This window comes from Eubalaena glacialis, chromosome 10 (genome assembly GCF_028564815.1).
Source record: "Eubalaena glacialis isolate mEubGla1 chromosome 10, mEubGla1.1.hap2.+ XY, whole genome shotgun sequence".
Lineage (NCBI taxonomy): Eukaryota > Metazoa > Chordata > Mammalia > Artiodactyla > Balaenidae > Eubalaena > Eubalaena glacialis.
The window spans coordinates 14,583,736-14,654,115 of NC_083725.1; the positions used below are offsets into that span (position 1 = coordinate 14,583,736).

Consider the following 70,380-nt stretch of genomic DNA (forward strand, 5'->3'; position numbering starts at 1 on the left):
AATATCTTCTAAGGTGCTATTCTCTCTGTTTTTCTTTTTGCTGCTCCATGAGTTCTTATCACATTGTATGGAGACCAGCCTTGTCTAGAAAGGGAATTGAATCCTGAAAGCTTCAGAGGGGCTTAAAAGCCTTTCAGAATTTTTCTTTGCCTGCTGAAGTCTTTACTTGTGGTTACATTACCTATGAGTTTTGTCCATTGAGCTCTTAATTCTGTTACCAAATGTGAACTTATAAAATGCTTTGTGTTTCCCATGTGGCCTGTTACCTCAAGCTTCTTGGGGGCACATTCTCTGCAGCTCTCAAACTGAACTCTGGTGCTTCACGAGGGGATGTTGCATGTCCTTGTTTAGAAAAAATTCTGGCTGCCAAATCCTTAATCTGAATATTCTTGTGTGTCACTCAGTTATGTTTCCAAAGGGGACCTGTAAGAAGACCAGTAGGGCATGGACCAAGACTCTCATTTAATTGCACAATTTAAAACTTTGCTGCAAGACGAGGCAGCTCCAACCCTTTGACTCCAATGTTGGACTGTTAACTGCTACATTTCACTGTGCTTTTTGTTTGTTTGTTAGTTTTTGTAGGAGGGTATGCACTATTGGGTCATGCACACAGACGTGTAACTCTTGAGATCTTTACCACGTCATAGTTAATAAACTTCTTTGCACTTTCTGGCTACTTTTTGGTGTATATCTACATATTAGATGAGAGCTGTCCTGTGAAAGAGAAGGGGGGTGGTTTGTGATTTTCAGCATCAAGTAACCATTCATCTCTGAGCTGTACCCCAGCAAGAATCTGCATAGATTCCGAGGGGTGCTGGAGCCAGCTCACACCATAAGAGCTGATTGTTAAATTTTTAGGAATTTTGCAGGCCAATTGTTAAAGTGTTGGTAGCTTGAAATAGGCCATGGTGGGGGTATTTACTCAATTGCTGGCTTATCAGCACACCAGTTCTCAAGAACCATGCAGCATAGCCCTGGTGAAGAGCAAGCATTCAACAACTTTTCAAATGATACAGGACAAGTTCCAAAAAACAAGTATGCCCATGTGTAAGTCAAGCCAATGCAGGCAAGGTTGACGGCGTGTACACTGAGAGCACTTATTTTGAAGTGGCGACTTAAAAGCAAAAGATACCTCAACGTGAAGAAGCTTTGAGTTTTTATCTAGTCACCCACGGGATTCTCTGGGGGGGATAAAATGCTTCTTGTATTCTAGAAATGCTGATATCACACGGTCAGGGGAAATTGACATGCCTAGGTGGTGAGTTGGAGGACTGGGCAGGCATATCTTTGGAAGCAGGGATTGAGTGATTGGCTATATTGCCCCTCTGTGTTGAGAGAAAAAAAATGAAAGGTTGCTATATTTTAGATACAGAGCAAAATGTTTTGTGTTAATCTTAAATTTATTTTGTTTGCAAGAGGCTGATTTCTTTCTCAGCATGTTTGCCTGGGACCACTTGAGATCCCACCCTTGGAGAGTTTGTAATCTAGAAGGGGAGATGACACCTGCAGAGGTCTGGAACATGAGGCTCTCCTCAGTAAGGTGAATTTATTACCTCATCTTAGAATGAAAGTGTAAATAAAAAGTGGGTAATAGGCCAGATGACTGAAACAAGAACCTTGATTTAAAAGTTCCTGTTTGTGTCTCTGCAGCCAACTCAGAATGCACGCATTTGGTTTGCTCTGAGCCTGACCTTCTGTGCAGGCAGAAGTGTCTTCAGTCGGACTTAGCAACTGCAGTGGTGGGAGAGCTCAGTGCATTGCTTCTCCTGGCATTCCTCATCTTGGGTAAGCAGTTTCTTTGTATTTCTTAAACAGTGACTTGAACTTGTCTCACTCGGAAGAAGGCTGGTTCTAAAAGTATTCATTTAATGGCAATCCTTTTGGATTGTGAGGCCACAATCGCAGAGCTGTCAATTTCTGCAGGAGGACTGCCATAAGGTAGTCTAATGGGGACACGTTTCCTTTCTGTAGTGTAGAGTAACTTGTGTTAAGACGCTCAGAGAAAAAAGGAGTAAGGTTTGCTCTTAATAAAAGAGTAAACGATAATGATATGATGATGGTGATAAGGCTTTAGCTTTTTATTTTTATTTTTTTAGATTTATTGATTGATGGATTGATTGCTATGTTGGGTCTTCGCCTCTGTGCTAGGGCTTTCTCTAGTTGCGGCAAGCGGGGGCCACTCTTCATCGCGGTGCGCGGGCCTCTCACCATCGCGGCCTCTCCTGTTGCGGAGCACAGGCTCCAGACGCGCAGGCTCAGTACCTGTGGCTCACGGGCCCAGTCGCTCCGCAGCATGTGGGATCCTCCCAGACCAGGGCTCGAACCCGTGTCCCCTGCATTAGCAGGCAGACTCTCAACCACTGTGCCACCAGGGAAGCCCTAGCTTTTTTTTTTTTAACATCTTTATTGGAGTACAATTGCTTTACAATGGTGTATTAGTTTCTGCTTTATAACAAAGTGAATCAGCTATACATATACATATATCCCCATATCTCCTCCCTCTTGTGTCTCCCTCCCATCCTCCCTATCCCACCCCTCTAGGTGGTCACAAAGCACCGAGCTGATCTCCCTGTGCTATGTGGCTGCTTCCCACTAGCTATCTGTTTTACATTTGGTAGTGTATATATGTCCATGCCACTCTCTCACTTCGTCCCAGCTTACCCTTCCCCCTCCCCGTGTCCTCAAGTCCATTCTCTACGTCTGCGTCTTTATTCCTGTCCTGCCCCTAGGTTCTTCAGAACAATTTTTTTTTTTTAGATTCCATATATATGTGTTAGCATACGGTATTTGTTTTTCTCTTTCTGACTTACTTCACTCTGTATGACAGACACTAGGTCCATCCACCTCACTACAAATAACTCAATTTCATTTTTTATGGCTGAGTAATATTCCATTGTATATATGTGCCACATCTTTATCCATTCATCTGTCGATGGACACTTAGATGGCTTCCATGTCCTGGCTATTGTAAATAGAGTTGCAGTGAACATTGTGGTACATGTCTCTTTTTGAATTATGGTTTTCTCAGGGTATATGCCCAGGAGTGGAATTGCTGGGTCATATGGTAGTTCTATTTTTAGTTTTTTAAGGAACCTCCATACTGTTCTCCATAGTGGCTGTATCAGTTTACATTCCCACCAACAGTGCAAGAGGGCTCTCTTTTCTCCACACCCTCTCCAGCATTTATTGTTTGCAGATTTTTTGATGATGGCCATTCTGACTGGTGTGAGGTGATACCTCATTGTAGTTTTCATTTGCATTTCTCTAATGATTAGTGATGTTGAGCATTCTTTCATGTGTCTGTTGGCAATCTGTATATATTCTTTGGAGAAATGTCTATTTAGGTCTTCTGCCCATTTTTGGATTGGGTTGTTCGTTTTTTTGCTATTGAGCTGCATGAGCTGCTTGTAAATTTTGGAGATTAATCCTTTGTCAGTTGCTTCATTTGCAAATATTTTCTCCCATTCTGAGGGTTGTCTTTTTGTCTTGTTTATGGTTTTGCTGTGAAAAACCTTTAAGTTTCATCGGGTCCCATTTGTTTATTTTTGTTTTTATTTCCATTTCTCTAGTAGGTGGATCAAAAAGGATCTTGCTGTGATTTATGTCATAGAGTGTTCTGCCTATGTTTTCCTCGAAGAGTTTTATAGTGTCTGGTCTTACATTTAGGTCTTTAGTCCATTTTGAGTTTATTTTTGTGTATGGTGTTAAGGAGTGTTCTAATTTCATTCTTTTACCAGTAGCTTTCCAGTTTTCCCAGCACCACTTATTGAAGAGGCTGTCTTTTCTCCATTGTGTATTCTTGCCTCCTTTATCAAAAATAAGGTGACCATATGTGTGTGGGTTTATCTCTGGGCTTTCTTTCCTGTTCCATTGATTTATATTTCTGTTTTTGTGCCAGTACCATACTGTCTTGATTACTGTAGCTTTGTAGTATAGTCTGAAGTCTGGGAGCCTGATTCCTCCAGCTCCGTTTTTCTTTCTCAGGATTGCTTTAGCTATTCGGGGTCTTTTGTGTTTCCATACAAATTGTGAAATTTTTTGTTCTAGTTCTGTGAAAAAAGCCAGTGGCAGTTTGATAGGGATTGCATTGAATCTGTAGATTGCTTTGGGTAGTACAGTCGTTTTCACAATGTTGATTCTTCCAATTCAAGAACATGGTATATCTCTCCATCTGTTGGTATCATCTTTAATTTCTTTCATCAGTGTCTTATAGTTTTCTGCATACAGGTCTTTTGTCTCCTTAGGTAGGTTTATTCCTAGGTATTTTATTCTTTTTGTTGCAGTGGTAAATGGGAGTGTTTCCTTAATTTCTCTTTCAGATTTTTCATCATTAGTGTATAGGAATGCAAGAGATTTCTGTGCATTAATTTTGTATCCTGCTACTTTACCAAATTCATTGATTAGCTCTAGTAGTTTTCTGGTAGCATCTTTAGGATTCTCTATGTATAGTATCATGTCATCTGCAAACAGTGGCAGGTTTACTTCTTCTTTTCTGATTTGGATTCCTTTTATTTCTTTTTCTTCTCTGATTGCTGTGGCTAAAACTTCCAAAACTATGTTGAATAATAGTGGTGAGAGTGGACATCCTTGTCTTGTTCCTGATCTTAGAGGAAATGGTTTCAGTTTTTCACCATTGAGAACGATGTTGGCTGTGGGTTTGTCATATATGGCCTTTATTATGTTGAGGTAAGTTCCCTCTATGCCTACTTTCTGGCGGGCTTTTATCATAAATCGGTGTTGAATTTTGTCAAAAGCTTTTTCTGCATCTATTGAGATGATCATATGGTTTTTCTCCTTCAGTTTGTTAATATGGCTTATCACATTGATTGATTTGCATATGTTGAAGAATCCTTGCATTCCTGGAATAAACCCCACTTGATCATGGTGTATGATCCTTTTAATGTGCTGTTGGATTCTGTTTGCTAGTATTTTGTTGAGGATTTTTGCATCTATGTTCATCAGTGATATTGGCCTGTAGTTTTCTTTCTTTGTGACATCTTTGTCTGGCTTTGGTATCAGGGTGATGGTGGCCTCGTAGAATGAGTTTGGGAGTGTTCCTCCCTCTGCTATATTTTGGAAGAGTTTGAGAAGGATAGGTGTTAGCTCTTCTCTAAATGTTTGATAGAATTCGCCTGTGAAGCCGTCTGGTCCTGGGCTTTAGTTTGTTGGAAGATATTTAATCAAAGTTTCAATTTCATTACTTGTGATTGGTCTGTTTATATTTTCTATTTCTTCCTGGTTCAGTCTCAGAAGGTTGTGCCTCTCTACAAATTTGTCCATTTCTTCCAGGTTGTCCATTTTATTGGCATAGAGTTGCTTGTAGTAATCTCTCATGATCCTTTGTATTTCTGCAGTGTCAGTTGTTACTTCTCCTTTTTCATTTCTAATTCTATTGATTTGAGTCTTCTTCCTTTTTTTCTTGATGAGTCTGGCTAGTGGTTTATCACTTTTGTTTATCTTCTCAAAGAACCAGCTTTTAGTTTTATTGATCTTAGCTATTGTTTCCTTCATTTCTTTTTCATTTATTTCTGATCTGATCTTTATGATTTCTTTCCTTCTGCTAACTTTGGGTTTTTTTGTTCTTCTTTCTCTAATTGCTTTAGGTGTAAGGTTAGGTTGTTTATTTGAGATGTTTCTTGTTTCTTGAGGTAGGCTTGTATAGCTATAAACTTCCCTCTTAGAACTGCTTTTACTGCATCCCAAAGGTTTTGGGTTATCATGTTTTCATTGTCATTTGTTTCTAGGTATTTTTTATTTCCCCTTTGATTTCTTCAGTGATCTCTTGGTTATTTAGTAGTGTATTGTTTAACCTCCATGCATTTGTATTTTTTACAGACTTTTTCCTGTAATTGATATCTAGTCTCATAACATTGTGGTTGGAAAAGATACTTGATACAATTTCAATTTTCTTAAATTTGCCAAGGCTTGATTTGTGACCCAAGATATGATCTATCCTGGAGAATGTTCCATGAGCACTTGAGAAGAAAGTGTGTTCTGTTGTTTTTGGATGGAATGGCCTATAAATATCAATTAAGTCCCTCTTGTTTAATGTATCATTTAAAGCTTGTGTTTCCTTATTTATTTTCATTTTGGATGATCTGTCCATTGGTGAAAGTGGGGTGTTAAAGTCCCCTCCTATGATTGTGTTACTGTCAATTTCCCCTTTTATGGCTGTTAGCATTTGCCTTAAGTATTGAGGTGCTCCTATGTTGGGTGCATAAATATTTACAATTATATCTTCTTCTTGGATTGACCTCTTGATCATTATGTAGGGTCCTTCTTTGTCCCTTGTAATAGTCTTTATTTTAAAGACTATTTTGTCTCATATGAGAATTGCTACTCCAGCTTTCTTTTGATTTCCATTTGCATGGAATATCTTTTTCCATCCCCTCACTTTCAGTCTGTATGTGTCCCTAGGTCTGAAGTGGGTCTCTTGTAGACAGCATATATACGGGTCTTGTTTTTGTATCCATTCAGCCAGTCTATGTCTTTTGGTTGGAGCATTTAATCCATTTACATTTAAGGTAATTATCGGTATGTATGTTCCTATTACCATTTTCTTAATTGTTTTGGGTTTGTTATTGTAGGTCTTTTCCTTATCTTGTGTTTCCTGCCTAGAGTAGTTCCTTTAGCATTTGTTGTGGAGCTGGTTTGGTGGTGCTGAATTCTCTTAGCTTTTGCTTGTCTGTAAAGATTTTAATTTCTCCATCAAATCTGAATGAGATCCTTGCTGCTTAGAGTACTGTTGGGTGTAGGTTTTTCCCTTTTATCACTTTAAATATGTCCTGCCACTCCCTTCTGGCTTGCAGAGTTTCTGCTGAAAGATCAGCTGTTAACCTTATGGGGATTCCCTTGTTTGTTATTTGTTGTTTTTCCCTTGCTGCTTTTAATATTTTTTCTTTGTATTTAATTTTTGATAGTTTGATTAATATGTGTCTTGGCATGTTTCTCCTTGGATTTATCCTGTATGGGACTCTCTGCGCTTCCTGGAATTGGTTGACTATTTCCTTTCCCATATTAGGGAAGTTTTCAACTATAATCTCTTCAAATATTTTCTCAGTCCCTTTCTTTTTCTCTTCTTCTTCTGGGACTCCTATAATTTGAATGTTGGTGCATTTAGTGTTGTCCCAGAGGTCTCTGAAACTGTCCTCCATTCTTTTCATTCTTTTTTCTTTATTCTGCTCTGCAGTAGTTATTTCCACTATTTTATCTTCCAGGTCACTTATCCGTTCTTCTGCCTCAGTTATTCTGCTATTGATTCCTTCTAGAGAATTTTTAATTTCATTTCTTGTGTTGTTCATCATTGTTTGTTTGCTCTTTAGTTCTTCTAGGTCCTTGTTAACTGTTTCTTGTATTTTCTCCGTCCTATTTCCAATATTTTGGATCATCTTTATTATCATTACTCTGAATTCCTTTTCAGGTAGACTGCCTCTTTCCTCTTCATTTGTTTGGTCTGGTGGGTTTTTACCTTGCTCCTTCATCTGCTGTGTGTTCCTCTGTCTTCTCATTTTGCTTAGCTTACTGTGTTTGGGGTCTCCTTTTCCCAGGCTGCAGGTTTGTAGTTCCCATTGTTTTTGTTGTCTTCCCCCAGTGGGTAAGGTTGGTTCAGTGGGTTGTGTAGGCCTCCTGGTGGAGGGGACTGGTGCCTGTGTTCTGGTGGATGAGGCAGGATCTTGTCTTTCTGGTGGACAAGACAGCATCTTTTGGGGTGTCTGTGACCTTATTATGATTTTAGGCAGCCTCTCTGATAATGGGTGGGGTTGTGTTCCTGTCTTGCTAGTTGTTTGGCATAGGGTGTCCAGCACTATAGCTTGCTGGTCGTTGAGTGGATCTGGGTCTTAGAGTTGAGATGGAGATCTCTGGGAGAGCTTTCGCCGTTTGATATTACATGGAGCCGGGAGGTCTCTGGTGGACCAATGTCCTGAACTCGGCTCTCTCACCTCAGAGGCACAGACCTGACACCCGATCAGAGCACAAAGACTCTGTCAGCCACACGGCTCTAGTTACAAACAATAAAGCAGGGCAGTCAGGCAGGTTAACACAGCTTGAGTTCAGCAACCACCTTACACTACGATCTTCATTCACATCTCAAAATGAACTCGCATCAGATTTGTCCTTAGTCAGCAGAACACTCTCAAACTCAACTGTGGTGCTTCCTCCTTCTTCCATGTTTTCTCACATCACATCTTAGTTTATCACCTGCTCTACACATCTTTAAATGGTTCCTACTCCTTCTTCAAGGTTTAGCTTTTAAGTTGCCTGTGGCTTTGGGTAGAGCTGTGACTAGCTGTCCTTGGACTCATGGCAGAACTCTTCCTGCACTGTTTCTCTTCTCCCAGTCCTAGACAGGCCAATATTTAACCTTAAGAAGTCAGGAAGTTAAACCTCCCTAGAGAGCTAGGCTGTTGTCCATACTTGCCACACCCTCTGCATAGCCCTGATCTCAGGAAAGATGAAGTAGGATGGTTTAGATAGAACCCATTCTAAAGGAGAGGGCAGGAGTAATGACTCTCAAGGTCCCCTTCAAGTACAGGGTTGACCGATGTAACTGAGACTGTATTATAAGAAGCCATGTAACCTACCAGTCTGTATTAAATGGTCTTGGAAGGAAAAACGAGGATGCATTTTAAGAGGTTCATGCCTCAGAGTGGTTATGTGGACTCTATACCTGAAAACATCCAAAAGCCTGGAGGTACACAGTGATGTGTAAATTGAGGGGACTTAACATTGCAGGTAGAGCAGCTGCCTGAGTGAGGGAGGGCAGTGAGGTTGTCTGTGTGCTCAGTGGTTGCTTGTCCTCACTAGGGGCAAACGCTTTGACTGAGAGAGAGTGCCTCTCCCTTATTTTGTCTTGTAATATTTGGGGGTCATTTCCACATCCTGTGTTGTAGTCTCATTGTCATGAGTCTGTTTTCTGAAGATTTTTTTTCTGTTATAATTGTGCCAAGGACAACAGTTCCCCTACACTGTTAATAATAGGAAAGGGGGTCCTGATACTTACAACTCCCCAGCAGTGATAGAAGGTATTTGCCAAGAGTTATATTGTGAAAGAGCCATAAGCTCAGGTTCAAACATTTGGCCAACATGTGAGATAACTTACTATGCAGAATTATCTCAAGAACATGCTGGTGAAGAGATAAGTCAGTATCTGGGAAAGGAAGCAGGCTAAGTTGAGGATTCAACTGGAGTCTATTAAGGTGCTGAAGGTGCATCTGAATGCTTTGGTTAGATTTTTAGAGACTGAGATTCATATATATATATTCTGAATTATATATCTGAATAATAAAATTCTGAACTATATATATGTGTGTGTAATATCTATCTGTATTATATGGTAGGAATTTCTGAATATTTGCCAACTAACTAGGAAACTTGAAATTTGACTAGGGTTCTTGGCCTGGTTAGGTGTTATTAATTCATCTGATGAGTGGTCCCTGGGCTCCCACTCTGGGTCTTACTCTGCGCTGGTGTTGGAGATGCACTGGCCCATAGCCACAGCTCTTGGCCTCATGGGGGTGAGGGTGGAGAGCAAGACTTTAATCAAACAAGCACATAAGTAAATAGATAATTAGAAGTTGTGACAAATGCCCTAAAGGAAAGAGAAATGGTACTATTAAAACATGTGGCTAGGGTCTGCCCTGGGAAGGGTGGTTCAGGAGAGGTTTCCCTGAGGAAATTACATTTAATTTGAGATCTGAAAGATGAACAGGAGTTAACTAGGGGAAGGGGGTGGGAAGAGCATTCAGTCAGGGGGAGCAGATTAATCTTGTTTTGGTAAATGAAGTTCAGGGAAGCTTTGCTGTAAAACATTGATTACTTTCACACACATGGAAGAGCAGTACAGGCTAGTAAGGAGACAGGCTCTGATCCAGAATGCCTGGGTTTGAATCCTGGCCCACCACTTGCTCTGTGTTATTAGGCAAGTCGCTTCACCAATCCATGCCTCAGTTTCCTCATTTGTAAAACCTCATGGGGGTTGTGAGAATTAAATTGGTTAATGTGCAGAGCGCTCAGACAGTGCCTGGCATATAACCTTCTCTAGTTTATTGAGTATCCACTACTGATTTCTAGTGTGGTGCTATATTAACTAGGGGGAAAAAGTCTGACCCTTTAATGTTAAGAATGAGGCCCGGGGAGACTGAGTGGTTTCCCAAATAGCAAAGAATTAGTTAATGGAATGTCTGATCTGGGAAGATAATTTTTTAAAAACTTAATGCTTTTTATGTTAAATCATTGCTTCTCTATTCATTCACACAGAGTTCTAGTGGTGCACTTGAGTACTTAAGACTGAAAATGGGTATCTTCTAGTTATCAGATTTTTGCACATTTCTTAGAATTTGTTTGAAAATGGTTTGGGTGTGGCTCTGTGTGTCTTGAGGTTGGTGACTAGATTCAGAGTCTTTTTGGGGTCACCGGTTTCCTCTTAGAATAGAGTGGTGCATTTGCATGATGTCTAAGTTGATTTCAGTTTGATGGTTGTATTGGCAGCTATCAGCACTTGTCCAGTATATGCCAGGCACTTCACCAATGCTGTAACACGGGCATGGGACACTCATAAATGAGACGCATATGGTCCTGCCCCTGAGAGTGTAGATAAGTCTACACTGTAATCAATGATTACTCCTCCATGCAAATGGCGCACTGCTTTGGGGAATATATGAGAGCTGTTTGCTGGGCAGTGAAGGGAGCACAACCAACTTCCTGGAGAAGAATTCATCCAGAACACAACAGGGATCTTAGATGTCCGAGATATGATGAATTAAAGTTATGATATAAAGGAAGCCCTTTATCATGCTCACCCATGTATGCGTAGGGTAAGGTATGTGTCATGCAGCAGGAATAAAGCTGTGGCTATCCTGAGAGAGAGCTTGTATTTTCATTAGAAGTACTCATATTTGGGGAAATTTAATGTGACTTTTGGTATATCTGAGTCAGTGTAATTGTTATCTACATTGTTGTGATGGAATTCAAGAACTGAAACTTAAAAAGTTTCCAGTTTATTCTGATTCATCATTTGCCATTCTTGTAAAGGTAGATTCTCAGAACCCAAAATCTCCTCTAAAGCTACAAACTCTGTTTCCTATCTGACTTTTAGGCTATAAAAATAGGATCTTATGTGGTAATGCTTTCTATTTTTCAAAGCACTGTTATCTGCATTATCACATTTGATCCTTGTGTTGTTATCCCCATGTTATAGGTGAGGAAACTGAGGTTCAGCAAGGTCAATGGACTTTCTGCCTAAGTGAGATTTAGGTAGGGCCACCTTAAACAGTTTGACCCTGATTTTCCAGATGGAGGATTTTGTTGATTAGAATACAGGTAAGAAATCTCTTATTGTGCTCTAGAGCCCGCAAAGCACAACTACTGAGCCTGTGCGCCACAACTACTGAAGTCTGCACACCTAGAGCCCGTGCTCCGCAACAAGAGAAGCCACCGCAATAAGAAGCCCGTGCACCGCAACGAAGAGTAGCCCCCGCTCGCCACAACTAGAGAAAGCCCGTGCCCAGCAACGAATACCCAATGCAGCCAGAAAGAAAGAAAGAAAGACAAAACAGCAAACATCAAACAGACAAATTATTAAAAAAAAAATCTCTTAGGTAATCATTTTTTATACATTAAAACGGCCACCATACGTGCTGGACTTCCAGGAGAGCCGGGTAGCGTACTATGATGTTAATACACAAAGAAGACCTTTCCTCCTAGCAGATTCTGAGGTGGAATTACTCCAAGATGTTAGGGGTGCAGGGATCATGACCAAGACCAGCCACAGTAGTAGGTAGGAACCCAAGGCTTGTTGAATTGTAACTCCTTGGAGTTAGGGTTCTTCTGTTTTGTTAAGAAAGCTACAGGGCATCGTGCAGACAGTGAATTCTTTCCCAGGAGCTGGTGGATGCAGTGAAATTAGTACCACAGAGATAATATAGATGTTTTAAAAGTACTTTTGTCCATGCACAACCCAATTCTCATTCTATCCATGCTATCCTGCCTAAAAAAGTAAAAAAATGGAAAAAAAAAATCTCACTGTGGACCTTTCATGTGGCTTCTTTGTGTCATAGAACTTGGTGAATGCCTTAACTGAGTTTAAAAAATTTCCTCGTATTTGTGTATCTCTTTTCTTACATGTCGAGAACATTCTTTATATATTTAAAGGTAGTCATTTTAATTTAGTTGGAGAGATAGGTAAAAATTTCAGGCTGAATATCTTGTAATCTTTTGTTTATGTGAAACTCTCAGGTTGTAGATTGTCTAGGGGTGTCATCTCAAGGCTATCCTGGAATTGTTTGCTTTTTTTCTCTTTAAAAGCAACTTTCATCTAATCTTCCCTTATAGCCAGTCTGAGGCAGCCCGCAAGTGACTCTCCAAACACCACTCTGTTTTGTTTCATCATAGCAGTTACCAGCATCCGCTGTTTCTTATTCTTTCATTTGCTGCTTTTTTCCCTCTCCATCTCCCCTCCACGTGCAAGCTGCTCATGAGCCGGGACCTTGTCTTCCTTGCTCCATGCTGCAGCCCAGTGCCTCAGACAGAGGCTGACTCACAGAAGAACTCACCATTGATTTGTTAAATTAATGAACTTCTCTTGACACTATTTTCTGACTTTTTTTTTTCTTTTAAGGTTGAAAAATTGAGAGCAGCATGTTTTACCCACTGAAACTCATCCTGATGCCAGTGTTACTCAGTAAGTAGAAGCCAAGGGACCAAGGAGGGTATTTGATTTCTTGTAAGTCTCATGTATGTTCAGAAGCCAGTTTTATATATTTTCATTTCCCCTTGCTTTGTTGAAAATGGAAACCCCAACCTGGAACTTCATAGTTTTGTTGAAACAGCTGTTTTGCTGCAACAGCTGTTTTAGAAGCCAGGTAGGAGACTCTTTCTTGGAAAGCTGAATATTCCTCTGTTGCTATTAGAAACAGAGTGCCTTTGGGTCCTGACTGGGTGTTTTAGGACCTTCTTATGGGATACGAAGAAAGTTTCTCGCTGGTATTCCTGCACTTTAAATTGTTATCTTTAAAACCACAGCTAGTCTCAGATCAGGAAACGAAATCACCAAAGGGAGTCCCAGAATCCCTGTAATTGTTTTCATGCTTTAGCTACGCTAGTCTTCTTGCAGTTCCTCAAATGCACTGAGCTCTTTCCCAATTTTGGATGGTTTCTTTTGCCTGGAACCTTCTCTCCCCACCTCACCCTAGCAAGCCTGCCTAAGCCTTCCTTATCCTTCAGGTTTCTCCTTAAGCTCCACTTTTAAAAAGCCTGCTCTGGCTGACTCATCAGACCAGGTTGGAGTCTCCTGCTCTTACAGTGCTCAGGGCTGCTTCTTCTTGCTAATCCCACCTCTTTCTAACTTTTTCATCCTTTTGTCCCCTTGTCTTCTCTTTATCCCATGGATATAGCTCTGTTGGAAGAATGAATTAATTAGATGCTTTGCTCTCACAGCTTTTTATTTTTTTCTCTTTTAAAAAAAACTTAAAAAATTTATTTGGTTGCTCTGGGTCTTAGTTGCGGCAGGCGGGCTCCTTAGTTGTGGCATGTGAACTCTTAGTTGTGGCATGCATGTGGGATCTAGTTCCCTGACCAGGGATTGAACCCGGGCCCCCTGCATTGGGAGCGTGGAGTCTTAACCACTGTGCCACCAGGGAAGTCCCTATTTTTTTGTCTTTTTAAAGTATGGTTAAGTATGGTTGATTTACAATGTTGTGTTAATTTCTGCTGTACAGCAAAGAGATTCAGTTATACATATACATACATTCTTTTTTATATTCCATTATGGTTTATCACAGGATATTGACTACAGTTCCCTGTAATATGCAGTAGGACCTTGTTGTTTATCTATTCTATTTTTCTCTTTACTATTAGTTTTTTAAACTTTGCATGGTGACCTAAACACTGACTCAGCATAGTGCACAAAAGAATTGTCTTTGCTCTAATTCCAGGCAACATAGCATGTGCACAAACATGCAGTCAGACAGACACACACACATGAAACTGGTATGTATTAGAGAATTTTTTTCCCTATGGAATCAGGGTTATAAAAATCTCAGAGGCTATTTAGACATTTCCTGGGTGAAGCAGCCTGCAGGTTTTTGCCCTTCCATCCAGAGACTTAACAATCCAACCCCATGTGGAGTGGCCTGGTGACATCAGGGGGTATTGTACTTCTTGGTGGAGAGGTTTTCCTCCTCTGTAGAAAGTCTCAATTTCTTCAGCCATTTCTGTACAAAGGTTACCCATCAGGTATAAGTTTCTCTTTGCTTTGGTTGCCGCTCTTGCTTTCTAGCAAACTCATTTAATTCTACAGACAGTGCTCTTCATATTACATTAAATAAGCTTCTTACACCTTTAACCACACTTAAAGTTGCTCAGTTCTTCCTTACAGGAAAATTCCAGGTCACTTTTGCAGGTACTTTTGATTTCTTTCAAAAAATAATTCTCTCCAGAGGGTGGAGGGTTCATGTTTTCTTTCACGTCCTCCCCACTGCGTGTTGCCTGCTGTGGGCAGGAAGTTAACACTCTTCACTCGGGGCAACAGCTTGGATGGAGAGGTTGGCACATTTTCTGTTTATTCCCAAATTCGTTCACTTGGCTCTTCTTTGATAGGAACTGGCCAGCATCTAAATGTGTCTTTCTTGCTATGGTTATCTCTTTGCATAGAGCATGTCTTGTGAAAACAGAAATATCCATGTAATGGTTTTCTCTTTAGAAATGGTTTTTCCTTTAAGGGAAAAGAGAAATTACTTGAGCAATGGACAAATAGTGGAGGGGTACCGCATGGGCTAACCCTAGAGACTGGAAAGCCAGGGCTGAGGGCAGAGCTGGAGGAGGGAGGTGGGGAGAAGGCAAACACAAAGGAAATTCAAGGGAAGAGCTGTGCTCTGTACTGGCCTAATTACAAGGACCTACACTACAGCCAGAATCAGCCAGCAAATTCAGAGATAAGCTTTTGTAAAGGACCTAAAGAAGGAGAAAAGCAGAGGGAAGCAAAAATACCTGTGAACTGGCTTTTCAGTTAGGGAATGGGTGGGAAACTAGGAGCCAGAGACATTCCATTTCCTGTTTATGGGTGTCTAAATTCATGACCTGAAAGGAGAGACTTCAGGGTCTCTCTTCTTTGTTCTTCTTGTTTTGTTTTTGTTTTTGTTTTGTTTTGTTTTTCTGGCCACGCCACACGGCTTGCAGGATCTTAGTTCCCCGACCAGGGATTGAACCTGCTCCCTCGGCAGTGAAAGTGCAGAGTCCTAACCACTGGACCACCAGGGAATTCCCTCTCTTCTTTCTTTAGAAAGGAGATTGCAGGGATGAATTCTAGAAAAGGGGAAGGGACTGGCTAGGAGCACAGGACCAGTTAGCATCTATATAACATGAAGATTGTAGAACCCCTCTGACTTGAGCTACGTGGGGGGAACTACAGGGTATTTCTCTTACCCTTGGGAATGCCGTGCTGGTTTGAATGAAGGGCCTCTGAATACTTTGTCCACGTTGGGTCATCTGGGGTGGAAAGGTACATATACTTGGAGATTAATACTAATTTTTATTGTTGAGTGTATTTGTCTGAATGATGCCTCCTCTTGCCTTTTTGACTTCTGTAGGTTATTCCTTGGGCCTGAATGACTTGATTGTTTCCTCCATGGAGCTAACAGTCCACGTGGGTGATTCAGCCCTGTTGGGATGTATTTTCCAGAGCACAGAAGAGAAACTTGTGACCAAGGTAGACTGGATATTCTCATCAGGAGAGCACTTCAAGGTAAGAAGGAGGAAACACTGCTGTGTATTAAAAGCCCCTGGCCAGTGGTGTCAGAATGTGGGGAGAGGGAGAATCAGGTCATCCAGTGCCATGAGATGGGGCTGCAGGAGCTTGGGCTCTGGAGCTTGCCAGAACTGAACCTCCTCCTAGTCTGGCCTCTTGGCTGTGTAATCAACTGGGTAAATTACTCAAACTCTCTGACATTCAACTTCCCCATCTGTGAAGATGAAGGTGATTGTAATAATGGTAATGCTTACTTTTCAGGACCTTGAGAAGCTAATGGGAGACATGCACATAAAGTTCTTTAGTTCCTTTCCTCTATTTCTCCCATTTGTAGAGTAGCATAGGTGAATGGGAGGGTGAGAAGGGTGAAAATGCATTGGTCTAGACAAAAAGAGTTACGGCCTAGGCACAGGAACGGTGTCACAGTAATATTTTCTTTGGGGAGGGGGCAGATTCTTTCAGCACTCCACTGACCCATTTATGTGCTGGGGAATCATCTCTTTCTCCTTCATGCCTGCTTAAAGTGTTGGCATTAGCAGATTCAGCATGGCTGAGTGAAGGCCTTTCATGGGAGCTCTTTGGATTAGGAAACAGTGTATTAAGCCTCATCTGAGATTCTGTGGAGATACTTGTATGTCAGGTTCATTTGCGAAATATGTCCTAAGTAATATATTGTGGACAATAAAGTCCCAATGTTTGCAAATGAAATATTGCTTTTGTAGCTCAGAGCATGTTATCCCCATAATGCTACTGTCACTCAAATTTTTATTACTAGTTTTGTTATAAGAGGGAAATACCCATGGTCTAAGTGAAAATAAGAATTCCCCATGGCTCCCCCTCCCAGTCTGTAAACCATTCCCTGTTGAGGACTCCTTCTCATGCCTTATGATAAGCTGCCTGGAGGAGGGCAGAAAGGACAGTGGTAACAGCCAACATGCTGGGGATTCTCACAACAGCCAGTCTGTGGGATTACATTTGGATGCCATCGAATGCGGGGGCCATGGCAGAACACAGGGTGAAGATGGGAGATGCTTTTCAAAAGTTGTGAGTTTGAATCCCCAGAGTGATCTTCAGAGTGGATGTTACATTTTACCTTAAACTGTAAGAAATGGAAATGTGTTGACCCTGTTTCTCCAGTTGTCTTTGTGTAAAATGATCCACAGAGCATTGTGCAAGTTAGTGTATTGCCTGGCACATGATGATGGTGATGATGGTGATGATGGTGATGATGATGATGATGATGATGGTGATGATGATGATGATGATGATGGTGATGATGATGATGATGATGATGGTGATGATGATGATGATGATGATGATGATGTTGATGATGATGAATTGGGTACCAAGCACTTTTTGATCACAGTGGTGATGATGACTATGCTGCCTCCACAGAACAGGGGCTTTTGAATCCAGACTCCTGGGTCTGGTGCCATGGACTTTAGATTTTCTCTGACGTTGTATTGCCCTCCAGGATGATTACGTGCTCTTCTATTATGCCAACATCAGTGTGCCTGTGGGGCATTTCCAGAATCGTGTGCGCTTGGTGGGGGACATCTTACACCATGACGGTTCTCTCCTGTTGCAAAATGTGGAAGAGGCTGACCAGGGAAACTACACCTGTGAAATCCGCTTCAAAATGGAGAGCCTGGTGTTCAAAAAAGCAGTGGTCCTGCGTGTACTACCAGAGGAACCCAAAGGTACATAAATGCTTGCTCAGAGAAGGGCGAAGGGGCAAGAGATTTGGTGTGCAGTGAGGGAAGCGAACTGATTTTGTTGAGCAAATGCCAGCCATTGTGCTATGTACTTACCACGGAGTGAGTCCTCGATAAAATAAAAATAATGATGATCATTATTTTATTATCACTTTAACATGTTTCAACCTCATGAAAATGCTGTGAAGGAAGTACTGTATTCTCCTTTTCATTTTACAGATGAGTTAACTGAGGCTTAGAGAGATTAAGTGACTTGCCTAAGGACATATACTTATTAAATGGCATATCCAGTACTTGGACCCTGGTACCTCTGTCAACAAAGTCCATGTTTTCTTCACTATATCCTGATGCTTCCCATCAGTTATCCACGTTGATGTTGTGTCCATATTTTGTAGGTAACTATGTTAGGTGTTCTGGGGGATATAAAAGAAATGAGCAGATCTCTCTAACTTCCTAGGACCTCATGTTCCCATTTATAAATGGCTTCAGTAGATTGTTGGTTTTAAAAAAACATGTTCTATAGAACACTCAAGGTCCAAGGAACCTGGTGGGCCACACAAAGGGTGAGAACAGGGCAGGGGATTGATAGAGGATCTAGTTGGGCAGGACCTCAGGCTTCTACCTCCACTACAACCAAAGTCCTTTTCCTTTTTCCTGTTGTATTCATTGGGCTGCCAGATAAGATTTTGTTTGAAGAAAGAATTCTGCTGCTTTAAAAAGTTTGAAAACCACAGAATTACAACATTCTTTAAAAGTGTGAGATAGAAGGAACAGTCTTTGGCCTCAGGAGAGCTTGCTGTTTAGTGAGTGAACTAGAATCTGAACGCCCCTCTCCCTGCCAGCTAGTTTAGGTCCATTCTTTCAATGAGCTCCTTTGGAGCACCCTGTCCTCCTCTCTGGTGATATTCAACACACCTTTTCAGTTGTGTCTCCCCTGCTCACCTGGATCTGTGTTCTTGGTCCCATGACCAGCCCTAGACACAATGCCTGGCATAGAGTAAGCATTCAGTAAACATTTGTCAAATGAAGGAAATTCTTAAATTAGCATCTCTCACTTGAATCTGACTTCTAAAAAATGGAATGGTAGAAGGAATTGTAGAAGGTGGCCTCTGGCCTCTCTCCCAATTTTTCCTACTTTTTTTCAATTGCATTTTTCTTTTGATTTTAAATCTATGGCTCTCCAGGAAGAAGAAATGAACCAACTGCCTGTGTCCCACAAGGATTATCTTTGAGTTACCCCTTTCTACTTTGTTCTCTGATGCTGGGCCTGAGGACTACAAGCATGCCCTACAAAATGGGTGCCTATTCCTGCTTAGAAGAGACACAGAGGGAAGGAGCCCAAAGGAGGCAGTTTTAAGAACTGAGTCCATGGGAGCAGGCTAGAGCAATTTTAGGGATAGTCAGATATTTCCCAGTAGCCAGTGGAGCAACTTGTATTTACTTTTCCTTTCCAGCCAGCGTGGGAATAGCTCTAACTCCTGACCATTTGCCTGGTGGCTATCTCCTTCCAAGTGAAAACTCATCTAGATTTCCTCCCCAAAGTTTACCCTTCAGTTTGTAATTTTTCTGTGTTTCTACTACTTCAACTCTTTTATTCATAGTTCTTATTTTAAACACTATAGACAATTTTCTTTTTTCTTTCTTTCCTTTTCTTTCTTTTTTTCTTCCTTCCTTCCTTCCTTCCTTCCTTTCTTTCTTTCTTAGGAATTTGCTTCCATTTTATTCTGTGAAAGGATTTTAAGGCATCTGAATGTGTGTGTTCACAGATTATATAATTGTACTGTATAGATATATTATATAATAGTTAATTAAAAGTATAAAGAGAACAAAAAGTAATTTTTATTCAAACTTGTGCATATAATTTCAGTCAGATGATCTTCATTTTTAAGATTCAAAATTGAATTAAAGTTTTCATATCAGATGAATTGCTTGAACAATGTTTTGAGTTTGGTTTAACATTTTGGAAAATATGTTGTTCAAGGAGAGAAAATATTCTTATTGAAGGGATTCGTGCACATGGTAGGTAGTATAGTATGTGAGCTTTAGGTGGCTTCTGGATCCCTAACTTCATTACCCTATTATTTTTATTCTATTCTAATCTCTTCTCAATTTATAAGGGTCTATGATTCTAGAAGGGAGGCAATATAATGAAATAATTAAAAGCCCATGTTTTGGAATCACACCTAACAGTGCTTTAAATCCTAATTTAGAGAAAGTTCCTAATATTTGGAAAACAAAATTTCAATGGTATAGACAATTTTCTTACAAATAAAAATAATATTAACTTCCCGTACTTTTGCTCTAGAATCAGCCATCCTTCCACTTAATGTGAGGTGGTAACAGTAAAGGGAGTGAGAAAGCGTGGGCTTTGTTTTCACTCGGGCCTGGGTTTTAGTGCTGGCTCTGCCTTTTACTGGCCATGAAGCTCTGGGCTCTTTCACTTCCTTCCTCTGTGAAATGGGAGAGTAATAGTGCATATCTCAAAATATTGTAATGACTTGGTGATATCCTAGGTGTCTAGCACATGCCTGGTGTGTTGAAGGAACTCAGAATGTTCAGTTCTTATTATTGCATTTAAAAAATAGGGTTCAATTCTTAATATACTCATAGATTTAGAGGGTGTTTCCTTCCCTACTGGTATTCTTTGGAGTGAATTTTTATTACTTCCAAAATAATTCCCTCCATAGAGTTTTGAGTTCATAATATTTTCTTTTACTTTCCTCCCATTGTGTGTCTTTCCTCCTGGGTGGGAAGTTAACGTTCTCCCAGGGACACAATTTGGATGAAGAGGTTAGATGATGTACTGTGTTCCTTTATGAGCTCCGCTTAATGCTCTTTTGAAGGAACTCTGTCCAGTTAAGACGTAGGCTTGTGTCTCCCTTAAATATCATCCTGACTTTCTTTTCTTAATTGACTTTGTGGCCGATTTATATAGAGCACTATTGAAAAATCAGAAGCATCTTTCTAATTGTTTTCTTTTTCAGGGACTTCTTGAAATGACTAAAGCAGTAAACATATGATGGGGTCAGCTGCTTATACAAATAAGCAGGAGGAAGAGACTATGTGTTGGAAAGCCAGGAGTAGGGGAAGGGGGAGCAGATGGGGAAGTGGGGGCAGGGATTAAAACAGAAAGAAAAGCCAAGAGGAAAACTGTCTGTTGTCTTGGCCTAATTAGCAAGCAGTCCTGTGACCTGTACTCTAGCCAGAATTGTCCTAAGCAAGTCCTAAGACAACTTGTAGAAGAATAAAAGAAGTTGAAGAGAGTTACCCATGATTCAGTTTTTCATCTAGGAGAGCCAGTGGGTTATTTATAAGAATGAGAGTTATATAACTTTCCACTTCCTGTTTATGTTAAGCAGATGTGGGTATCTAAGTTGGTGAACAGAAAGTGGGGGGCTTCAAGGTTTTCTGTACTTTCTTTATTACAAGCTTGAAGTGGAGTTGGGGCTTGTGGGAGAAGTTCTAGAAAAGGAGAAGGAGAAAGGAATGAAAGAGAACCAGAAAGTGTTTACTGAAGTCAGTGGGACCCCTCAGACTTGATGTATGTCGGTAGCTAGAGGGTATTGTCTTATCCTTGGGGTATTGTGTTGATTTGAGTGAGAGGCCTCTGAGTACTTTGACCACACAGAATAATCTGGATCATCTGTGGAGGGAAAGCGTGCAGTATTTGGTGGTGACATTGATTTTACTGTTGAGGATCTTTGGCTAAATATTATCTTTTCTAGAAGTTCTTTGGCTCCTATAGATTATACCTTGAGTTTGACTTGATTTACCATTTTATCCCCAGAGCTCATGGCTCATGTGGGTGATTCGACTCAGATGGGATGTGTTTTCCACAGCACAGAAGAGAAACACATGACCAGGGTAGACTGGATGTTCTCATCAGGAGAGCACGCCAAGGTAAGGAGGAGAAACCCTCACTGTGTATAAGAAGTCCCTGGCCGATGCTGTCAGGACAGAGCGGGGAGATCAAGAATCCAGGCACCAGGTGCCATGTGGTGGTGTTGTGAGGGCTTGGGCTTTGGAGCTTGGCAAAGCTGGGCCTCTCAGCTCAGCCACTTGGCTGGGCAATTTCAGCTTCTGGTTGGGAAAAATGACTCTAATGAAGATGATGAAGAAGAAGAAGTAGATGCTGCTGCTGCTCAGCATTTCAGGTTGTCAAGACGCCTACAGGAGACAGCTGGTGTAAAGCATTTGTACATGACTTGGCCACTGCATTTTAGTTTAATTCCTCTTCTCCCTTCCCCTTTTTGTAGAGTCCATGGGATAGCAAGGGGGATGATTTGGTGGCCTAGCCAGGAAAGCAATGGGCTAGGCATAAGCACAATTGCATTCTTATTCTTTTTTTTAAAGTTAAAAACAATGTTTTTAATTTTTATTTTTAATTAATTTTTATTGGAGTATAGTTGCTTTACAATGTTGTGTTAGTTTCTACTGTACAGCAAAGTGAATCAGCTATATGTATACATATATCCCCTTTTTTGGGATTTCCTTCCCATTTAGATCACCACAGAGCATTGAGTAGAGTTCCTGTGCTATACAGTAGGTTCTCATTAGTTATCTATTTTATACATAGTATCAATAGTGTATATATGTCAATCCCAATCTCCCAGTTCATCCCATCCCCCCTTCCCCCTTGGTATCCATGTGTTGGTTCTCTACATCTGTGTCTCTATTTCTGCTTTGCAAATAAGATCATCTATACCATTTTGCATTCTTATTCTTTTTTAAAAAAAATTTATTTATTTTATTTATTTATTTTTGGCTGCGCTGGGTCTTCGTTGCTGTGCGCTGGCTTTCTCTAGTTGCAGTGAGTGGGGGCTACTCTCTTTGTTGTGGTGTGCGGACTTCTCACTGTGGTGGCTTCTCTTGTTGCCAAGCACGGGCTCTAGGCGCACGGGCTTCAGTAGCTGTGGCTCGCGGGCTCAGTAGTTGTGGCTTGTGGGCTCTAGAGCGCAGGCTCAGTAGTTGTGGTGCACGGGCTTAGTTGCTCCGCGGCATGTGGGATCTTCCCGGACCAGGGCTCGAACCCGTGTCCTCTGCAATGGCAGGCGGATTCTTAACCACTGCACTCCCAGGGAAGCCCTCTTATTCTCATTTGGGTTATTTTTATGAGTTTTCTTCTGTGCCCCATTGCCCCATTTATGTGATGGAGGGAATTTTCTTTGTCTTCATGGATGCTTCGAATGTTGGGATTAGTAGGTCCTGGGGGCCAGGGTGAGGAGTACTTCATGGGAACTCTGAAGTAGTAAACAGCAAGTTAGTTCATTAGACCAGTAGATGTCAACTATGGCATGGTGATGTCCTGATGGGTCAAGGTGTATTGTAAGAGACATCTCAGGTAACTTATTGTTAATAAAAGTTAAGGTACAAAGTTTAGAAAAGATTTAACTTTTATAAATGAAGACATATTCCAGGTCATCCCTACAAAAAGTCATTTATACTCACTTGATTCCTATATGTTGTCTGAGTGGGTCAGAAATGGTGGCATCCAGATGTAGAGAACAAACGTATGGACATCAAGGGGGGAAAGTGGTGGGGGGTGGTGGTGGTGGGATGAATTGGGAGATTGGAATTGACATGTATACACTAATATGTATAAAACACATAACTAATAAGAACCTGCCATATAAAAAATAAATAAAATAAAATTCAAAAATTCAAAAAAAAAAGAAAAAAGAAAAAAGAAATGGTGGCATCATGGTGGGGTCTGGGGAATTACATGTAGTTCCAGATTCACCTCTGGGAACTCGTCATGCATTTATATGTCATCCACCAATTGAGACACTGAAGAAAATAGGATGAGAGTTGACATTTTGGGTTGTGAATTTGAATCACAAGAGACAAGCCAGGTCTTTTCATTCATGTTTCTGTCTGTATACCCATTTCCTTTTCTTAAAAGCTTTTAAAAAATAATATTTATATAACTTTATAAAAAATTCCAACACATTTATTTAACAAGTATTTTTAAAGCATCTGCTATGCAGTGAATACTCAAAACTCCTGCCCTGATGGGGAACTTACAATCAAGATGGAGGGATAGAACCTAGGGGCAAGACAGGAATAAAGATGCAGACATAGAGAATGGACTTGAGGACATGGGGAGGGGGAAGGGTAAGCTGGGACAAAGTGAGAGAGTGGCATGGACATATATACACTACCAAATGTAAAATAGATAGCTAGTGGGAAGCAGCCACATAGCACAGGGAGATCAGCTTGGTGCTTTGTGACCACCTAGAGGGGTGGGATAGGGAGGGTGGGAGGGAGACGCAAGAGGGAGGAGATATGGGGATATATGTATATGTATAGCTGATTCACTTTGTTATGAAGCAGAAACTAACACACCATTGTAAAGCAATTATGATCCAATAAAGATGTTAAAAAAAAAAGATGGAGGATATACATAGTAAAACAATGAAGAAATAAATACACGATATGTCAGGTAATAGTAAGAGCTATGGAGAACAAGAAAACAGGGTTTTGTGGTTGTTATTTTATGTAGGTGGTCAGGGAGACCTCATCAAAAAGGTAACATTTGAGCAGAGGTCTCAAGGAAGTGAAGGAGGCGACTGTGCATCTGTCTAGGGGGAAAGAGTGTTCCAGGCAACGGGAGCAGCAAGTGCAAAGGCCCTGAGGCCAGTACTCAAGGAGCAGCAAGGAGACTGGTGTGGTTGGAGTGAAGTGACCCAAGTAGGTGAGGAAAAAGCCAGTAGAAGATGAAATCAGAGAGGAGATGGGGGTGGGGCAGCTCATGGAGGACTTTGTACTTTTAGGAGAAATGGAGGGCTATTAGAGGGTTTTGAGCAGAGGAGTGATATGATTTAACTTATATTTCTAAAGGTTCATCTGCTGAGAATAGACTGTAGTGGGGAGTATAGAGGGATACAAGTTGAGAAGCTCTTGTAGGAATCCAGGTGAGAGATGGTGGCTTGGACCAGACTGTGGAAGAGGTGAGAAGTGGCTAGATTTGGGATGTATTTCGAGGGTAGAGGATTTGTTGTGGGATTAGATGTGAGTTGTTCAAGAAATAGAGGAGTTAAGGATGACTCCAAGATTCTTAACCAGAGCTTAAGGAAGAAGACATTGCCATTTACCAAAATGGGATGGATAAGAAGGAACTGGTTTGGGGGAGAATTTTGGAGTTCAGTTTTAGACATGTTTCAGGTGCCTATTGGAAATCCAACTGGATATGTCATAAAAAGTAAAGGTGTACTTTTACTTTTTTTACTGGAGAAGTGCAAAAAAACTGAAAGTCCCTCATTCCCACTTTCCTCCTCCCTCTCTTGAGATGGAAGAGTTGTTTGTGGTTTGGTGGCGTCCTGCACAACTATGTGCCCGCAGACACGTGTGTCCATGGATTTGTGTTACTAATACCTTCTGATAATACCTTTACTGTTTCCACACACAGAGCCTGTGAGTCCTGAGAGCTCCCCTCTCAACCTTTCCGGTGCCCCTCTACCCCAGCCCTTCAATCTCATACGTTTTGCCTTTCCCTTCTAGGAGGAGATTGTGTTGCGCTATTACCCCAAACTCAAGGCACCCATGGGATACCCTCAGAACTGGGGCCGCTTCCAGAACCGTGTAAACCTGGTGGGGGACACTTCCCGCAACGATGGCTCCATTATGCTCCACAGAGTGAAGGAGTCTGATGGAGGAAGCTACACCTGCAGTATCCACCTGGGGAACCTGACAGTCAGGAAAACCACTGTGCTGCACGTGATCCTGAAAGAGCCTCGAAGTATCTAACATTTGGCTGGAGAGGGAGGAGGAACCTCATAGCTGGTAGGCAGGGCCAGGACTAGGGTGAGGCTGGAGAGGCTTCTAGGGTGCAAAGTTTAAGGCGGCATCACTCTCAGGTGCTGTGCTTGCCTGACCCTGATAAGCCCAGCGCTCATCAAGCACTTGTACCCTGTACTTGCATGACCTTGAGAGTGATACCTCCTTAAATTTGGTGCCCTATGCACCTTACTTGCCTCACCCTAGTTCTTCCCTGCTGGTAGGTCAAGGAAAAAAAAGCTAATATTGAGTGAACACCACCCCTCTGCCAGACCTCACTCATCATTAGTGTAATATACTAAGTTAAAGGTACAGGAGCTCAGAGATGGATTGGAGTTGTTTTGACTTGGCTTCAAGGGAGATGCTCTATGCTCTGTAGTGGAAAGGAAGATGATCCCGAGCTGGTGAGAGACAGCAAAGAACAGAGAGAAAACAGGAAGGGGCCAGAACCAAAAATAGAGGGGTTTTCTGATCAAAGATTCTGTAGTCTGGCGAAACACTGTGTATTAAGGCCATTGGTGTGTAGGAGAGTAAAGACTCAATTGTGTTGACTGATAGAGGTTGATAAGTGAGGAGTTAAAGTTAAACCATAACCCAGTTAGCAGTCAGGATGTGGCCTGTGGACTTTGCCTTTTGCTAGGGCCCCAGGGGTTGGCTGTGGTTGGTTGGGGGCAGGGATAGAGGTGAGGGTGCAACACACCCCAGTACCTCTGGCCAGAGACTTAAGTCTATGGAGGCACCTTCTTGCCAATAGCAAAGAGTCCCAGCTGGAGAGGGAAGCAAGACAGATGGCTTTCTTCATTCTCAGAAGTCTTAACTCCACTTCACAGAGAAAATAGAAGCCATTAGCGGGAGCTCATTCAAATTTGGAGCCCTCCCCACCCACAAACGGACCTACATCTGCTCCCATCCTCATCCCTGCCCTGCCATGCTGAGCTCCCCTCCACCCAGGGCTTATCTGAGCCCCCGTGCTCAGGTGGTGCTCTCTCTTCCTTCTCAGGATCCTCACAACATGGCTCTTTCAGCTCGTACTTTCCAAGGGCTTCTACCACTCAGCACAAACATACACTCCACTCTTCCTCTTACCTGTGTCCTTGTCTCCTTTAGCTCTCATCCTATATCTTTATTTTTCTTGAAACAGCTTTATTGAGATACAACTCACATACCTTACAATATACCCATTTAAAGTGTACACCTTGATGGTTTTAATATATTCCGAGTTGTGCAACCTTCCCCACAATACATTATGTATTTCTTTCTTTACACAGCCAGATAGCTTGCTAAAGGGCTGGACATGGTGTCTCCTATCTCATCTCCCATTAACTGATAGCACACTGCATTCAGACTTCTGCTTCTACCTCTACTCTAGCATAGATCACCAATGGTACTCTAATGGCACATCCTCGACCTTCTTTACCTCAGTAGTATTGAACACCATGTTCTGTATACATTCAATATATTCTATGTTAGATACAACTTTATCTGTCTGCCTATCTATCATCTATCTATCTATCTATCTATCTATCTATCTATCTATCTATCTATCTATCTATCTATCTATCTATCTCTATGTATTATATGAGCTCTACCCAAATATTCCACAAATACTCAAATACAACATATCCAAACCTACCCCTCTTACCTCTCCCCAGCCCATCTCTTCAACCTCAGTTAATGCCACCACCATCTACACAGTTATCCAACTGGATGCCTGGGAGTTGTACTTGATTCTTCCCTTTCCCATGACCCCCAATCTAACAAGTCAACAGGTCCTGTCATTTCTACTACTGACTTTAAAAAAAAAAATCTTTATTGGAGTATAATTGCTTTACAATGTTGTGTTAGTTTCTGCTGTACAACAACTTGAATCAGCTATGTGTATACATACATCCGCATATACCCTCCCTCTTGCTTCTCCCTCCCACCCTCCCTATCCCACCCCTCTAGGTGGTCACAAAGCATTGAGCTGATCTCCCTGTGCTATGCAGCAGCTTCCCACTAGCCATCCATTTTACATTTGGTAGTGTATATATGTCGATGCTACTCCCTCACTTCATCCCAGCTTCCCCTTCCTCTGCTGTGTCTTCAAATCTGTTCCCTACGTCTGTGTCTTTATTTCTGCCCTGCTGCTAGGTTCATCATACCGTTTTTTTAGATTCCATATATGTGCATTAGCAACCCATATTTGCTTTTCTCCTTCTGACTTACTTCACTCTGTATGACAGACTCTAGGTCCATCCACCTCATTACAGATAATTCAGTTTTGTTCCTTTTTATGGCTGTCTACTACTGACTGGATCTGCCTTCTTTCCCATCTGTCACCACCACCTTATTCTGGCTGTCTCATCTCTGTCTTGGACTGTAGGCCTCTAAAAAGTCTCTGCTTTCATTCTCAGTCACTACCCCTCATTCTTCATGCAGCTCTGAGTGCCGTCTTTCTCAGTCACAAATCTCAACTGCTTATAATCTCTCAATGTCTTCTCCATTGCCTATGGAAAAAAAGCCAAACTCCTCATTGAGATAATCAAGGTCCTTCATGACTTAGATCCTATTATTTATCCAGCCACATTCCCCACCACACCCGACAAACACAACCTTTGAACCAGACCCATGGAACTCTTGCTAGTTTCTAAAAGCACCATCCTGTCACCTAAAAGCACCTAAGAGCTCCAGACCTTGGGTATAAGGTCCCTACCATCCTTCCCTATATTGTTTGCCAAAAAAACCTTGATGTGTCCTTTAAGACTCAGCTTAAACTTTAAAACTTTTGCTGACCAATTCTCAGGTTCTGCTCCCCATAGAATTGGGTACCCTTTCCTCTATGCTGCTCTGTACTCTATATGGACTGCTCTCAAAGCATCTATAAGCAGTCTGTGGTTTTCTGTTTACATCGTCTCTCTCCTTGAAGGCAGGGACCATGCACTATTTGTCTTTGTATCTTCTGTGCCTAGTGATATCTGGCACCCAGGAGGTGTTTGACGTGTATGTTCAGAGTGAACTGAGGAGATGAGTGAAGGGTGCCATAAAGGTGGAAGTGCTTTACTTTGTATCGTGACTATGGGGTTGAGTGTTGTAGCCTAGAGCAGGCTCTAACACGTCTGTTATTTCTGTCATTTGGTAAACCACATTTTAAGATAGAATTATTAATGTGAAAGGAAACTCTACTGTAGGTGAGGTGATATTCTCTTTTCCCTCCGACCTTAATCTACATTTTAAGGGTAAGCAAGGGGAGGGTCAGCGGACTTTGGTCCTCAATCTAATGGGGACAGCTGGAGTCCTAGTGTTTCAACATGGAGTGGAGCCTGACCTTCTCCTCCCACTTCTGACATGGCTGTTGCTACTTGGTCTAGAACTGGTGAGGCTCCCAGCTCTTTTCTGGAATACTGAGGCCCTGTCATTACTTTTCTCCTTTTCCCAAGCATTGGTGACCCCAGTAACCCTCAGACCTGAGATCCTGGGCGGTAATCAGCTGGTGATCATTGTGGGGATCATCTGTGCCACTATCTTGCTGCTTCCTGTTCTGATATTGATTGTGAAGAGGACCCATGGAAATAAGAGGTACAGGGCTGCTCACATCTCTTGGGCTGGGGGGCTGGAGATGCCTCTAGCCTGAAGTGGAAGAGAGTGATAAGGCTCTAAGTGTGCCATTTTCACAGAAGGGGGTGTTTTAAACCAGAATCATCTGTGGTTACCACATTAGACGTCATCGTATAGTGACCCCACCCCCTTTGCTCACTGTTATCCTGAAAGGCCTTGCACATTCCCACACCATCCTCATTTTACAAAGGTTACAAAGACTTACAGATGTTGGTCCAAGTAGAGCACAATTAAGAGTATATATCTTATGCAAGAACCGTAATGGTGCTATTCAATGCCTGAGAGAAACGATTTTTGAATTATCCACAGTATGCATACACTTCGTAGAGAAGCTCAGATTTTGAGGGTTGTCAGTGGCTTTATCTGAAGGACCACATTTTAATGATGAGAAGCTACTTTTGAATGAATGGCCTCAGGTCCTAAATTATTTATTGTTGAAATGTATTTTTAAAGGCTTGAAATTCTCCCAGTACCTCAGAAATACACCGATGCTCTGGCATGGGCACTAGTGTTTCACTGGCTGTTCGCAGGTTCATCTCCTTCCGTTTATCCAACTATTGATGAACTATGTCGCTAGGGCAAATTGACTCTCTTTTTGAAATAGTGTCAATGGGCAAGAACCCCCATTAAGACTGAGTAGTGCTGACTTTTGGGACTCCTTTCCGCATGGGACATGTATTGTACAGAAACGGCTGCTGCCTGCTAGGTTTACACTTGACTCCCCAGGGGCTCTCTGACTTGGTTTTGAACTTGAAGGTCTTTGCTTTGGGCATGTGGACAGCACTGAACCGAGAGTTAGACAACCTGGCTCCCCTGTCAGCTCACTTCCCCGCTCTGGGCCTCAGTTTCCCTCAAAATGAAGAGCAGCCCTCCCATGTCTGTCTACTAGTTTATTCTAAAGAAATAGTCAGACGGATGTGCTGAGACTTGTGCGTAAGCATGGTTGCTGTAGCAAAGATTACAATTAAAAACTGAAATCATTCTCAGTGCCTGTCAGAAAGGTAATGATTCAATGAATCGGTATTCCATTCAATGAAATACCACATGGCTCTGTATGTAATGATGGAGAAAGAGGTCCGAGGAGTAGTAGTATACAATATATAGTATGATCTCATTGTAATAAAAAAGCATATTATGTAATTCTCTCTTCAGCAGCATATATACTAAATATATTTTGTGTGAGTATACTTACGCTTGCATTGAGAGAGGTTTGGAAGGATAATTCTAAAATATTAATAGTGCTATTTGGGATAAAAGAAAAGGTGGGTCCTAGGAGGGTAGGGGGTTTACTGGAATTCAACTTCAGACTGTCTACATTTCTGTATTATTTGAGTTATTTTACAATCAGAGCATACAACTTTATAATCAGAAAATACGATTAAAATATTTCTACTCTGAGACAAAAAAATATACATTCCTTTCTAGCTTTAACCCTGGTTGTTGTTGTTGTTATTTTTCTTTTTTAGCTCCACCTTAGGCCAAAATAGGAAAAAAAGGAAGCCTATTTAGTGACAAATGCAGAAGGCAGATGGTCAAGCGATCAAAGGCCGAGGGCAGGGAAGGGGCCAGAGCTCCCAGCCCTGGGTGTTTGAGGGGATAATTCTGCTTGGCCTCCTCCCTGGAAGAAAGAAGCCGGGAGCCTTTGAACTGGTGTCTCGCTGAGCTTCTACTGCTCCCTGCTGGTTCAGCTCCATCTCCCTAGTCCTCGGAAATGATAAAACCGAATCCCATAGCTCCTCTCTATTAATTCACTTAAAATTGTTATGGACAGAAAATTGTTAGGGTGACAATAGAGAGGTTGAAGCTGTCGTTCAGTCTAAACTATCTCCAGATGCCTTTCTGCTCTCCATGAAAGAGATGCAGCTCTCAGATTTCAAGCGGAACTGGGTAGCGTGGGCTGTAGGTGTCTGGGAGTAGTTCCTAACCTGGGGTCTCTCTCTTCATAAAACTCTGTGTGGTCTCATGTTGTCACCCTTGAATATACGGTGCTGGCTGGGTAATTCCACATGCTTTTCATGCCTTTGCAGTTCAGTAACTTCCACGACCTTGGTCAAAAGCCTGGAGAACACAAAGAAGGCAAATCCAGAGGTAAGAGAAGAACTCTGCCATTTTGCTGCTGTGCTCAGTGAGGGCAAGGTGGAGACTGCTCCAGGATCCAGGTGGTGTCATTATCATTCCCCTGTGAACTGTGTCTCAGTCATCGTTATGTCTCGGCGCATCCAGTGCCTGGCGCAGAGCAGCGGATCAGGAAATCTCCGTCACTGCAATGAGTCCCTGGGAGAGTGAGTGGTGTGGGGCGGACAGGGCCAGTCCAGCAGCCCAGTACATCCTTGGAGGGCCCTGGGAAAGTCCCAGTTCAAGCCCAGCTCTGCCACCTCCCTGAGCCTCAGTTTTCTCATCAGTAAAATGAGTTTAAGAACAAACATATTTGCCCCGTTGTAAGGTTCAAATAACATGATGATAGGCAAGTGCTTTGTAATCTATGAGGCACTGTATCAATATAAAGGATGATTATGATCCATTCCAGAGTTAAGTGAAGGAGTTAGTTGTTCAGATTAAATATTCGGGGACCTTTAGAAAGAGAGGATCAAGAACTTTTTCTACCATATTAGTTTGTGATAAATAATTGCTACTAGGGACTGAGAAATGGATTAGTTTCCTTGAACTCTTTTTTTCCCCTTTTGTTCTTTCTTTTCTTCCCTCCTCCTTCCCTTCTTCCCCCTCCCTCCCTCCTTTCTTTCCCCCTTCCTTCCTTCCTCCCTCCCTCCCTCCCCCTCTCTCTCTTTCTTTCTTTTTCTCTCTCTCTCTCTCTCTCTCTCTCTCTTTCTTTCCTTTGAAAAACTCCTCTTATAATATTTGCCTTTCCATCTTTTGGGCTGTTTGTGACCCAAGAGTAGGATTTTCTCACAACATAGTGCAGGGGACTGCAGAAGTCCAAGACTTTGTCAATGGATGATATCACTTCTCCAAGTAGTGACAGGAATGGGACTCACAAAGTACCTCTGACCTCACAGATGTGAAGTTCAGTGAGGGCTGTTCCTGGCATATAAACCCTCTGGAAGAGATGATGACAATTAGCCGCTGATGAATGCCGTCCTGCCATGACTCTAATTAGGAGGAAATAATCACAAAGTACAAATAACTTGGCAAGATAAGAATTTTCTGCTGCTACCTCAATGCCCATCCAAACAAAGATGTTTGATTTTTTTTTTTTGGCCACGCCATGCAGCACGTGGGATCTTAGTTCCCTGACCAGGGAGTGAACCCACGCCCCCTGCATTAGGAGCGTGGAGTCTTAACCACTGGACTGCCAGTGAAGTCCCAGATGTTTGACTTTCGAACCAGAGAATTTGGTTCTTAACATAGTGCTCTTTGCTGATGAGCTAATTTTCTTAATTTTCAGGAAGTCTGAGGACTGGATTATCGTGACCTATGATAATTCTCTAGCTCTTAGTAACCCTCTGACCTACTGATTTTGGTGGTTGATGCCCTGGAGAACCCCTGTCCCCTTGAAGAGTGGTAGATAGCCTTTTCTCTGGCATGTAAGACTTGTTGAGTTTTAGGAATATTTACATGATCTTCTCCCCTCTAGAAACATATCTACTCCTCAATAACCATGCAAGAGGTGATTGATGAAGAAGAACCAAGTGGGAAGTCAGAGGCCACCTACATGACCATGGTGAGAAATATTCTGTGTCCAGCCAAGCCAGGTATCTGGAGGCAAGAAAAGGAGCTGGGAAGGATATGGCAAACTCATGGGGGATGCACATTGCTAGGTCCCCTGGGGAGGCCACTCTGCTGAGGGCAGAGATTTTTTCTAGGTAGTAGAAAAGGGTGAGAAGCTGAAGCTCTGCTGGATAGAAAAGTAATATCAAACTTGTCCTTATACCCAATTTCGAGTATTATGAGTATCTCTAGGGCTGGAGAGGATTGATCTTAGAGGTAAAAGGAAGTGCCTTCATGAGGGTAGGCAAGATCTCTGCCTCATCAGTACAATACTGGTTTAACACAGCATAGTAAAGAGGGGGCTGTAAGATCCTTGCACAAGCATCGTGTCACAAGGGATTGTTTTCCTTCCTTTCAAAATGTCCCTTCCAACTCTTAGATTTTTAAATTCTGTGACTTATTATACCTTGACATAACCTAATTGCCAGCAAGGCTGCATGCTGAATTTCATGTAATAATACAGAGTCTGACTCCTACTTTCTCTTTGCTCAACTCTCCAGGGAAGTCCAGCACCTAGAAAAGACACTGGCTGTGTAGTGAGTAGGGGTAAGGACAAAAGGACTGAGCTGGCGAGGGATATGATGCTATTTGTAGACTAATGATAGGTACCCAAGCCATGGAGGGAGCAGTGTTCTGCTGGGTTCAGGAAGGCTGGCCTCCTCTGTTTATAGGATGATGGCTTGTGTTTGTTCCTGTCACACCAGCGCTAAGGACACATGACTTCCAGATGATTACAGCAGAGAAGGGTTCTGCCAGGGAAGTGTGAGATCAGAGCCCTGGCCTGGCTCCAGCAAGGGAAACATAAGCTCCCCTCTGAAGTTGAATATAGTCATTCCCCTCCCCCCGATCCTTCTCCTGTTATTGCCATGTGATGCTACAGTGACTGCCAGAACCTCACCTTAGAGACCTGCTGATACAGCTGCACAGTGGCTGCTGCTGAGTGTGTCAGCCACCTGGGTGGTACTGTTTGCAGATAGTCTGTGGGGCAGAGATGATGGAGGAGGGAAAGCCACCTTCAAAGCCAGCTTCCCCATGTTCACTGCCAGGTGCTTGCGATTTAAACTTTGCAGAAAATGACACCCCTGTCCCCTTGAAACGGTTTCAATAAAGCGAGTGTGATGAGAGGCCAGGGCCACAAACTCAAAGCCCTTCAGGGGTTGTCAAGTTATTTTAAAACACTATGTACCAAATTAAACAAGCCCGTGGGTGAATTCTGGCCTGCGTACCACTTGTTTGAGACCTCAGGTAGGGAGGTGTTATCTGAAAGAGAGCAGGGTAACAAAGAACTTTTGCTTCTTGATTAAATTTACTTAAATGAAGGGGGCACCACGCCGTGTCCCCTTTCTGAGGCTGTATAGCACAATGGTTAAGATCACAAGCTTTGGAGTTGGACACACCAGGGTCCAAATCTTTACCCTGACTTAGAAGCTAGCTTAGTCTTAGGCAGGTAACTTAGCTTCTCTGAACCTCAGTTTCCTAATCCTTAATGGGAATAATAAAACCTATCTCTCGGGTGGTGAGGATCAAATGAGACAGTGCATGTGAAATTCAGAATTGGGCCAGACAGATGGAAAGAGCTCAATAAATGGTAACTATTATGATTGAAATGCTTCTTACAAATGTGCTTTGTTTCTCTCTCCCCACAGCACCCAGTTTGGCCTTCTCTGAGGTCAGCACCAACTAGCCCATCTGACAAAAAGTCAGATGGGGGAATGCCAAGAACAGAGCAAGCCTTTTGAAAAGAAGGGGGAGTTCCCTTTGCCCTTGGCCGTGGTACAGACTCTCTTTTCCTTGTGTCCTGAGTCCATGAACCAGTTATGTCAGACCCCCTGCCCTCCCAATCCTCCTCCGGCCTCATTGCTTGGGCAAAGGGTTGAAGACGGAGGGCTTGAAGCTTGGCAGAGAGACGGGACAGCTCTGGAGGAACAGGCCCTGATTAGGGGGAGCATGGACTTGGTCCCTCTGGAGTGGGACACTGGCCCTGGGGACCCTGACTGAGCTGCCGCAGTGGCCTCAAGCATCCCATCAGGTCAGACCCTCTGCTTGGACGGTGCTCTTTGTGGATGGTTACAGGGAAGAATCACAGAGATAAAAACCAACCCAAATGATTTCTTTGGCCAATTATCCCTAAATAAATGCAGTTTGTGGAGATCATCCTGTGTTTCTACCCTGGCTGAGGGGCAAGTGGAGTCTTGGTGAGGAATCTATGGTGTGGAACTCCTGAAACAATTGAAGTGACTGGAGGAAAGCCCTGCTGTGACTTACACATTGGGGACTGGTTTGAGGCCTGGGAAAGTTTTGAGGGGGTGAATGGGGTTGGAAGTGGGGTATGAATACAGCTCTTTGATTTAACGCAGTGCTTCTTGTTTCTGGCTGGGTATCAGAGTGGCTGGTGGCTCTTTGCTGGGCTCCACCAGAGAGGTGTTCTGGTTTGGAATTCATGGGTGGAGCTGGGGCACTTGCCTTTTTCAAAAGTGACACTCATGCATCGCCCAAGTGGACAGCCACTGATTTAACTCTTGGTCTGAAATGTGAGGCTCCCTTACCTTTGGGTTACTATTGTAAGATTTAATAAGGTTAGTTTTTAAAATCCTTTGGTTCTGAACTCCTATTTCTAGTCTGGGCCCAGCTCGGATCTCCTCGTCTTTATTCCCACAGGGCCTTCCTCATTCTCTGCATCCCACTTTTCCCTCTTAGCCATTCAGGGCCTGGATAAAGAGCAGGTCTTATGTTGGTCTCTGATTTCTGATCCAATCTTAAGTGAGCTACATTTTTAAAAATTGGAGTATAGTTGCTTTACAATGTTCTGTTAGTTTCTGCTGTACAGCAAAGTGAATAGGCCACATGTATACGTATATCCCCTCTTCCTTGGATTTCCTTCCCATTTAGGTCACCACAGAGCACTGAGTAGAGCTCCCTGTGCTATACATTCTGTTCTCATTAGTTATCTATTTTACACATAGTGGTGTATATATGTCAATCCCACTCTCCCAATCCATCCCACCCTCGTTTCCCACCTTGGTATCCATACGTTTATTCTCTACATCTGTATCTCTATTTCTGCTTTGCAAATAAGTTCATCTATACCATTTTTCTAGACTCCACATATATGCATTAATACACAATATTTGTTTTTCTCTTTCTGACTTACTTCGCCCTGTATGACAGTCTCTAGGTCCATACACGTCTCTACAAGTGACCCAGTTTTGTTCCATTTTATGGCTGAGTAGTATTCCATTGTATATATGTACCACATCTTCTTTAGCCATTCCTCTGTTGATGGACATTTAGGTTGTTTCCATGTCCTGGCTATTGTAAATAGGGCTGCAATTAACATTGGGGTGCACGTATCTTTTTGAATTACGGTTTTCTCCGGATATATGCCCAGGAGAGGGATTGTTGGGTCATATGGTAGCTCTATTTTTAGTATTTTAAGGAACCTCCATACTGTTCTCCATAGTGGCTGTATCAATTTATATTCCCACCAACAGTGTAAGAGGGTTCCCTTTTCTCCACACCCTCTCCAGCATTTATTGTTTGCAGATTCTTTGATGATGGCCATTCTGACCGGTGTGAGGTGATACCTCATTGTAGTTTTGATTTGCATTTCTCTAATAATTAGTGATGTTGAACATCTTTTCACTTGTTTGTTGCCCATCTGTATGTCTTCTTTGGAGCAATGTCTATTTAGGTCTTCTGCCCATTTTTTGATTGGGTTGTTTGTTTTTTTGATATTGAGCTGCATGAGCTGTTATATTTTGGAGATTAATCCCTTGTCCGTTGATTCATTTGAAAATATTTTCTCCCATTCTGAGGGTTGTCTTTTCGTCTTGTTTATGGTTTCCTTTGCTGTGCAAAAGCTTTTAAGTTTCATTAGGTCCCATTTGTTTATTTTTGTTTTTATTTTCATTACCCTAGGAGGTGGGTCAAAAAAGATCTTGCTGCGATTTATGTCAAAGGGTGTTCTGCCTGTGTTTTCCTCTAAGGGATTTATAGTGTCAGGCCTTAGCTTTAGGTCTTTAATCCATTTTGAGGTTGTTTGTTTATTTATTTATTTATTTTTTATAATGGGTTTTCTAAATTTAGATTTTTTTTTTAACATGTTTATTGGAGTATAATTGCTTTACAGTGGTGTGTTAGTTTCTGCTGTATAACAAAGTGAATCAGCTATACATATACATATATTCTCATATCTCTTCCCTCTTGCGTCTCCCTCCCTCCCACCCTCCCTATCCCACCCCTCTAGGTGGTCACAAAGCACCGAGCTGATCTCCCTGTGCTATGTGGCTGCTTCCCACTAGCTATCAGTTTTACATTTGGTAGTGTATATATGTACATGCAACTCTCTCACTTTGTCCCAGCTTACCCTTCCCCCTCTCCATGTCCTCAAGTCCATTCTCTATGTCTGTGTCTTTATTCCTGTCCTGCCCCTAGGTTCTTCAGAACCATTTTTTTTTTTTTTGGATTCCATATATATGTGTTAGCATATGGTATTTGTTTTTATCTTTCTGACTTACTTCACTCTGTATGACAGACTCTAGGTCCATCCACCTCACTACAAATAACTCAGTTTCGTTTCTTTTTATGGCTGAGTAATATTCCATTGTATATATGTGCCACATCTTCTTTATCCATTCATCTGTCGATGGACACTTAGGTTGCTTCCATGTCCTGGCTATTGTAAATAGAGCTGCAATGAACATTGTGGTACATGACTCTTTTTGAATTATGGTTTTCTCAGGGTATATGCCCAGGAGTGGGATTGCTGGGTTATATGGTAGTTCTATTTTTAGTTTTTTAAGGAACCTCCATACTGTTCTCCATAGTGGCTGTATCAATTTACATTCCCACCGACAGTGCAAGAGAGTTCCCTTTTCTCACACCCTCTCCAGCATTTATTGTTTGCAGATTTTTTGATGATGGCCATTCTGACTGGTGTGAGGTGATACCTCATTGTAGTTTTGATTTGCATTTCTCTAATGATTAGTGATGTTGAGCATTCTTTCATGTGTTTGTTGGCCATCCGTATATCTTCTTTGGAGAAATGTCTATTTAGGTCTTCTGCCCAGTTTTGGATTGGGTTGTTTGTTTTTTTGCTATTGAGCTGCGTGAGCTGCTTGTGAATTTTGGAGATTAATCCTTTGTCAGTTGCTTCATTTGCAAATATTTTCTCCCATTCTGAGGGTTGTCTTTTCATCTTGTTTATGGTTTCCTTTGCTGTGCAAAAGCTTTGAAGTTTCATTAGGTCCCATTTGTTTATTTTTGTTTTTATTTCCATTTCTCTAGGAGGTGGGTCAAAAAGGATCTTGCTGTGATTTATGTCATAGAGTGTTCTGCCTATGTTTTCCTCTAAGAGTTTGATAGTGTCTGGCCTTACATTTAGGTCTCTAATCCATTTTGAGTTGATTTTTGTGTATGGTGTTAGGGAGTGTTCTCATTTCATTCTTTTCCATGCAGCTGTAAGTGGAGCTACATTTTTGAAGGGTTTCCTGAACTCTGCAAATATCAAGAACCCTCTATACCACACTCATCCTTCACTTTCTCTTTTACCAACGGCTCTCAGGTCTCCACTTGGAGGCCTGAAGCCTCTTGTTGTTCAGCCATGGCTAAGAGTCATTAAATGTTTCCTTCTCACCTGTCAGCTCTCAATAAAGAGTATGTCAATAATTTACAGTATGTGGATTGAAGGCAATATCCTGTCCAAGACATACCAGAGAGGGGACACGTGTTGACATGATAAGGAGAGGGGGGAGGAGGAGTCTTTCATATACTAAGAGTTCATGGGGAGGAAGTGGTTTCATTTCTGGGCTATAAGGTAACATGCTCTCCTGGGCTAAGGGGCCCTTTTCCATTTCCTCAATTATTGTTTTCATAGGATGACGACCTTCAGGATACCTAGTGAGATGGATGGATGGTGATTGTACATCTGTTGTTCTGGGTGGAAGGGGATACTTGGGATAAGAGCTGGAGGGTGGGCTGGGCAGCTTCTCCATACGTTCCTTCCTGCAGAGGGTACTTTCCCCCGGGAAGTGTGGGCATGCCCCTCCAGAGTGTGACTTGCCCACATCAAATCAGAATTTGATTCATCCAAGGTTTGACTTCCATTCCAAGGAGGAGGAAGAGGAAGCCCACCTCTCTCCCACAAGCCTACCTCTCCACAAATCTTCCTCTTATACACAGGCATGGAGTCAAAGTTGAGAGTGCAAGTCCACAGCTGTCAAATATAATTTTGCCCCAAACCAAAATAGCCCTGCAGGGGACCATGGAAAAGACCTGCTTGCTCCCTCATGCCCTTCGCTTAGGGGTGGCTGTCTACTAAATCCAGGGCCATGAAGGCATATGGCATAGGGAATGGCTTCAAGGTCAAATAGGCCTGGTTTAAATCTTGGCTCTGCCTCTTACTCTCTCTTCAATATTGCAAAGTTTATGTCAATTCTTTGAGGCTATTTCCCAGATATAAAATACATTGTGGGGACTAAATGAGGTCAGTTAGGCGCTAGAGCCTGGTCTGGGCCCTCCATCCTCTTCCAGTGTGTTTCCCCCAGTGGATTTGTCTTCTGATGATTCTGTCCCCATCTCCCATTAATTTTTATTTCTATGGGCAGGAAGCCCTTGCAACCCTAAATACCTAAGTTCCTCTTCCCATTCAAAGAAAGAGTTAGGAAGCTGAGTTCAGGGAAGGGCTTTGCATAGCTCCAAGGGGTGACATTCTGACGGGTATGAAACCTGCTGGAGATGGAGCAAACTGGATCTCCTGGTAGATCCAAGCAGTTTTGTTACTCAAATTTGTAGTATTTTAAGTCTCTAGGACACCAGATGCTCCCATATTCAAAGGCTTCCAGAAGCAAGCAGGTTTTTGCCAACAGAAAGCAGCATAAGGGTAGAGGGGGTGGGGCCACCCAAGAATAATGGATAATCTGGCACCGTCAGAGTTTGGCTATTGGAATTGAAAACAGTTCAGCCTGTTTGTCCACTGCGGACCTGCAGAAGATGTGCCTCCTATTAAAGGCTGCAGCCTTCCACCAGCCCTTTGGTCTTTTGTTTCTCTTTGCCACCCCACTCTTTCTCCTTTTGGCTAGTCCATATGCTTGCATGTCTATACTGGCAATTTTCTTTTATAAAACACTAGCTCTGTGTGTGTGCGTGTGTGTGTGTGTGTGTGTGTGTGTGTGTGGAAGGGGTCACACTGCCACTGATTTGGCTCAGTTGCTTAGACCCAAAGAACCTTAGGTTGCAAGTTTTATCCCAACACAGACCAGTTATCTTCTCACTAAGAATAAACAAAGTTTCTCAAGACTCCTGACCTTCTGTCCTGGCCAGCTGGTTTGCAAATGTGGTTTGGTCTTCCTCAAGGGAGATCAGGCGATCCATTACCACTTCTATAAAGCCCAACTTTCGAAACACCCCTTCTTTATCAAAAAATAAGGGAACTTGGAGTTTTCACAGAAAGCTAAACCCCTTCTTATTTCATAGATGGTGAGAGCAATAGTGATTTACTTGTCCCAGAACTTTCAAAGCCCTTGTCTGAACTCCACATCATATGTTCATGGCCTTCTGAGATTGGGTGCCATCTTGTCTACCCATCCACATCTCTCATTTTTTTTTTTCCATGACAGGAACCTTCTGCTCCATATACCTTTGTCTTTTGTGCTTCTGAGCCTTTGCTCTTGGTGTTCCCCTGCCTGGAATTCCCTTTTCCTTCTTGCCTGCCCAAATCAATATTCCTTCAAGGCCCTGCTTGAGTCTCGCCTGGGTGATCTCCTATTTCTCACATCTTCCTAGATGTCTCTACACTTACGAGATTTTATCTTCTGATGTTCTCTAATTGTTTCATGGGTGTGAGGCTTTATTTTCTGCGAGATATCTTAAACTCTTAGAGATCCTGTTTAGGTCTTTTCTGTGAGCTTTGCAGCATCTGACCCCATGTGGAACAATCCCTTGTTGAATGGAATTCCTAGGGTGTGGAGTGGCTCGACCTGGCTCCCAGTCCTGGTTCTACCACACTTTGGCTGTGGAAGGTCAGGCTGATGGAGTTTCTGCTCTTTCCCCAGATGTAAAATAGACATTCATTCATTCATTCATTTTCATCTGCTCAGGGACCAGTAGTGGCCCAGCACAAACTAAACAGAATAAGACACAACCCCTGTCTTTGAGAAGCTACAGTCTTGGGCTTCCCTGGTGGCGCAGTAGTTGAGAATCCACCTGCCAATGCAGGGGACACGGGTTCGAGCCCTGGTCTGGGAAGATCCCACATGCCGTGGAGCAACTGGGCCCGTGAGCCACAACTACTGAGCCTGCGCGTCTGGAGCCTGTGCTCCGCAACAAGAGAGGCCGCGATAGTGAGAGGCCCACGCACCGCGATGAAGAGTGGCCCCTGCTCGCCGCAACTAGAGAAAGCCCTCGCACAGAAACGAAGACCCAACACAGCCAAAAATAAATAAATAAATAAATATATTAAAAAAAAAAAAAAAAGAAGCTACAGTCTAGTTGGGGAGATAAGATGTATAAACAAAAAATGACAATATTCCCTGACTCAGTCAACCCAGGTGTACTGTAGATGGGAGTTGGTACATTTGTCTCCCTATTTAGAAGGTAAGCTCTCAAAGGGTGAGCTGTATATCACTCGTTTCTGGGTCTCTGGTTTCTAGCCTAGTGTCTGGCACATAGGGGACATTAAATAGATATTTGAGTTTGTTGACTGAGGGAATTGGTAAATGAGTGAATGGACCCAGGGTCACAGCAGCAGAGAGAGGAGAGGTATGTAGGTACGACAAAGAAGGGGTTACTTTGTAGCAGATTTTTGAAGGAGGACGAGGAGCTGGCTGAGCAGATGAGGGAGGAAGGGCGTTCCTAGAAGAGGAAACTGCAAAGGCAGAGACACCATGATGCGAAGCCCTATGCGGGGTAAGAGAAACCTCGCCTGGTGTGGAATGGCTTGGGAAGGGCCGGGGCAGAGAAGAGAGGTGAGTGATTTGTTATCCCTGAGCAGGCTGCCGGGTGCTCTGCCCATTTAACCCTAAGTTTGTTCCTGCTTGCCAGTGCCTTCTCCCCAACCCCTCAAACCTGGCCTCTGCATTGCCCCTTGCTCCTGGGATGCAAACCTTTTAATATTAGCTGAAGGTGTTACTTCTCAAACTTTACTGTGCTCAAGAAACACCTAAAGATCTTGTTAAAAATGCAGATTCTCATGCTTTGGGTCTGAGGTGGGGCCTGTGACTGTACATTTCTAAGGAGATCCCAGGTGATGCTGAGGATGCTGGTCCAGTAAGGCAGTGGTACCTAGGGAGGCTCTTTGTAGCTTCAACCACGAATTCCAAAGGCAAAAGGAAACTACCTTCCTTTAGGTTATTTGTAACAGTCTTTCCCAGCAGGGTAGGTAATTGAGTGTTGTCTAATAAAATCTTCATGGATAAATGGCACTGGGTAGAAATGCCGAAAATAGGGCTTCATTTCCCAAATGGCCAGTCTTCAACAGTGGTGTCTTCATTCTGCAAAATACCTCTTCAAGTTTCTGCTTCCCAGGCTTTTATTGGCTCCTGGGGAAAGCATATTCTTTTGGAGCAAATGGGCATCTGGAGGCCCACGTGAGTTGAGGGGAGGTTCTGGGGTAGCTCTCCTCCCGACTCACCCTGCCAGGGTGTCTCCTCCCTGATCTGGCACCTTCTGACCCTTGGTCCTGGAGGGCTGCGTTGGACAAAGGCTATAAAGTCATATACTTGGTTTCTCTTAGCCAAATTCTGGATAGAGGCAAACGAACTTCTGGATCCCCTTCTTGTCTCATATGTCCCCAAAATAGAAGCTTCTGGACCCAGTGTGAGACCAAGTGAGCCCGGTAATCAGCTTCCCTGGGCCTCACAGGCATGCTCAGCTGCATTAAGAAAAAGGAGGAGGCCGGCTATGTCAAACCAAAACTCTCGGGCTGACATGGTGCTGCAGACCTGGCCGAGGGGCTGTGCGGGAGCCAGGGCACGGGCTGCTGCCAATCTATCTCTCCGGGCACACCTGTGAGCCAGGCCACTGCTGACAGCTGAGGAGGCCTGGGGCCTGAGGGTTGTGGCCACCGGATGACACTTTTCTCCCTAGGCTGCCCCATCTCTTCTTCTCTGATTTTCCTTCCCTTGGGCTGTGAGCTCTGTGAATGCATGAGCCAGCTGCAGCCAGACTCTGGTGGAGGGACAGAGGAACTTTGGCGACGGAGTCTGTGCAAGATCCAGGCATGGACAACCACCTCTGGTGTGGAGGAGCACAGACGCCTTCTCTCCGCCTTTCTGCCTTTAGCAACTGCCACCCAAATTTGGCCCACTCCACTCCTCCCCAGCCTAGGACAGCTTCAGCGGCCTCAGCTAGATTTTATTGCCTTCACGATGATGTGGACGATGTCCCACTCCTCTCCAAATTCATTCATTCATTCATTCATTCATTCAGGGTGTCCCCGTGCAGCTATGCAGAACCTATTTATTGAGTGTCTGCTTTGAACCAAACACTGTGCTGGCCTCTCATTTGGTTCCTCCATGCCCTGCCTCTTAGCACCTTCTTTTATACACACACACACACACACACACACACACACACACACACACACACGCAGAGGCCCTTGCTTCATCTAGTCCAGTCTTCTCTTCCCTGTGTCTCTAAACAACCCAAGGGAAGGTGTCGTGTCTCCTCCCCTTGGCAACAGGCAATGTGGAATACTGGACATACCCAGTGTTTCACACAGACCTCAGCTTGAGTCCTGGCTGTGACTCTGCCCTTAACTATCCTAGGTAACTTGAGTGGGTTAGGCCCTGTCGGCCTCTGTTTCCTCATTGCAATTAAAAAAAAAAAAAGAAGAAATCACCTCTTCCAGGCTTACAATTAAGTACAGACTTTTAAAGACTTGGCACAGAGTTAATGCTCTAAGATGTGGGTGGCTCCCTCCTTGGTGCATCAGTGGCCCATCACAAGCGCATGTAGTGGCTGCATGAGAACCTGTGTTCTCCTCAAATGTCTCCCCAGAGGAGTGGGGGTCACCTTATCTGCTTAGGGCCACGTGGGTACTCCACCCCAAGTTCTCCTACTTGTGATACTAGCCTATTGTTTTCTCCCTTTTCAACATCTGTTGAAACAACCAGTTTCAACATCTGGTCTTGTGTCACGTACCTCCCCCCACTTTTTTTCTTGGAATATTTTAAAGCAAATTTCAACCATCGTATCATTTCACCTATAAGCACTCCAGTGTGTATAATAGATAAAGATGTTAAAGAACATAACCACAAATTTCTTTTTTTTTTTTTTTGGCCATACCATGGGGCATGCGGGATAATAGTTCCCCGACCAGGGATCGAACTCGCGCCCCCCTCAGTGGAAGCACGGAGTCTTAACCACTGGACGGCCAGGGAAGTCCCAACCACAAAAAGTTTTTAACGCCCCCCCAATCAAGAATTATTCATTAATATAATCTAACACCCAACCCATATTTATTTGCTTCCCAATTATCTCAACAATGTCTTTTTACTGTTGATTTGATTGAATCAGGATTCCCCAAAAGTTCATGTTACAAATGATTGCAAGCGCTCTTAGGTATTTTTACACCAACCTGCTGTTCTGTTTTCAGTGGAAATGCTAGAAAAATGAGGAAGTTCTTACTTCCTGAAAGTCTCCCAACTCACTTCCCTGAACCCTTTTCAAACAAAACAAAAATTAGCATCTCCTTTTTTGGGTGTTTTTAAATGACAAAAAGAATTCACCCCTCACAGCAGCTTTGAAATAAATGGGTTCCTCAAACAACTTTCCAACTCCAACAATCACGCAAGTGAAGAAGAAAGGCAGGCCGTGCTTTAGTTCTGGTTTTGGAAGGTAAAAATTTCCGAGGAACTTTGCTCTTTGCAGACAGATTTTTTATGCCCTCCCACCTGCTTTTCGAAATCCACCAACCACAAAATTTACTCCATCCACTTTTTTCTCTCTCCCTTCCACACTCCCTCTCTCTTTTTAGCAGCAACATACGAGCCGGCCATATTAGAGAGATGGAAATAAAGCTTCCTTAATGTTGTATGTGTCTTTGAAGTACATCCGTGCATTTTTCTTTTAGCATCTAACCATTCCTCCCCTGTAGCCCTCGGCCCCTCAAATCACCCTCTCCCCTATCCCACCCGACTAACATCTCAGTCTCTGAAAATGCACAAAGATGCCTGGCTACCTCGCCCTGCCTTCAGCCTCACGGGGCTCAGTCTCTTTTTCTCTTTGGGTAAGTTAGACTGCACATCTGCATGCTCCTGAGGGTCCAGAAGTGCAGCCGCAACAGGAGGAGGATGGGGGCTGGGGGCAGGAAAGAAGACATCGCTTGAGCCTCCCTTCGGTGTTGTCCTTGGGAAGGGAGGCACGGGGATGGGGGGAGACGTGGCTGGGGACTGCATAACGCTGGGACGACTTGGTCGCAGAAACGTTGGGTCAGGGGATCTGAGTGTTCCTCGGAGGTGTCAGTTGTCAAGGGAGGTGATTTTTCTTTGGATTTCCCTGAAATGGACGTATGTGGGGGGCTGGGGGCTGAGGGTAGGCTGATGTGCAGAGCCTCTTCATGGATTTTTTCTTTTAGCTGCTACAAATCTCCTGGGACTTAATGCTCCCTTAAGGGGCTTCTTCTGTGAACCTTGATCTTTGGAATCTGGTGGATTTAGGATATCAGAAAAGAGTGTATGGGGGAGTAGGGGGGCAGAAAGTTGAGTCTGGGTCTGGCTTCCTGGAAATCTGTACCACCGATTTGTTGCAGTGTGTGGAGGCGTAGGTGGGAAGCAGGCTTGAGGAATGATCTCTGCATTGGGAAGAGAACTGCTGAAGCAGGCACTGATGGAGAAGCTCTCTGGCTTAGGCCAGATGGAGTGGAGGAGGGGTCAGGTGAAGGGATCAGAAAAAAAAAAGAAAGAAAAGGAACACGTGAGTGTGGTTGTGGCCCTTTGGATCATGTCTCCGAACTGTCCACCCCACCTTGCAGACTGTCAAGAGATCCAAATGCTAATTTCATACATGGCCACTCATGGACTTCCTGGTGGGTAGGTGGGCTAGGGAGTCACTTGCAAGCCTGCTTTATAGGTATTTTCCTTCTTGCTCTTAAACTTACTCAATGCTGGCATAGCAATTGAGGATCCAGTCCAACGGCTGTCAGTGGGAATACTCCCCATCCCAAAGTCTCTCTCTCACTCCTTCTCTCCCTCTTTTTCTCTCCTTCTCTGGTATGCTGTGCTAGATATTGGGCAGGAGTGCTAGAGATAGCCCAGGGCCCCTGACAGCCAACACGATAAGGCCTATGAGCTTTGCCGAGTTACTGAACATATTAACAACAGAGCAGGAGTGTTAGGGAAGCTCAGGGAGTAGAGACAGCATGAGCCTTGGACTCGATCTGGGTTTAAAGCCACCTTTGTCATTTACTTAATCCTATCGGCAAGTTACTCCCCTCTGAGCTTCAGTTCTTTCCTGGGTGAACTGGAGAATACCTACTGCCTGGGGTTTTTGTGAGTCTGGCACATAGCAAGTGCTCAATAATAGCTAGCCTTTATGAACTCTTTTCACGTGCCCACGCGCTGTGTATCTTGTTTAGTCCTCACGGCAATTGGTTACTGTATGGGGCAGATACATTATGCTCCTCACATTACAGATGAGGAAACAGGCACAGAGAAGTTAAGTAACTTGCCCAATAAGGTCACAGTAGTTTAAGGGGAGCTGAGATTTGAACCCCTGGTTGTCTGACTTCACCCCATTCCTTTTTTTTTTTTTAACATCTTTATTGGAGTATAATTGCTTTACAATGGTGTGTTAGTTTCTGCTGTATAACAAAGTGAATCAGCTATACATATACATATATCCCCATATCCCCTCCCTCTTGCTTCTCCCTCCCACCCTTCCTATCCCACCCCTCTAGGTGGTCACAAAGCACCGAGCTGATCTCCCTGCACTATGTGGCTGCTTCCCACTAGCTATCTATTGTACATTTGGTAGTGTATATATGTCCATACCATTCTCTCACTTTATCCCAGCTTACCCTTCCCCCTCCCCGTGTCCTCAAGTCCATTCTCTATGTCTGCATCTTTATTCCTGTCCTGCCCCTAGGTTCTTCAGAACCATTTTTTTTTTTTAGATTCCATATATATGTGTTAGCATACGGTATTTGATTTTCTCTTTCTGACTTACTTCACTCTGTATGACAGACTCTAGGTCCATCCACCTCACTACAAATAACTCAATTTCGTTTCTCTTTATGGCTGAGTAATATTCCATTGTATATATGTGCCACATCTTCTTTATCCATTCATCTGTCGATGGACACTTAGGTTGCTTCCATGTCCTGGCTATTGTAAATAGAGCTGCAATGAACATTGTGGTACATGACTCTTTTTGAATGATGGTTTTCTCAGGGTATATGCCCAGTAATGGGATTGCTGGGTCGTATGATAGTTCTATTTTTAGTTTTTTAAGGAACCTCCATACTGTTCTCCATAGTGGCTGTATCAATTTACATTCCCACCGACAGTGCAAGAGAGTTCCCTTTTCTCACACCCTCTCCAGCATTTATTATTTGCAGATTTTTTGATGATGGCCATTCTGACTGGTGTGAGGTGATACCTCATTGTAGTTTTGATTTGCATTTCTCTAATGATTAGTGATGTTGAGCATTCTTTCATGTGTTTGTTGGCAATCTGTATATCTTCTTTGGAGAAATGTCTGTTTAGGTCTTCTGCCCATTTTTGGATTGGGTTGTTTGTTTTTTTGCTATTGAGCTGCATGAGCTGCTTGTATATTTTGGAGATTAATCTTTTGTCAGTTGCTTCATTTGCAAATATTTTCTCCCATTCTGAGGGCTGTCTTTTCTTCTTGTTTATATTTTCCTTTGCTGTGCAAAAGCTTTGAAGTTTCATTAGGTCCCATTTGTGTATTTTTGTTTTTATTTCCATTTCTCTAGGAGGTGGGTCAAAAAGGATCTTGCTGTGATTTATGTCATAGAGTGTTCTGCCTATGTTTTCCTCTGAGAGTTTGATAGTGTCTGGCCTTACATTTAGGTCTTTAATCCATTTTGAGTTTATTTTTGCTTCACCACATTCTTAACCACTGAATTCTACTGCCCCCGATATTTAAGAAATGATGCTGCTATAGTAACAATAATTTGGATCAAAGAATCTTAAGTACAGGCAAAAAGAGGGGAGTTGGGTGAGCGACCAGTGTGCAAGGAAATGAGGATGGAGGACAGGCAACCTCTTTGGGGAGTTAGGGAGAGCTTCCTGCAGGAGAGAGAGCCTTATCTAAGTGAAGAAAGCAAGGGGGCTCGGGGACCAGGACCAGGGTGTTGCTTAGAGGAAGATGGAATCTAGGGTGAAGAGGTCAGGGCATGGGGGCTGTGAGGCAGTGGTGGGAGGAAGCTAAAGCCTCTGCAAACCTGGATGGGGGGAGGGTGCAAGAGTAGGGACCTTGAACTTGAACTTGATTGGCGCTGTGATGAGGCATGCCCTGGTACTCCAAGGCCGAGGGCTCAAGTGGACAATGGAACCTTGGTGGTTGTAGCAGCATCAGTCCCCAAGATGGAGGGATGTCACAAGTGACAAGGGAGGGGGCTGAGACAGGGCCTGGGTTTGTGAGGATGACTACAGAGCTGACAAAGGGACAGGGGACAGCGGACAGCTGGCCAACCTGCTGTACACACGACAGAAGCACATGAGACTAGTTTTCAGTTAGAAGCAATCCAAATGATTGGTTTTCCTTAGAGTTTTTCTCAAAACTCTTGGCTCCACGGTCACTGGCCTGGTTACCAAAGTCTGGGTTATGTTAGGCGAGGCTTAGAAAGTGGAGTCTGGTCCTCACTCAGGCCCACTGCACATGGACACACAGGGGAAAACGCCTTCCCTTCCCTCTACAGACTTTTATCGAGTGCCCACTGTGTGTCACATGCTGTTCTGGGTCCAGGGATGCCAAGATAAATAAGAATCAGCTCCCCAGAGTCTCCCGAGGGACTAGGGAACATAAACAAAAAATAGTAATGCAGCATCCCATGTGCTGTTAGCAGCTAACCTTTGGTGGGGGCTGACCATGTGCCAGGCACTGCTGTGAGCTTTATGTTTTAGTATTCAATCCTCACAACAGCCCCAGGAGGTAGGGCCTATTGTTGTCTCCCATTTTACGGATGAGGAAACAGAGGTGCTGGGAGGTGAACCATCTTGCCTAAGATCAGACCACGGTGCTAGAGTGCTGGTCTTGGCCACTATGCCATTCTGCCTCCTGGTCTGGAAGTGACAGAAACCTCCCAGTCTCGGGAGAGGGCACGGGCACTGGAGAAGCTGCCACGGGGGCGATGCCTTGTTAGCTGGGATCTGCGGGGTAAGCAGGAGGGCTCAGGGGGTGAGGGGTGACAAGGACCGGTGCTCTCCTGGCTGCATGGGGGTGGCCTGGCCTGGGAGGGAGACCTGAAGCGGTGGGTCTGAATGGTAAGGCAGCCCAGGAGTTGGGCTGCGTGTCACAGTCACCTGGGAGGCAGGGGCTGCCCTGGGACACAGCGTGCTCCAGAAGGGTGGGGACTAATTTCTCTGCTTAGACAAACTCTGTTCTTTTTTTTTTAACCAAGAAGAAAATTAACCTACCTCATAGGTTGCTGTAGGGTTGGAAAGAGGCGTGAAGAGAATTAACTTCTAGTCTCTGTAGGAAATAGTGTTTGACAGGAGATGAGCAAATTTTTGTGATCTCTGCAAGACGGGCCAGTTAGAAAAGTATATGACATGGGGCCTGAGGTGCCCAGATACGCCTTAGAGAGAGTGAGGGGGCCTGGGCACCGGTGAAGTTTTGGGACTGAGCTCAAAAGCCACATCCTTACGGTGCCCTTGTTGAATCATTTCCTTTCTGTGAGTTGGAGATCAGAGACTCAGGCTCCAGACCTGGTCCCAAATGGGACAACCAGGAAGACCGTGAGCCCCCCTTGTATGGAGGTTCCTTTAAAGAAGACCATTCCCCTCTGGCCAGCCTGACTGGCTGGGGGCTGACATGGGGGCCGGACCTGCCATGTAGACAGCAGGAGGACTGAGCCCTGGGACCCCTTGGAACAAAAATCACCCGCTCACCCAGCCTCCACCCCTCAACCTGCTGTCTAGAGCCTGGCAGCCTGGCAGCCTGGGTTCCAATCTAGCTTTGTCACTTACCAGCTGTGAACCTGGGCTATTCATTTAACTTCTTTGTGCTCCATTTCCGCACCTGGAAAGTGGAGGTGATAATAGGGTTGTTGTATTAAATGAGGTGATATCTGTAGGGTATGTAAACAGCGCCTGGCACAGAGTAAGCACCTTGTTGTTACTATGAAGTCCTTTTGTGGCCCTAGCTGTGGATTCGGCTAATTTCCTGAAGCTGCAGAGTTCATCAGGAGCCCGGGATTTTGCTCACAACTCTGTTCTCGTTGCATGATGATTTCCTCATCTTTAATGAGGGCCTGGATTGGTGAAAGGCCTAAAGCCCTTGCCCTGAGCTGGGACCCTGGGAGACCTCAGGCGGAAGTGGGCGCTGTACTGGGAGTCAGGAACCGTGATTCGGGACCCGGCTTGTCCCTACCTGCTGTGTGTCTCTCTCAGGCCTCACTTTCTTCGTTGGTAAGACGATGGAGCTGGATCTACAATTCCTGAGGTTCCCCCTGCTTTGGTGACTCCTGTTCCTCTCTCTGCAGTTGGGACTTGACGGTTGACCTCTCTGACCACTAGAGGGCACACGGGTCCGCCTGGTGCCTCCTGCAGGCCGCGCCATAGGGATGCGGGGAAGGACCCGGATTGCACCTCTCAGTCTGCCCCCCTCCTGCTGGCCAGAAAAGGCCCCTCACTCCCCAGGGCCCTGCCTTCCCGCACAGCACAGTGCTAGCTCCTTCAAGATGAAGGGAGCTCCTGGTAGGGTTCAAGTTCTGTCTCTGGAGTGATGTTGTGGCCTGGGGCGGGACAGAGGCAGGGATGGGTCAGCCAGATGTGTGGGACCTACTTCCTAATGCCACTTGGAGGCTCCTTTTGCTCAGGTGCCCTGGGAAGGTCGCCGAACCTTCCCAGGGAAGGTGCTAGAGAAGCAAGGTGTTCCTGGGATGTGAGGTAAGCTCAGGACATGGCCCTGCCGGGTTCCTTCCCTGAAGATGCCTCCGCCTCTGCAGAGCGGGGGCGGAGATGGCATTTTCAGCACACCTCCTCCTAGCCTGGCGCTGTGCTCAGTGCTTTCATAACGCTGTGAGAGTGAGGAGATAGGAACTGGGCTTTGTTCTCCTGGGGGTGCCGCTCAGCCTCTCCAGTTCATATTTCCCTGCTGAGCACTTCAGCACACCTGGAAGCCTGGCCTTGCAGGTGGGGCCATGTGCCTGTCCCTCTATCTAGGGCTGGTCTTGACCTCCCTGGCCAGCAGTTCAGAGCATCTCCTGTTCTTAAGTCTTGCCTACTGGCCCTGGCCACTCATCCCAAGGGATGAGCTGAGTGGAAGGACTTCGCTATCCCTGCTTCCAGGCTGCAGTGCTGCTGCCTCTGGTGTGGGGCCCGGCAACTTTGCACAACGAAATCTTTTGCAAAACGCGAGCCCTGTGCAATCCGGGGGAATTCCAAGGGGCTGCCCTGAGGGGTCAGGCTCCAAGATGCCCCTGCCGGGAGACTGCCCCAGAAGCCCTTCCTGCTTAGGGGGCGGAACTTGAGGACAATTTAGGCTACCCTTTGCCTTACTTTTATTTTGTATTTTTTTTTTGGCTGTGCCTTGAAGCTTGCGGGATCTTAGTTCCCCCATCAGGGACTGAACCCTGGGCCACCGCAGTGAAAGTGCCGAGTCCTAACCACTGGACCGCCAGGGAATTCCCCTACCCTTTGCTTTACATATTTTATCTTATTTAATTATTACCGTAACCCCAGGAGGTAGGTATCATCAGCTGCGTTTTACGGAGGACGGGCCTGAGGCTCAGAGGATGGAGGAACTTGCCCATGTTCTCCCAGCCGATAGAAGGCAGAGCTCGGATTGAACCACGTCTAATGGGGTCTCCATGCCTCCTAGCTGCCCCCCTGCTGCCCCCTAGTGGCTTCTCTCACTCAGAAGAATAGTGTCCTGGTCCTGGCCTAACGCTGGGACCTCAGCTCTCTCCAGTTGCCCCCTTGATCACTCTGCTGATTGTGTTCCAGATGTGTGATGCTCATTCCAACCGCTGGAACTTTCCTCTTGATGTTCTGCTGCCTTGGATTCCTTCAAAATTTCAAATGGCTCACTCCTTCACTTTAGTGGGGGGGCCACCTACAGGGCACCGCTCGGAGCAGCTTTCCCTGACCACCCGATGTCAAACACACCCTGCACCTTGCTTTATTTTTTACAGCCCTTGCCTGTGAATCAATACCTAAAGTTACATCATTTCTTTTCCCTGTTAATGTCTGTCCCCCTCCCTAGAATATAAGCTCCTTGTTACACTACCTCTGCCTGCCTCCATCATAGCAATAATCCCTGGGGCCTAGACTGAGTGCCTGGGGCACAGGAGGTGATTTATAAATATTTGGTAAATGAGTGAATGAATGATTGATACTGAGCATTACTGCTTCTCCTTTATAAAGAATATTCATCTCTTGGGATGAGGCTTTGACCATATTGGCAGAGAAGTTTAGAATTCAGCCCAGGGCTAGGGTGAGGTGAGTGCAGTGCCCAGGGTGCAAAATTTAAGGAGGTGTTTGCACGACCCTGAGGGTGGGCACCCCCTTAAATCTTGTGCCCAAGGCTTTCTGCCCCTCTGTGGGCGGGGGGTGGGATGGGCACTGCAGCTTCAGCTGGGAGGGCTTTGGCTCACTCCCCTCACCCTAGCCTCTGCCCTGCTTGGAATGTCAGAGAGGGATGGGCCTTCTCAGGCCACACACCCAGGGCTGCTGGACCAGGTCCAGGGCTCCCCAGAGGATTCTGCACCCTGCTGTCCCTGCAGCCTGTATCAGCTCCTTGCTGTGGTGCGTCCAGGCCTGGCATATCCAAAAGGGACTCCTGTCCTTGTAGATCCATCAGTTGATCCCTTCGAATTGTGCCTATTCTTCTGGGGCATCTCTTCCTTCCCGTTGCTCATCTGCTGTCCCTGCCAGGAGCCTGAGGAAGAGAAGGGGGCTGGGCTGGGCTGGACTGGGCATACGGCTTGACTCTGCCCTGCGGTATAGAGAGCGAGGCCTTCTGAATCTGCATCTGTCCTCAAGGCTGCCTGCCCCCAGGGGACACTGCAGCTTCAGCTGGAAGGGATTTGGCTCAGCCGAGATGGTTGAAAGTGGTGGGAAGAAGGGGAAACCAAGGCCAGCACTGTGCGGCCCCTTGTCCAAGCCATCAGGTGGCCACGACAGGCCTGTGGCAGGACAGCCAGGTGGAGGGAAGGCTTGAGGCCATCTGTATGTCCCTGGCTTGACAGACGATGTGCTCTCTCTCCACCCCAAGGGCCACATCAGTTACCGCTTAGGAGCTTTGCCCACCCCACTGCACCCCACCCCCTAATTTCAGCCATAAGGGACCCAGCCAGCTGTCCTAGCTCTGCTCCGCTCCCCACCAGGTGCAGAGGCTTGCCCCCTCCCTGGCCTTGTCAGCCAGAATCCTCACCAGCTTGTGGCTTTGTCCACAGTGCCACCAGCGAGGAGCATGGAAGTCACAGTACCTACCACCCTCAACGTCCTCAATGGCTCTGATGCCCGCCTGTCCTGCACCTTCAACTCCTGCTACACCGTGAACCACAAACAGTTCTCCCTGAACTGGACTTACCAGGAGTGTAGTAACTGCTCCGAGGAGATGGTGAGTTCTCAGATGGAGGCAGGGGTGGGGGAGGCAGGAGCCCCACAGCGTGAAGCTCCCCTTTCCCACCACCTGCCCCTGCACTGGACCAGGACCCTAACATACCCTGGTGGGCTATCTGCTCCTGAGGGCATTGGCAGAGGTGTGCTGTCGTGCCTGGGTGGCCCTGGGAGGGTGGCAGAGATCTAGAGGTGACTGCCTCTCTTCCAGGTAAAAGGGGGCATAGGAGGAGGGGCATCCTGCTGTCCTTGCAGCTCCTTGCTCATCCAGCCCCCTATCCTGTCCCTCGCCTCCTGCCTCCCCAGTTTCTCCAGTTCCGCATGAAGATCATTAACCTGAAGCTGGATCGGTTCCGAGACCGCGTGGAGTTCTCAGGGAACCCCAGCAAGTATGACGTGTCAGTCACACTGAGAAACGTGCAGCTGGAAGATGAGGGCACCTACAACTGCTACATCATGAACCCACCCGACCGCCACCGTGGCCACGGCAAGATCTATCTGCAAGTCCTCATGGAAGGTGAGGGGCTGCTGAGGGGCCCTGCCCATTCCCACCCAGCTACTCTCCAGCAGGACTAGCTGGGGCTCCTTGGGAGAGGCTGTGCCCTCCTGAGGGGTGGGAGCAACAGCATGTGCTGGGTGGAAGGCATCTGTTTTACTCCTTCCAGTCCTTGAGGACTATGTCTCAGAGAGTCCTGATGATGCTATCCAGCATGATCACGATCTTAAGAATCCCAAGAGCAGCTTTCATTTATTGGACACTTGCTATGTCTCAGTTATAGCTAGGGCTAAACTCTCTAGATGCAATATCTCACTTCATCCTCATACAACCCTATGAGGGAGGTACTATGATTATTCCCATTTTACAGATGAGGAAACTGAGGCTACGTAAGGTATCTAAGGTCACACAATTAATAAATAGTACAATCAGGACTCAAATTGGGTCCATTTGACCTCAAAGTCCATCCTCTTGGATACTGCATTATATTGCCCTCCCCTGGGGCTTTTAGGTGCCCTGGGATTATGGGCTGGGTGGGGCGCTTAGAGGTCCATGGCCTGGGTTGATTTTTGGCTTTGACTAGAGTGCTTTCCATGGAGGAGAGTAAAGTCAGGACCACCCCACACCTACTGCAGGGAGCAGGGGCCAGTGGACGAGGCTCCCTTTTCCAGCCCTAGGGCTCAGCGGGTCTGTTTCCTCTCCTTCCCAGAGCCCCCTGAGCGGGATTCCACTGTGGCCGTGATCGTGGGCGCCTCCGTCGGGGGCTTTCTGGCTGTGGTCATCTTGGTGCTGATGGTAGTAAAGTGTGTGAGGAGGAAAAAAGAGCAGAAACTGAGCACGGATGACCTGAAGACGGAGGAGGAGGGCAAGACGGATGGAGAGGGCAACGCGGACGATGGCACCAAGTAATGGGCGGGCGGCCGGCCCTGCAGCCCCTCCCTTGCGTCCTGTCTCCCTCCCACTCTCCGCCCTGCACAGTGTGCCCCCGCCTGCCCTCTCTTGGTGTGCTTCTCTCGAACCAGGACCCCAGGGCTGACCTGGGGCCTCCTGACCCCCTCCCTTCGTACCTGCCACCCTGCACCAAGAGAGACTCACCTCTCTTTGATTTGAGAAACCTGCCCTGGCGTCTGGGATGTGTGGGCCCTGGGGGGAGGGAGAAGTGGGCTCAAAACTGCCAGCCTCTGAGAAGAGGCAGGAGGCCTGTGGGAGGGGCGCAGAGAGAGAGGGGGAGGGTGGGCAGTGGAGGAGGAGGCCAGCTGTCCAGCCTGCCCAGTGCGTGGACTGGTCTGGTGGCAGCTTCAGAGGGGACCTGCAGGTGGGACGGGGCTCTGCTGGCTGCCTCTAGAAGGCCCGGGGCGTGGCACGCCTCTGCTCCCCGAGCTGCTCCTGGCCCTGGGCAGCCTTGTCATGGGGGTGGTGATGGGTTCCTATAACTTGGGGGTGTGTTGAAAGGATGACCGTGCGTTTCCTGGGCCTTGAAGGGAAGGAAGCTGGAGGCAGCTGGAGACAAGCCTAGGCCCAGGGAGCTCTGCTCTCACCTTTCTCCTTCGATAGCTGCTACCACAGAAGCCTCTGGGTTTCTGTTGGCTTGCAAAGCCTTTGGGATTTTTGGCAAGAAAAGTACCAAAGGGCTGCTGAGCTAGGCCATGGGGGGGCGGGGAGTCGTGTTTCTCCAGGTGGTGGTCATTTTTCACCGCAGTTACCCATTAACAGGAGACAATTGCAAAGTTAGCTGAGGGACGAGGGGCTGGGGGCTCCGTTGTAAAATGGAGTTCAAGGTTGACTGCCTTCTCCCCCAGGGTGGCCGCCATCACCTGGGCCAGGAGCAGCTGAGGTGCGGAGATAAGGAGGGAGGGGGTGGGAGCCACGTCAGAGGAGTAGGTGTGCAGAGCGGGGGCCTCGCTGGGGCTTCTGTTCAGACTTTCCCCGTTACCCTCAGCAGGGTTTCATCTGGCTTCTGGCCCTGAGGGAAGCATGAGGGGAGCCTTGTAGCCTCTGAGATCCTGTGACCATGTCACATCTGGAGCCATGTCACACCCTCCCCTGCCCCGACAGCTCCCTCTGGGGGGAGGAAAGTAGCATTTGTGGGGAGCCAACTTTCACTGCCATTTTACTCACATGAAGAGGGAATTGCTCAAGCCTCAGGAGCGGGAGAGAGACAGAGAGAAACTGCCTTGGAAGATCCTCAGAGATCAGCTAGCCAAGTCACCCATACTACAGACCGGGAGACTGAGGTTCAAACTCACAACCGAGGGGCCTGCTTCTCCTCTGGTTCCTCAGTCTCCAGTCTGGATGAACAGAGCCACACTTTGCCCAGTGGGAGGGGCCTCTGCAGACAGAGAGATGAAGGAGATGAGGAAAGGGAGGTGAGCTCCTCCAGCCCTGCTCACCTCCCCGGAGCCCAGCCCCTCCAGGCTGTGACTGAGGCAGGGATGGGGTGATGGGAGTGGGAGGGCAGAGCTGCTGGAATGCCCCACGCCCACCCCAGGCTGACCCTCTGCAGCACTTTCCAGCCTTTCTCAGAGCTCAGACCCTTCCCCGGGCTCAGGGGGTCAGAGCCCAGGGCAGGAGTCTGGGGAAAGGGGGTAGAGATGGGACTCTGACAGCTTCTGGGACCCCTCTCTGCCTCTGCCCAGCACATGGCCTTTCTGGGGAGAGAGCAATAGCATATGGGCGATTCAGTTTAATTCCCTTCAATTCAACATCCATTTATCGAGCATCTCCTATGTGCCAGGCACTGGGCCAGGTACTGGGGGTGCACACAAAGCCATAACAGAGCTGGGAACTGCTAGGTCAGCACTGTGGGGACCAAGATGAATTTTTTTTTGGTGCATCTAATTCCACCTCTGCAGCCACTGCTTCCAGGGCTGGAGTAGGAGAAAAAGGAAGAGATTCCAGAATCTGGGCCCTGGGAAGGGAGGAAAGGAAGGAAAGAGGGAAGATACAGTAGGGAAGAGGGTGAGAGGCCAGACAGAGTGGGCACAGAGTGGAGGGTGGGCAACCAGCCTGAGAGCTCCTGGGTGGGATGAGTCCAGCTCACCTGGAAATTCTAACTCATCAGTACCTAACTGCCAATCAACACACTGCCAATGGGGGTGGGCTAAGCCCCCAGGATGCCTGGGGTGAGTGGACATTGCCCATCCTTGGAGCCAACCAGCTGAGAGGGAAGAGATGGGTAGTGGGCACCCTCGTTCCAGCTGAGGCCAAGGGTGGTTGTAATAACATGTCTGCAGCTTGCAGATTTCACTTTTTGGCAACTTCTTAAGTGCTCTCCTCTTCCAGGATGAGTGAGGATCTGTGTGGATGCTGGGAAGTTTTCTTTTTCCAGGACTCATAACATTTAGGGAAATTGTTTGCAAGATTCCCTAGGTTTATTCCAAGAAGTCCTAACTCTCTATAAAGAAGCCCAAGACTTCTGGGTTCCTTCCTTTCTCTGCCCTGACCTAGAGGGTCCTAGGGAGAGCAACGCCTCTCCAGGGGCCTCAGGCGCCCAAGCAGATGGGGATGGGCCAGGAACCACCTTTGTCTCAGGTACCCATCCTCATATGCACTTTCTTCCCGAGCCTCTTAGAGTCTCTTCCAGAGGCCTCATAGAGCTGCCTCCCCCAGGGCAATGAGGCTGGGAACAAAATGGGGCTTCTGTGAGTAGAGGTGGGAGACTGGTGAGATGTTTCCACAGCACCCTGCTTTCTAGTGTATACCTCTTCCTGCACCGTGGGGCTCAAGCCCTACTTCTGGCTGCATGTTCCCATCACTGCGCTCTGCTGGGTTCAGTCTGCTGGTTTTCTCAACTGCCTCTGCCTCTCCTGTTCTCTTGGAACCCCCTATCTGTCCCTTTCTCCTAATTAAGGGCCCCTGTAAAGAGAGATGGGCTGGCCAACCCATGGGATTTAGCTTATAAGAACAAAGCACATTTTTTCAGGACTGAAATGCCTTGAGGTGCCTTGGAACTGGCTTTGGAAATAGCTATCTGCCCCCTAGCTCTGGACTAATCACAGTTATTCCCAATTTATAAAAAGGAAAAGCTGGATCCATATTTCTCCCTGTGAGTCTCCTTGGTGAGGTTGGGCTGGTAAGTATTTGCAAGGTCAGGTTAAGCAGATGGACAGTTGAAAATACTGGCCGGGTCCAAAAGACAGTCCCAGGCCATAGGAATGGCTTGGTGCAATTGGAACGGGTGATGAATGGAGAAATTTTTCTTCCTACATACGTCTTAAGGATAGACAGCCTGTGTCTCTTGCTGTGCCTCTCGCTGATGTCTTCCTTTATTGAAGCTTGCTGATGCGTTTGTACATAGTCTATATATAGGTAGAGATATATTACATATACAAATATAAAACATCTCACTACATCCACCCCGAAAGTTACGTTGAGGGGGAAACAATCATTTCTCAGTGTTTTGAGTTGATTCGCCAAAGGCAAATTATGGAACGTTCTTGTTGCTCTTTGTGCACTTGGAGGGGAAAACACAACTACTTATGCACTTTCTAGGATTTATGTGCTATGTGGTAATGGAAGAGGTGGTGGGGAGAGAAACTGAAATGGTCCTCTGTGACCCAACTGCTGTGATGTGTCTGCTTTGGGGAGCAGACAGTTTCTGTTGCAGTTTGTCTCATTGCTTGGATTTATTGGCTGCAATAAACAGATGGTCTCCCCTGAACATCCCTTGAGTGTGACTTTTTTCAGGGGTGCAGAGTGGGGCAAGTTGAGGGGGTGCCAGGATTGTCACAGGGAGTCCTGTTGTTCCTTTCCTGGTGATGCCATTGACACTGCTGGGTCCCCATCAAGGATGAGATCGTTCTGCTCCCCTCTTGTTAGATGTTTCCTCTTTTTCCCTCATTGCCTTCCCAGAATCCTGGCGGACTCCATCCACCTTGAAAGCACCCTGGGGCTAAACACCCACTTCTTGGAGGGCTCTTGGTTATTTCTGGAAGATGACAACCCTTTATGCCCCCAAGGCTAACCGTCATGCCGATGTTGTCTATTCTTTCCGTGGTTGGATGGGCCATCCTTCCTGCCCCCTGTTTCTAAGCTGTGTCTGACTAGGCAGACATCTGTTTCATCTGCTCTGGGCTCAAGAGAAATAGCTGACAGCTGGTGCAGAGTCTGCCCTCATGCAACTTCACGGATGAGGGCGGCTGCAGGGAAGGATCAGGTCGCTCGTGTCCCATCTGCGAACTGCTCTATCCTAGCTACGTGCTGCTGGATCGGCCCTCAATTCAGGACCAAAGGCAACCAACCACCTGGCCCAGGGGCTCTGCTCTCCCAGACAGCCCAGTCTTTTTCTCTCTTGCCTTCTGTTTTTGCATCTCTTTGCATTTCTCTCTTTCTTACACACACACCCACACACCCTTGCCTAGGAGGCTCACCCGATAAGAAAATCCTCGGCTTTCTGAATGCAAGGAAATGCTGAAGTGCTTGGTTTCTACTTTTCTCATGGTTTCTTTGTCATTTCTGCCTGCTCCCTGGTAACCCAGAGACCTTCGCCAGTGGTTTAGTGGTCAGATGCATTTTAGAATATTCTAGGAGTAGCCTAACATTCGTAGTCCTGATGCCGGCAGCTGCTACCCGAGAAAGAAGCCAGATAGAAGGTGGCAGCGTTGAACAGAGGTGGCTGGTATTTGACAGAACCAAAGGTACCTTGGTTTAAAAGGATGTCTGCCCTTGGAGCCCCTGAGTCCTTCCAAGGATGGGATGTCAGAGAGGATGCTTCCCTACTTAACAGATAGGAAACTGAGGCAGGGGATGTGGACTCAGGTGCTGGGGATTCTGGCTGGTTCCTTCCGGGTGGACACAGCATCTAACTCAGTCCAAGGCTTTTCCCCCAGAGCACTTGGAGGACACTTTGGAGCTGGGCCTGGCTTCTGGGAGGACTGGGTTTGGCTCAGGTGTCTCCCCTAAACTGATGTTTTGGGGCCCAGCCTGCTTGGGGCCTGGTGAGGTAGTTCTGATTGAGGAAGGAGCTGCCGTGTGCGGGAAGGGCTAGCTCCCACACTGCAACTCAGAATTGCTCACCGGCTTCCTGTGTCCCCCACCGGAGGTGCTGGTGCCTCTCCATTCCCACCGCTCTTTTGCTTCCCGCCGCCGGAGCCCCTGCAGGGCTCAGGCACAGCCATCGGCCTGCCCATGGCCGGCTGCCCCGAATAGTAGTCTGTATGCGGAGCCTCTCAGAGTCCCTAGAACAGGTTTTGAGGCCCAAAAGGAGCGGGGGAGGGGGAAGAGTAGATCTTTACAACATCAGAGACGGGAGGGATCCCGGGGACTACTTGGCCAAGTCTCCTGATTATCCTGAAGGGGAAACTGAGGACCAGATCGGGGAAGTGATTTGCTTAAGGCCACATGATGAGTCAAGGACAATCCAGGATCTCCCTGCTGGCTCCAGGCCGCCTGTTCTTCCCACAGCCCACACCCAGTCCGAGCCTAGCGCTCGGCACAGCAGCCCACACCAGCCCAGGCTCCTGCCTGCCCCTCCCCAGTGGGCTTGAGTTGAACAAAAAGAGGCCCCCATGCTTCTTGTAAGGGCACAGTTTTGAAAGCTGAGGTTCAGAGAGGGAAAGTAATTCTCCCAAAGTCACACAGTAGGCTAATGACAGAGCTTGGTTTTAGTCGCCATTCCAAGTCCCATTCCACACCTCAGTAGAGTGCCTTTCCTCTTGCTGGTTTGTATATGGTCCGTCTTAGGCCACTTGTCTCCCTCCCATCTTGCAGGTGTTGTGTCTAAAAAACTTCAGGTGAGAGGAAGCTGGGGCAGTGCCTGGTGGGATATGGGTTGGGCAGCTGGGTGCACAGGAGCGTGGGTCCCCACTGAGGTCTCCTGCCCTCCTCCTTTGGCACTTCAGGGGCTCAGAAGGTCCATGCTGGCAGGGCTCTGCAGGCACTCTTCTCGGATGGCCGTGGGGAAATTGACCCTGAAGCCCGCCAGGTTCTAGTCATTCCTGGCTGCCTGCTACCATGCTGATGTGCAGGGCGCCAACCACCTTTTAGGACAGGCTCCGGCCACCCAGTGGTTGGGAGCTCCAGAGGGCCATGGGGAAGGAAGCTCATCTTAGAACTATATCCTGGCATCGTGACATGGCCCATAAATTTGGTCATAAAACAGATTAGCCTAGGACCCCACTCCTCTGCAGGGCTGAGGAGGCCTCTGTCTGGAAAAGGGAGAAAGACAGTGGGAGGGAGGTGGTGGGAGTAGATGAGTTGGGAGTAGGTAGCCTGTAAAGCAGCTTCTCCTTTTCTCTGGCAATAATGACTTTGAGAGTCCACGAGGTGCTGGGAAGGGGGGTAAGTGGACACTGGGTGCTCAGCTTGGCTACTTCGGAGTCCATGAGAGGGGCTGTCCCTTACAGCCTTGGCAAAGTCACTTTTATCCCAACTGCAGCTGCCTCTGCTTCTCAACTGCGACAAATTCCCTGTAAACAGGTGACATAAGGACTAGAACTGTTTGCCTCAACAGACTGAGACCCTCCTGTGGATAAATGGGCAAAAGAAGGGGGTGTGTTCCTCCTGGAGGGGAAGTGTGTGTCACAGCTGATGGCTGATACAGCGGGTGGGGCTGTGGCCACAAGGAGAGGGATTCGCCTTGACCCATTCTGCCCCAGGGCGAAATATTAGGGCTGGCGGACAGAGGCAGATATTGATCCAATGGAAGTCAGAGCTGTGCAGAGGGTTGAGTTTCTCTGAGGTAATGAGCTCCCCATCCCGGAAGGTATTCAAGCATAGCTTGGGGGTGTTGTCGAGAAGATTCATATGTCAGGGCATACTTTTAGATGCTGTCTAAATTTACTGACAATGGCCCTCTGCAGCCCTCATTTTAGGATACAAATGATAGAAGTAGGATTAACTCTTGCTTGCCTGAAGATAAACAGGACACATGAATGGGCAAACTCCTGTCCCTCTGCCTTGTTACTCAGTCACGCTCTACCCCAGGCTGCCTCTGCACTCTTCTACCTGCTTGCCCTATTCATCTTTACCCGACTTAGCAATGGTGGTGGGGAGAGAGTAGGTGGCGAGCCCCTATTCACAGTGAGAAATAGGCCAGAAGAGGGTGGAAATTTGGAGTTAGGAACCCTCAGGAACTTCTTTCCAAAGATCAGGCCAAGTCTAACTTGTATCTTTGGCCCTCCAGCTGGGGCAAAGCTTCCCCTGTCCTTCAATCAAGACCGTAGAAAATGGTGACAATCTTTTCAGCCTTCTCCTCCCTTCACCCTCCTAGCTTTGTCAAAGTCTTCAGCCTTCCCATCCTTGCCCCATAGCATGCTCACACCCTGTGGGCTCTCCACAGGAGCTGATGCTCTTGGGAAGGGCTGTGGGATGGGCGGGCTCATATCCAGCCTCAAAGGGTTTGGAGGGTGGGGCCGGGGTGGTGGCAGGGTGAATGACAGTCGGCTAGACTAATCAGGATGACCACCATTTACTGAGTAGCTACTCTGCCTGGCCCTGAGCTCAGTATTCAATGTGTATCAGCTGACAGTACTCAGGACAACTCCCCAAATATGCATTCTTTTCTCACTTTTACAGATGAGGAGACGTGTTATACTAAGTTATGTGTACACTCAAGGTGACACAGTTAGAAAATAGCAGAGAATTCAAACCCAGGGTGGAGCGATGCCAAAGCCATCAATCACATCAGGCAGTGATTGGGAAAGGGCAGTGGACTGGCCTCTTGCAGCCCAGAGACCTAGGAGTGGGTGGGGGAAGGGTGACTGGGAGCCAATCTCAAAATGACCGTGGACAGCCAGAGATGGGCAAAAGAGTTTGGAAGCAGAGGCAAAGGTTTCCCAGTGGGTCTCTAACACCCCACCTCCTGCCTGGCCTGGCCTCTGACCCCACAGCTCTGTGCAAACAGCTCTGGCCCCCGCTGGCCACCCTCTCCTCTCCTGGTTTCTGAAAACCTATAAAACCTCTTCTTTACCTGCTGACCAGTTGTTTCCATCCCTACCCTTCCTCCTCAGCCTGTGTCTCACTCCAACTTCCCCAGGTTCTCCTTCATTCCAGGCAGACTCTCCCCTGCTCCCATGCTTCTTCCCTTCCTCTTGGTCATCTCTCCTGACCTTCTGCCCCTGCCATATCTCCTCTTCTACTCCACATCCTCCCTCTCCTCTCACTTTGCAAGATCCACTGCTCTCACACTAAAATGTTCATAGCGGATGGGACCAGAACACTTGGGGAGCCCTGCCTGGCGCTCTGCACCATTTTACGCTTCTGGTTTGGTCAGTCTGTCCCAGTGCCCAGTTCAGCGGCAGGACCAGGTCTGCGGTTCCAGGCGGACATCTAGCCATTCAGCTGACTAGGCAGTCCCCCTACAATGAATGACAAACCTTCCCAATGCCTTCGACCCCCAGCCCTCCTGAGCCCCCATCCTCCCATAATGGACAAGCAGTGGGGCATGGTAATCCATGAAACACAGAGGTAAACACAGCTCTGGGGTGCTGGGTAGGGTGGCTGAGACCCTGCCATGGGGCTTCACGCCCTACCCCAAAGTGGCCCAGAATAAAGGGATGCCCAGGACTCACCCCATCTCTGAGCTGCAGTGAGGGAAGCAGACGCCTGCTCCTGGAAGGGGGCACATGCCCCTCTCCAGCTTGGGACTGTCCAGTGAACATCTCCCTGGTCAGAATGTTTTAGCTCCCTCCTCCCTCTGCCCTCCTCCTCCCAATGAGCTCATCTGTCTGGGGCTCCCCACCCCCCTTTGCCTGAAAGGATGTTTGGAAAGAACCTGGCAGAAAACAGAAAAAGAGGAAGGGAGGGATGGAGGAGGTGGCTGCCTACCTGCCTGAGCCCAGAGCCCTTAGAGAAAGTGGAGATGGGTGAGGAGGGTTCAGGAAGAGTTTATCGCTACTCCAAGTCAGATGCGAGGTGGGCTGGGGAGCAGCGGGCAAGGTGGCCAGTACTGGTTCCTTGCTGGGCTGCTGAGCCACGTGCCTGCGGGTTGGTTGGGTGCATGCTGTCCTGTTAACCCCCTCAGCACCTGCCAGACTTCAGTGGATGCTGAGACTGTGGCTGAGGCAAGTGAGCACTGAGCTGGAGGGCAGGAATGGTGAGTCGGGATGGGCAGGGAACAGACCTAGGTGCATTAGAAGGAGGCTCCCAAACGCCTGGCCAGGTAGCATCCACCCAACCCCAACCCCAGAGGCAGAAGGATTTGGGAGCATTCAACTTTAAGTTACTGTATGCAGAGCATCACGGCTCCTGCAGTTCCAGTGCCCTGAGGTTGGGGCCCTGTTTATAACTGGGTTATAAGCTCCTGGTGTCGATCTGAGTGATCCGAGGTCAGAGGGAGAGGGGCTGGGAGGTGGGGGCATTGCCGGTGGGGGGGGGATCCCTGCAGAGCCTCCTCTCCTCTGCCTCTCTGACCTGGGTCAGCGCGGCTGCCGGCCAGCTCCATTACCTGCAATGCCCCGACAGGAGCCGCGAGGGCTTATGGGGGAGGCGGAAAGGCAGGCAAGGGCAAGGGCAATAGGGGAGCCAGAGGAGGAGGAGGCTCCCTGCCAGGCTCTTATCACTTAGAAGGAACTCCTCTCAAAATAGCTCTGGAGACCTCACCGGAGCTCTCCCTTCCTCCCCTGCCGGGGTCTTGGCTAGCTTTCTGAGAATTGACAGGGGATGGAATCCTCCATCTACCCACCCCGGTGGAGGTGGAAGGTGGGACCGCCCCCAGGGTTGAGTACCTTCCTGGGTAAAAGCAACTCCCAGAGGCTGGGAGCTGGAGCTCTGCCCCCATTTCTGCCCGTGCCACTTCCCCACCACACACTGAACCTCATACCTGCGCTCCTTCCTAGTTCCCATCCTGCTCCCCGGAGGGCCAGGGTGGAGGCGGAGGGCAGGAACCGAGGGGCTTGCCTGGTCTCAGAGAGGACTGTTGGACTAACTGCTTCAAAGAACCTGAGCCCTCCCCCGCACACCCATCCCCCTGGAAAAATCTCCTTTCCCCTTAAATCTAGGCCCTATCTCCTCCCACCTGAGAACAGCTTCCTGGCAGCTCCTTGGCTCAGGATCCAGTCCCTCTCTGCATCCCTGAAAACTTGGTCTTCAAGGTATTTCTGAGCCAGGCTGCCCAAGACCTGAGTGTGCAGGACCCCACCACCACGAATCCAGCCTGCTGGGCACAGCGGGGGGCTGTGTCCAAACCACCATCCTGCCCTCTAGGGACCGCCAGCAGGAGGAAGAGAAAGAGCCAAAGTGCCCGTCCTTCTGATCGATGGACAAGGGTTTTGAGAATTTTTGAGGAAAGTGCTCTCTAAATGTAGAATTCCTCTAGCCGCTAATGCATCTTTCAAGCACTTTTTCTGCCCAGCTGTGGAGCCCTCCTGATGTTCTTTAGAGGAAAGCTGGGGGTGTGGAGGGAGGGAATCAAATAATGGGGGAAGTTCTAATTCTGACTTTAAGAATCACTTTCTCTGTGACCTTGGGCCACACATTCTACCTCTCTGGGCCTGTTTCTTCATTTGGGAGGCGTGTGGGTTTCCTAAGGACCCTTCTGGCTCTAAGAATTGGTGAGAGCAGCGAGGCAGCTGAGAAGACGGAGGGCACGGAGGAAGCTGGCACCTTTTCGTGTCACCAGGGTCTAAAGATATCCAGGGAGTGCTGTCCCCTCCCTTCCCCTTTCTCTGGGCAGGGGTCACTTTCCTTCCTTTTGGCTCACCTCCTGTCTCAAATCAGCCTCCGGCTCTGAGAAACATGACCCCTGCTGTAAAAATAAAGTAGGCAGTGTGGATGTCTGGCCCTGTGGATCTAGTGTCTGGGACCTCCTGGAGAAGGAGGGGGTAAACGTGCAAACTTGGAGACAGGAAGAGTCTTAGCCTTTTTAGGGCCACAGACCTCTTTGAGAATAACAAGAGCTAAAATGTACTGCGGGCTGACCCTATGCCTAGAACTCTGTTAGCCCTTTTACATGTGATAGTATCTCATCCAGTCTTCATAGGTCCACATCTGATGTTTGTGAGGCCCGGGGCAACTGCACAAATGATAATTACATATATGTCTAAATATAAGTTATGAATCAAGATAACAGAGTGTTAAAACTCATCTATTATCCTCCACCTTTGGTGAATTTTCCTCAGTCTTCATTTTAAGGCCAAGCCCAAAAGCCATTCCCTGGCCTACTCTTCCCTGGTCTTGCTGGGACAGGGGCTCGCATGCATGCCTGGGAACCCTCCACCTGCATGTCAAGTGCCATCCACTTCCCACCCTCTGTAAACAGCTGCCCTTTGCCCACTCCCTTGGCCTGTGGGTGCACATCCGGCATGGGCAGCTCCTGAGAGGATTGACCCGGGGAAGAGGCCTGCTCGGAATCGGGTCACGTGAACAGGGAATTCCAGGGTCCCGGATGTTCGGAGCATGGTCTAGAAGGGGAGGTGTATAGACTACCCTCCCTTCTGTCCCAGGAACCACTTTTCCAGTGAGGAGGCGTAGGGCCAGAGGAGGGCCAGAGTGAGGCCCTCCAAACTCGGGAGCCCAGGGCTGAGGCCCCTTTGCCCAGGTCTAAGGGTGGCATCGCTCTTAACAATTGCATGAGGTGAATATCGTCACTTTCACCGTATTACAGATGAAGCTTCTGCAGAAGATTGCATAACTTGCTCAAGGTCATACGACAATAAATGCTGGGACTTGATTCCCCAGTGCCTAACTCCAGAGCCCCTATGCCACTCTCACAGCTGTACTGAGCAAGCCTCTCTCCTGGAAAAAAAGAGAGACATTCAGCATTTCCAGTACAACCTCAAGGGGTCCATGATCTCTGAAGCCCACCAGGGACCCCAGGTTAAGAAGGTGGGCGGTGCGGGGGCAGTAGCAGAGGTCAGGGCATGAAGTGGGAGCAGGTTTCCAGGTCTGAACCAGCCTCCAGACAGGCAAAGGTTGCAGGGTCAGGACCTCAGACAGGACCTGTGGTGGCGGGAGGGGGCTAGGATGGTTGGGAAGGGGCTGCTGAGGAGGATATCAGACATGAGTTACCAAACCACCCCAAATAGCACTACTGACTTGTAACTCAAGAGGGTCTGGGAAAAAGCCCTCGGACCTGGCTGTGACCCCCCAAGCCCAGAGGCCTGCCCTGGGCTCCTTGACCCCCACCCCAAAAGGGAGGCGAGGCCAAGGGAGTCTTCCAGGATTCTGAAGGACTCAGGACACCCTTGGAGGGGGGTAAAAGGGGAGGGTCTGAGGGGGTGGCCTAGGTGGGAAAAATGAGAAGTAGGGGCGCCGCGGGAGGGTGAAGCGGGGCTTGGACCCGATCGGTGGTGTCTGGCCGATTCCGTAACCAGGAACATCATGATTTTCGAGGAGTCCATGAAGCAATGGGAGAGGATGGTGGGCGGTGGCGGGGACAGTTTACAGTTGGAAGCCGGGTTCCCGGGACCCTGCACAGCGGGGCTCCGCGAGGCTGCACACTCGCGGGTCGGCGGCCGCGGCGGGCAAGCCCGCACACTCCCGCCGGCTGCTGCAGTGCTGGCTGCGGGCATCCGAGCGGTCCCTTCGCGGCCCCGGGAGAGGGAGCCGCTCCCCTACTCGTGTTACCCAAAGCAGAACATCACAGCCTTCCAACACCCGAAAAGCTCCATGTCTACTCCTCCCCAAACTATCCTCCTAATTGGCAGCTCAGCGCACGGGATGATGCGCGCGGCTGAGGGCGTCCCTGCAGTGCGAAGCCGCAGCCGCCCAGCCCGAGCCGGAGAGGAAGCAGGGGTGGTGGTGGCGGTGGTGGGGGCGGTGCAGCAGGCTCCCGGGGCGCGGGGACCACGAGGCGGGGGCGCCCCGGGCTCCGCGGCGGCCACCGCCCCTCCTGCGGCTGGAGCGCTTCCAGAGCAGAGGAGCAGCGCCGCTCGCCTCTGCACTAGCTCGGAGGTCCTCCTGCTCTCCGTCCTCCTCCTCGGGCTCCTCCTTCTCCTCCCCTTGCTCCCGCAGCCGGCTCCTCCTCTCCCTCCCTCCCCCTCCTCGCCCTTTCCGCGCCAACTTTCCCGAGCCCCGGCCGGCGGCGCAGAGCTCCCCGGCAGCCTCGGGGCCGACTGCAGACCGAGGGCTGCGAGCGCGGCTGTGACCTGTGTACCCTGTCCCCGCGCCCCTGGTGCGCTCCGCGGAGAACAGCACGATGCCCGGGGCTGGGCACCGAGGCGCAGCCCGGGCGAGATGGCTGGGCACTGGGCTTTTGGGTAAGGCAGCCCTGGCTTGGTTTCTTCTGCCTCTTCCCCCCACCCTTCCCCCACCTTCCCCCAGAGGAGGAGACACTTAGAAGAGCAGCGCCTTGGACGGGGTGGGCTTTGGAGTGCGGCACGGAAGGAGCATCGCGGCTACCGCTTCTTGCCGGACGCGGGGCTCGGACTGCTGAGCTCCCTGGGGACCGTGCACCGTCCCCTGCCCCATCCGGCCAGCCCGCCCCGAGATTAGTTCTTTGCTGTCTGTGGTGCCTTCAGCCCCGGGCTTCTAAAGCGGAATCTTGGGGCCCAGAGTTCGGAGGTTTAAGCGTGCTGGGGGAGGGTGTCTTTGCCTTGGGCGTAGGGGATGCCAGGTGGGTTTGCATCCCAACGTGTGATTGTTGGGATGCTGGTTTCTACCTCTGCCCAGAGCCGTTTGCAACTTGGATGCTTGTTGCCCAGGCAGTAGCGTGCACCAGTTGGGGGTGGAGGAGCTCCCCTTCCTCCTGGTCCTTTTTCTGTTTGACTCCTCTGCTCTCTACTTCCTCCAGTGCCCATTGCCTTCCCTGCAGACTGGATGGGGTTGGAGGGACTTGGAGGACAGTTCAAGCCCCTATTTATTTATTTATTTATGGCCGCGCGCCGCCTGCTTGCGGGATCTTATTTCCCCGGCCAGGGATTGAACCCGCGCCCTCGGCAGAGAAAGCGCGGAGTGGTAACCACTGGACCGCCAGGGAATTCCCCAAGCCCCCTTTTAGGAAGGATCTTACCTCTCTTCTTAGGTAAAGATTCCATGAGGGTGGGGGGGAACCTGTTTAACCTGCTCCTGGCTCTTCCTTTTTGGGATGAGTATGAAGACGGAGGGGGCACATCCAGAGGACACAGAAGGAACAGATTATTATCTATTAATATGCACACGATAGTTTTTTTTTTTAAATTAATTAATTAATTTATTTATTTTTGGCTGTGTTGGGTCTTCGTTTCTGTGCGAGGGCTTTCTCTAGTTGCGGCAAGCAGAGGCCACGCTTCATCGCGGTGCGCGGGCCTCTCACTGTTGCGGCCTCTCTTGTTGCGGAGCACAGGCTCCAGACGTAGGCTCGGTAGTTGTGGCTCACGGGCCCAGTTGCTCCGCGGCATGTGGGATCTTCCCAGACCAGGGCTCGAACCCGTGTCCCCTGCATTGGCAGGCAGATTCTCAACCACTGCGCCACCAGGGAAGCGCCACACGATAGTTTTGAGAGTCAAACTCCAACAGATTGGGGGATGATATTTATTAGTCCAGAATGTAATCGCCTCATAAATCATAGCTGGATTTCAATGTAAGCCGATTCCATCTCTGGCACCCGCACCGCTTCCTGTTTATATTTGTCAGATTTGGCTTTTGGCAGCTGCCCCCTCATCGGGTCAGGCACACCATGTAGGCATTTGGGCTGAAAACAGGGAGACAGAAGTCTTTAAGGGCGGTCACTGCTGCTTCTGCAAATGTAAACTGTGTGCAGACCTGTCACGTTGGCACCTGGTGGAGGAGGGGGGATAGAGTATGTCTTGCACTCAGGAGCCACTGATTTTTATTACATCCCCACAGCTGGATAGAAGCCACTGGTGTTCTCTCTTGTACCTTAGGCACAGATATGCTGGTTTCACAGTGATCCTAGGAAGTGGGCCTCTGTGAGGACTGAGGCTCCTCTTCATGGGCTGGGCACAGTGCCACTCTACACTAGCTGCCCTTCACCCCGTCCCTGATCAGCCCGAGTTCCCACTGTGGCCATGGCCATTTTATCCTCAACTGCAAAGTTGAGGATAACATGGGTGCCAGTCCCTTCCTAAGCATGTAACTGGTAATGTATGTGTCCTACCCACCCCTTCCTGTTCCCTGATTTGCTTAATTACTGTGATCTCTGTGTAATTATCACTTGTGAGGGTGCTATGTTGCCCCACCCTCTTTCCCTTGGTATGTATTTATTAAGGGCTTGTTTAATGAGAAGGCGATTAAGGAGAGGGTGCTGAGTCCCACTCAGAGGAAGGAAAAGGAAAGGGTAAGTAAGGAGTTCATGGAGAAGAGGATGGGAAAGGGGGGAAATGGAGAAAGACCCCAGGTTTGAATCTGGAACCGGGGATTTGTTCTTCTTCTGGAGATGCAGGCCTGTGGGGTCTCCCAAGCCCTAATGCCTGCCGTGGCTGGTGGGACCAGCATGCTAGGTAGACCCCAGGTACAGATCCTCCCACTTTGCCCTGTTGCTGTGGGTGTAGGGCTCTCTGCGTAAGCCACGGGCTGGCTGAACCAACGCAGCCGTTCCGTGGCCTGCAAGAGGAGGGGTGGGCACTCTGCTTGGACTTGTTTGCAAAGCTGGTTTTGTTGAGCATCCAGTGTTGTCTCAGGGGCATGTTTCTATCCCGGCAAAGCCCCTGGGTGTGGGCCGGAAGGAGGCAGCTTGCCTAGGGAGAGGGAGCTGAAATCTTTCCT

The 70,380-nt window shown here is 46.9% G+C and overlaps 3 protein-coding genes across 3 annotated transcripts in view; all 3 read left to right on the top strand.

Moving 5' to 3' along the window:
• Positions 1-12,636: 12,636 nt before the first annotated feature.
• On the top strand, positions 12,637-34,295 carry JAML (junction adhesion molecule like). Its single transcript, XM_061202492.1, has 9 exons — positions 12,637-12,679; positions 15,585-15,739; positions 17,217-17,442; positions 21,245-21,357; positions 24,958-25,195; positions 28,653-28,791; positions 30,858-30,966; positions 32,423-32,509; positions 34,203-34,295. The coding sequence occupies exons 1-9, from the start codon at positions 12,637-12,639 to the stop codon at positions 34,293-34,295; spliced, it is 1,203 nt and encodes a 400-aa protein (XP_061058475.1).
• Positions 34,296-44,558: 10,263 nt separating this feature from the next.
• Positions 44,559-55,015, top strand: SCN2B (sodium voltage-gated channel beta subunit 2). Its single transcript, XM_061202523.1, has 4 exons — positions 44,559-44,782; positions 53,138-53,304; positions 53,610-53,820; positions 54,509-55,015. The coding sequence occupies exons 1-4, from the start codon at positions 44,713-44,715 to the stop codon at positions 54,706-54,708; spliced, it is 648 nt and encodes a 215-aa protein (XP_061058506.1). The 5' UTR covers positions 44,559-44,712; the 3' UTR covers positions 54,709-55,015.
• A 12,817-nt stretch (positions 55,016-67,832) lies between these two features.
• Positions 67,833-70,380, top strand: part of SCN4B (sodium voltage-gated channel beta subunit 4) — a 15,187-nt gene continuing 12,639 nt past the window's right edge. Inside the window, exon 1 of the mRNA XM_061202740.1 lies at positions 67,833-67,934. Within this exon, the coding sequence (XP_061058723.1) occupies positions 67,874-67,934 (61 nt within the window). The 5' untranslated portion in view covers positions 67,833-67,873. The remainder of the gene's footprint in view (positions 67,935-70,380) is intronic.

Excerpts from the sequence above, each read along its gene's own strand:
- JAML (XM_061202492.1), top strand. The coding sequence starts at position 12,637 with ATGTTTTACCCACTGAAACTCATCCTGATGCCAGTGTTACTCA. Across the intron at positions 17,443-21,244 it reads ACTACCAGAGGAACCCAAAG|AGCTCATGGCTCATGTGGGT; the intron begins GTACATAAATGC and ends TTTTATCCCCAG. Across the intron at positions 28,792-30,857 it reads AGGACCCATGGAAATAAGAG|TTCAGTAACTTCCACGACCT; the intron begins GTACAGGGCTGC and ends ATGCCTTTGCAG.
- SCN2B (XM_061202523.1), top strand. The coding sequence starts at position 44,713 with ATGCACAAAGATGCCTGGCTACCTCGCCCTGCCTTCAGCCTCACGGGG. Across the intron at positions 44,783-53,137 it reads CAGTCTCTTTTTCTCTTTGG|TGCCACCAGCGAGGAGCATG; the intron begins GTAAGTTAGACT and ends CTTTGTCCACAG. Across the intron at positions 53,305-53,609 it reads GTAACTGCTCCGAGGAGATG|TTTCTCCAGTTCCGCATGAA; the intron begins GTGAGTTCTCAG and ends CTGCCTCCCCAG.